At 42.5% G+C, this 72089-nt stretch overlaps 2 protein-coding genes across 2 annotated transcripts; both read left to right on the forward strand.

Moving 5' to 3' along the window:
• The first annotated feature begins 2364 nt into the window (after window positions 1-2364).
• Window positions 2365-5583, forward strand: RPL34 (ribosomal protein L34). Its single transcript, XM_008689413.2, has 4 exons — window positions 2365-2438; window positions 2521-2620; window positions 2919-3022; window positions 5458-5583. Exons 1-4 carry the CDS (start codon window positions 2374-2376, stop codon window positions 5540-5542), a joined length of 354 nt encoding a protein of 117 aa, XP_008687635.1. The 5' UTR covers window positions 2365-2373; the 3' UTR covers window positions 5543-5583.
• Window positions 5584-28156: 22573 nt separating this feature from the next.
• OSTC (oligosaccharyltransferase complex non-catalytic subunit) lies at window positions 28157-39063 on the forward strand. Its single transcript, XM_008689414.2, has 4 exons — window positions 28157-28368; window positions 32201-32294; window positions 34022-34219; window positions 38486-39063. The coding sequence occupies exons 1-4, from the start codon at window positions 28230-28232 to the stop codon at window positions 38502-38504; spliced, it is 450 nt and encodes a 149-aa protein (XP_008687636.2). The 5' UTR covers window positions 28157-28229; the 3' UTR covers window positions 38505-39063.
• Window positions 39064-72089: the final 33026 nt, after the last annotated feature.

Raw genomic sequence — 72089 nt, forward strand, 5'->3', positions numbered from 1 at the left:
CTTAAGGGCATTCTCCAATACACCAGCATGCAACTCTCCCTCTGTTTACAGGGAGCCTAACCTAGGATAAAAATGTAAAGGCCCTTTTTAGCTTTTTTCCTTAGGGCCCAGTCAAAGTGCTCTTTACTTTTTTGGAGGTCATGAACCTCTTAGACAATATAATGAAAGCTAAGGACTCTTGTCTCAAAAAAAATACACATAGGTACTTAATGTAAACTTTTACATGCTGTTTTAGAGGGTTTTTTCCCCTTCCTCCTCATTTTTAAGGCCCAGCTCAAACTTTATTACCTATGTGAAGCCCTGTACATAATCATTAGAGTAACCACTATTTACTGAGCACTTGCTTTGGACAAGATCTATGCTAAGTGCTTTAATTTTATTGTGCCTTTGATCATGGCATAACTCATTTAAAGCCTTGCTCAAAGTAACACTGCAAATAATTAGCAGGTACTGGATTTAAATCCAATTTGTTAACCTTGTGCTTTGAATGAATGACAGGAAAAAAGAAGGGAAAGATAAAGAGAGTAACTCCTCAAAGGTCACCTTATAACAAGTGTCAGAATTGGGATCTAAACCCACGACTAACTACAGAGCCGGTGCTCTTTAGGTTAAATGTGTCCTAGCGCCCTTCAGAACGAAAAAAACTGGATTTTGTCCCACCTCTGCCCTTTGCAGCTGCCTTTGTCAATTTGCGTTTGTTTCTACAGCGATTCCCAAAAGAGCTTTGTGTGGCGCTATTGTGGATTGCTGACGTGCATCCAGGCCCCCAAGCAAAGGCTGCACGCCAGTTGCCGTACAATATGGCGGCGCTACTCATCCCCCGCCCACGGAGGGAAGAGGGGTGGCATCCGTACAACAAGGCGGCGCTGGTTCTGACGTAACTTCCCGTCCGACGCAGTCATAGTTAACCTTTAAACTTGGGCCGCTTCCTTTTTCCTCTTCCGGGGACGGCGTCCATAGGTATGGTTGCTTTTTTCTTTTCCGTACCGCTACTCCCTTTACAATCGGCTGCCATCCGGGGAGTTGGGGGAGCCAGCATCTCTCAGGCTCAGCCTTTTGAACTGGCGTGAGGATAAAGGTTCAGGAGGAAAGCCGGCGGAGAGCAGGTCCCCGGCTTTTTAGCTTCAGACAACCATCGATCCGGACCTCCCGTCCCAAGGCGGGAGTAGCTGGAGTCTGAGCTCCGGGCTTTACCGCCTTCGAAGTGGCGTTTGGAGACCTACGAGTTGTGGTCCGGCTAGTTGAGACTCTGCGAAATCGCAGAACATTTTCATATCTTAGGCCCATGTTTTATCATTGCGCTGTAGATGCTCTCAGGCTTTGGGACGGCGGATGACCAGCATGTTCGGGTCGTTATTTCAAAATGTTTTCTTTTCCAAGGCCAATACCAAGGAAGATAAAAATGTTAATAGGGAGTATTCTACCTTGGTTTTGGAGCTGTAAACGGAATGGTGGCTGTTTGGGCCTCACGCGTTAGCCTTCGGTGTCGCTTTTGATGTCTGACAATTACGTCTTAGTGTAATGTTAGGACCTTATAACAATAAATGCGGGCTATTTTCTTTTACATCACGTGTAATGAAGTGATTACGAAGTTTGGGATAAAAAAAATGAGGATTCAAGTCTTGTTTATGTGTTCATGTTACTTTGAGTGGTTAACTGAAAAACAGTTCCTGTGCGTACTTGCATATCCGATTTGCTAAGTGACCTCATTCAATATTATTTCCAGTTAATATATGAGAAAAAAAAAACAGATGCCATAATTCAAAGACACTGTAATACTAAAATAAGTATTATTTGGCGCTTGACTTGTCCCACATGCTACTTTGGGGCAAAATAGTGAGCCCTGAGCATCTTTTATGTGACAGGCACTGCAGTAGGTTGAGCAGGTTAGCTTCTGTCATTTAATCTTAATGACAGCCGTGTGAACTCAGTAAAAATATATTTTAGAGACAGGGAGTCTAGCTAGCCCCTTGTGCAGGATCTTCCAGTAGATGGCATAAGTGAGGATTCAATTTAAATGTTCAGATGCCATTTTCCTTTAAAAACTGTTCTAAACTTGTCTCTTAGTAGCACTTTTCTAGAAATCACTCCAAACAGAATCAGACTTACTGAGGAATAAGTCTGGCAAATTTTAACCAAGTGTCATCACTGGTGCTATCAGGAAAACAAACGTGGGCCTCCTAGCATTCTTACCAATCACTTTTAAATATAAGTAGTTTTAAAGTATGGAATTCTTTTCATAAGGTACTTAAAGGATTATTGTATATAAGAATATACATATGGAATGTATAAATTATGTGATGCTGTTTTGTTGCGAGGTTTGAATTATTTCTACAATGCAATTTTATTCCGTTCTTAATTTAGGCATTCAGAATGGTTCAGCGTTTGACCTACCGTCGTAGGCTGTCCTACAATACAGCCTCTAACAAAACTAGGCTGTAAGTATTTCTAAAATTTAAAATACATACTGTTGTTTACTCTGCAGAATGCTGAGCTTTTCCCTGTTCTCTCACTTGTTAGGTCCCGAACCCCTGGTAATAGAATCGTTTACCTTTATACCAAGAAGGTTGGGAAAGCACCAAAATCTGCATGTGGCGTGTGCCCAGGCCGACTTCGAGGAGTAAGTGATCCTTCTGCTTTGAATAACAAGAACTAGTGAGCATTAGTACCTTGTTAAAGGGAATGAGTGAAGGAGAGGTCACCACTGGGAAGATTGAGAAGTACTAAGCATCCATGATCCGGATCTGTCAAGAACATAGACTTTTAAACCCTATATGACAGATAACAGTGAAATGCCTTTCAGATAAATCAGGATACCATTTCCTGTTCTGACCTAGTATAGTATTTATACTTGCCACATGTCAAATCCAGAACAGTTTCTGTTAGAGCACAAAGTAATCTCAACATTGACTTTGCAGGTTCGTGCTGTGAGACCTAAAGTCCTTATGAGGTTGTCTAAAACGAAAAAACACGTCAGCAGGGCCTATGGTGGTTCCATGTGTGCTAAGTGTGTTCGTGACAGGTAAATATAACGTTCTCAAACGTGTGTGTGCATGTGTCTGTTCCATTGCATGCTGATCATAGAAGACTGGTGAAATTTAAACAGAAGTTGCATATTTTAGAATCCTTCCTAGACAGGGATAACGGGTGCTGTACTAACTAATAAATGATACTGGTTCAAATTAATTCACTTGGGATTTGGGGGTATTCTTATGCTAGATGTAGAAATTAAAATGACCTTGGTTTTGTAGGGCAGGCAGGTAAGAAACCATTAAGTTGTCAGTTGGGTAGATGGAGAGTGGGAGGTCTTAAGAGTGTGGGAACAAAATAACTACATGTAGTTCAGGTGTGGCTGGAGCAGAGCGGTGTAGGAGGTGACAGACGAGAGGTAGAAGTCACAGATCACGAAGGCCCAGACAGATTTTTAGCTTGATCCTTAAACATGGTGGGATTGATGGGTTTCGAGCAGGGCGGGGAGACCTTTGGTGGGCCAGAAACTAGAACTGCAGCAGGGTGGGTAGTAACCACATTCTTTCAACGAAAGGTGAGTCCTTGGATCTGTTCTTTGTGAAGGCTGAGGCAGTGGCACCTGCATTAAGACCTGAAGACTGGGTGGGGACGATTCTAGGACCATGAGAGTGTTGGAGGTAGAGGACTGGGACTTGGGTGTGTGAAAGAATTGGTAGTGGCCTAGGTAGGAGTGGAAGCAGTGGAGTTTATGAAGGTAACATTTACCGGGTATTTTTATGATAAACATTGTCACAAGTCCATCAGGGAGGGATTTCTGTTCTACTTTCTGTGAAGACACCAAGGCTTGTTTAAATTCACATAGCCGGTAAGGGGCAGCACTGGGATTCATCTAGGTTTTATTGAGACCCTTGCTTTTAACCTCATTGATTTTATATACATGAATTGCCTCCAAAGACTTAAGTGGAAGGATTTGTGAGGTGGTTGGTCTTCACAAGCTTAAGGAACTGGTTCAGAAAGTGGGTTGCCTCCAGTGTATTCAGCTAGTTCTGTGGAGTGGTTGAGCTTAGTTTCTAAACCAGATCTGGCACCAAACCTTGCAAGTTCACTCTGCCTTTCAGGAGTTAATTCATAAGGGGATGGTAAGGCATGTTATGGTAATACAAATACAAGGTAAATAAATGTAACTTCCATGAAATACAAGAAAGCTGAACTATGATTGAAGTTTAGAGGAGAAATCACTTTCAAGTAGCTGGGACTCTGGGAATGGGATTCAAGGTGGAACCTGAATGATAGGTAAGTGTTGGCCAAGAGGTTGGAAGGGCATTGTAGACAAGGGATGTAAAGGAATGAGAAGTGGGATTGGAAAAGTATATTGGTGATGAGAGGGTCATGAGTTAGTTTTAAGCAAAAGGGGTTTGGCTTCTTACTGTTGTTTGGTTCCCAGACGTTGCTAAACATAATCGTGGGCACACTTATTAAAAATATGATTTATAGGGGTGCCTGGGTGGCTCAGTTGTTGAGTCTGCCTTCGGCTCAGGGCGTGATCCCGGCATTCTGGGATCGAGCCCCACATCAAGCTCCTCCGCTATGAGCCTGCTTCTTCCTCTCCCACTCCGCCTGCCTGTGTTCCCTCTCTCGCTGGCTGTCTCTCTCTGTCAAATAAATAAATAAAATCTTTAAAAAAATTTATGATTTATAGGCCCCAGCACTTAGAGATTTAGGTGTAGATCTATGGGTAGTCTGTAGGTTAGTATTAGCTGTGATTTTGAAAGGAGTCTGGTTTTTGGGTAAGTTTAGGGCATTTTTAAGGGTCCTGAGTAAGAGTGGCATCAGTTGTGTTTCTATAATGTAATTACATTATAGAGGAGATTAGAAGGAGTCCAGAATCCAGGGATTTTAGGCTGGGTTATTAGATAACCACGGGTACCAATAAAGAGCATAGGTGGAACAGGTTTTTGTGAGAATTTGCTTTCTCTCTGGAGGTAACTGCTTTTAACAAAGGGTAGTGAGTACCTGCCTGTCAGTCCTATACATTGTAATAATAGTGATTAATAAAATGTACTTCCTCTCTAAATGGAGGCTCAAAATACAGAAATTGCAACTCCTTCCAAGTTTAATCTTCATAAAGTCTTGTGAAATGGGTGTGAACATACTGCTGTACCTTACTACAGAGCAGGTAACTTGCCCAAGATCACAGCTGGCCCCAGACAGTCAGGCTGTAGAATCTTTATACTTGGGAAAGTGCCTCTTGCTAATACCTTTTAACCCACCATTTGGGTTCCACACATATAATTCCTTCATGACTCAGAAGAAGAGGGCAGGTGCAGTTAGTATAGAATTGAGGGATTATCTTGCTTTAAATGCCAGCGTAGGAAGGAAACCTTCAGCTAAATGGGTCTGGCCATCTAGTTTCGGCTCCTAAGTGTTCAGTCTGTTCTTGTGGGTTTCATTTACTTTTAAATATTCATTTAATATTTTTCTTTCTAGGATCAAGCGTGCTTTCCTTATTGAGGAGCAGAAAATCGTTGTGAAAGTGTTGAAGGCACAAGCACAGAGTCAGAAAGCTAAATAAAAAAATGAAGCTTTTTTGAGTAATAAAAAAAATCAAAAGGCTTGATCTGTTATTGCTATTGTAATTTGTTAGTATATGTGTTTCTATGTGGTATTTGGGGATTCCATGATTCCATGATTTTTAGGTGAATATTTTTCCGAAAGACAGAAATTGGAGGTCAATGATAGAATTTTTTGATGGCAGCTCTGGAAGACTTGGGACAGTTTGAGAAGAGTGGCCCTTAAAATATCTGGACGTTTCTGTTAATTACACTGAATCATTTCCATAGAATCTCCTTCACCAACATTGATAGGACAGAAAATACAGTGTTGAATAAGTTACTTGGAATGGAATCTTTTTTGCACCATCTTATTTATTTATCACCATCTTATTTAAACCTTCCATTTCCTTAGTTCACTTCAGTTCAAAATGGTCTATTTTAGAGAGCTCAGGACTTCATATTCGGCAAATAATGAGCTCCTCTTGTATATAAAACTTCATGTAATGGGTCTAGTGAAATTCAAATTCTGGTTGATGTTAAATTTATAATCCGTTCAGAAAATTAAAATAACAGACCTTAGTTATATTTATTCTTGAGAGCTATATAATACTCTTTCTAGCAACTCTTAATACAAAAGTATGTAAAGATAGTAATAATAGCTCATCCTTACAGCGCTTAAACTGTACCGAGCATTTTCTAATATTCTACATACATAAGTTCTTTTGAATCACCTTCCAAGACCAATTTTTCAGATCATGTCAAGCTTTTTTTAATCTCAAGGGAAGGTAGAGAGCAGACCCCCCCAGGCTATTTGCACAAGCCAAGAAATCTAGATGTCAAAAGAATTCTATATTTTTGACCCTTTTCCTCAATCTAGATGTTCCGGTCACTGGTATGATGTAACTTAGATGTCTTGGGCAGAGGAGTATTTCCTTTTATAAATGACTGCCCTTTTAGGAAGGGAAAAGCTAACTTCCTGGTAGACACAATTTTTAAACATTTTTGGAGAAGAGGAAAGGTGTCCTGGAAGTAGTAAGTGGCTAAGCTGGCAGAGAAACCGGCAGTAAAGAATTTCTAACACTGGGTTTGCCATGTGCCTGACACTTCAAAGTACTTCACATCATCATTTAACAACCCTGTGATGCCTGTGTTACCCCAGTTTACAAATAAGGAAACAGGCACACGGACGTTGTGTAATAATATCCGGAGCCATTTGTTTTTAGGATTTTTGCAAATGAGACACTTAATGGTTGAAACCAAATGACTGTCACTCCCCATAAACCCAAGAAGTAATAGCTGAGGCCCCTGTTGTCAGCATAGCCTCAGTTGAGATCATCAGGCTTTCTCAAACACCTGCCAGTCCTGAGGCTTGCTAAGCAACCAGGTAATAGAGCTACCTTCTGTAATGTGTAAATCACAATATAAAATAAGATTTCTAATGGGGAGAGAACTGAAAAACGCAATTCTGAGGTAGATTAATTAACCTCTCGTTTCACCATGACTTAGGTTGACCTATAGTGCAGGGACGAGTTTGGTGATCTGTGGTGTATTCGGTGTAAGAATGTAAAACGAGTACGTTTAAAATAACATTCAAAAACCTTGCCTTAACATTTAATTCAGTTATTTGCTTGCTTTGTAGACTAATCTAGTTTTTGAAAGGCTTGAGACGAAATTGTTTAATCCTTGCTGTGGAGGGAACAGCCTTCATTGGCCAGCCCAGCATCCGGGCGCTTAACTCTACCACACAGGGTGTCCTAGGACAGCTTATCTGAACACAGACTACCCGGTGAGTACTACTAAGCTTCAGCAAAATGAGTGGGTAACTGAGAAGTTTGAGAAAGCTAAAGCCTTAAAGTTACATATTTTCAAAGAATGTATTTGTTAAATGGTTTAATGTTTTAAATTTGGAACCTTCTCACTTTCATAAAACATCTTTACAGACAATTTAAAAAGTATGGAAAAACAGAATGAAAACCCTTTAATATCAGTATACAGGTTATCATTTAACAGTTTGATGTTTTCCCGTTTTCCAGGCGTAGGAGAGACTTGTAAATCAAAGTTGGAGGCGTATAAATTTTCAACCCACTTAACTGAAAAATATTTTAATGGCTGCATCTGCCATCAAATCTATGTGCCATAATTGACTTCCTTTCTTTTGAATTTCCAGTTTTTCTCTTTTTAAATACTTGTGAGCATTCTTATATATTTGATTGTTTCATTTATGCTAATCGTTTTTAAATTCATAAGCTGGCCCTGAAGTATGGTACATAAATACAGTTTAGTTACTGGGGTTACAGTATTGCTTGCCAAGTGTCTTAGTTTGCTCAGGCTGCTGTAACTAATTACCGCGGACTGAGGGACTTAACTACAAGCACATCTCACTAAGATGACTAGAGAATGGTAGGGCTAAGATCAAGGTGCTGGAGATGAGTTCTTGATGAGGGCCCTCTTACTGGTTAGCAGAGGGCTGTCTCCTTGTATCGAATGATGGAGAGGAGAGAGAAGCAAGCCCTCTTGTGTCTCTTACGAGGGCATCATGAGGGCTTTACCCTCAAGATTTAATTACCTCCCAAAAGCCCCCCCCCCCCGCTACTTATGCCACTACACTGGGGATTAGGGTTTTGACTTAGGAATTTTGAGGGGGACACAGACATGCTAATGTCCATAACATTAATGGTATGAGATGTGCCTAATGGGTGACCCATTTCTTCACCTGTGTTAGTTCAGCCACTGAAGTTCTTGACCACAGGCCACAGTTCTTCAGCTGCCCTCTGCTAATGCCTCTCGTCCTCACCTTTTCCCCTCACACCGTGCAGTCCCCTTCCCCCTCCCACCCCAGCACTCGCAGTGCGTAGATCAAGAACAGATGGGTGGGAGTGTAGCACCAACTCTGCCCAAGTGACCAAAAGGAATTCTGTACTGTTCTGCGTGTCGATTTTGTAAAAAGCAAACAAGCTTTTATTGAATCCAGTTCTGTGTGTGTCACCTAAGTATTCTTGACGTTTCCTAAAAAGACAAGCGAATGTAGTCAGTGGTTTCTTTTTAAAGTCTAGTATTTCTCCTTCCACTGAATTGCTTATAAATTCTATTAGAAGGATGGGGGAGGGGACTCTTCCACCCTTAAAAGCAGAAAATCTCTGTATGTTTAAATAAGTAAATTAAGTTTATTTTCAGTGGTGTAATAACATACTTAACATTTTTATCCTAATGATTTGGAGCTTGGGTTCCCAGCATTTTGATAGTCGCGACGATGTCCAGCTTTAACTATAAACTGTATTTCTTATCACACCAATTAAAATCATATGGAGTAAGGTTGTGAAGCAGAGCTGAATATTAAGGTTTTTCTCTGAAGTGGATTACTTACTAAGAGTTTATAGGAGTAAGAGTTTGGTAAGAGTTTATAATTATTAGGTATTACCAATAGAACCAGTGGTGTGTGGAGCCCGCTCATTCCAGCTGTGAGAGCCAATTGTGTGCATCTCTTCCTAGCTTTGTGTTCATTGATGGCAGGTTGGTACCTTGACATTGGCATGGTGGGAGTATTTACACCTGGGAAATCAGCAAATGCTACAAAAATTCTTTCCCATCTTTGGGAGCTGGATGTTAAATATTACCAGCAAGCCGGGGCGCCTGGGTGGCTCAGTCGGTCAAGCGTCTGCCTTCGGCTCAGGTCATGATCTCGGGGTCCTGGGATCGAGCCCCACATCAGGCTCCCTGCTCAGCGGGGAGCCTACTTCTCCCTCTCACTCTGCCTGCCACTCCCCCTGCTTATGTGTGCATGCTCTCTCTCTCTGTGTCTCTCTGCCTGTCAAATAAAATCTTTAAAAAAAAAAGAAATGTTATCAGCAAGCCACTGTCTATTACTCAAGTTATAGTCTGTCATCACAACTTAAATATGATGCTGTTGGTTTCAGGAGCTCTACATATATCTGAGACATATTTGACAGTGATTTATACTTTAAAATTGTAATAAATGCTTATTAATGCTTTGATTCTGTGAATATTCTGGGATTTGATTTTATAAAATACAAAACAAAGTATTTATTGAATCTGGTTGTGTGACTATAGAGGAAAACAATTAAAAACCTTGCAAAGGTGCAAGTTTCATCTCTTTAAACAATGAGAACTAGATGTGATAAACACTATTCTAAGCCAGGAGTAGAAAAGTTAAGACAGTCTTTATGGATTTCCTTTCTAAAGGATAAGACCCACAATAATTCTGGATCAAAAGATGCTTTCTGCTTCCCAAAATATTAGCTGTTCAGTAACTGAGTAAATCTTAAATGTTTCTGGTTAATTTGAAGGATTATATAAATATTTTTGCCACTATATTTATAGTCTTACAATTTGCTTTAGCTTTCATTCGTTCATTCAGCAAATATTTATTAGAAACGACCATGTTCCCGAAACTGTGCTGTTGGGTAAATAGTAATACAGTAGTCAACAAAGCAGACTCTTCCCTGCTCTCATGGCACATAGGGGAGAGCGTGTTAAACGAGGAAACAACTACATTTTTAATTGCACACTTTGGGATAAGAATCATAAAGAGAAACTCCAGTGTTGTGAAACAGGGCAAGAAAGAACCCTCACGGGATGGTAAAGTAGGCTTTTCTGAGGAAGTGATGTTTAACATTGTGGCAAGGATAAGTAGATTTTAGCTGGGTGACAAGTGGGGAGAACATTCCAAACATAACCAACATCTGCAAATGCCTTAAGAAAGAGATTGTATAAAAAAATAAAAGCAATTCATGCAACTCAACTCACTCTCTTTGTAGCTGAATGAATCTGGTATGTATGAACAAATTGTTAATCACTAAGAGGGAACATCCCTGTTACTATATAGCTTTCAGTCCACCTACGTGGCCCCAGAGCCAAAAGATGTGTGCCTCCTTTCCTTCCTAAGGGAGACCAGTGAAAGAAAGAAAAGCTTTCCTAAACTGTTTAGTTAGGAGCAAAGACACTCTCCTCTGCATTAGAGGATATTTAAATTATGCAATCCCCTAGATAATTTAGGCATCAACCTACTATTGAGGAAAGGGATCAGAATTATTGACTGAATTCCCCTAATATTCATTCAGCTTTTGTATTCCTTGGCCTGTGCAAATAGCCTGAGGGCTTCACTTGCTCACCTGCGTGCTTGCTCGGTCTTTTTCTCTCTCTTGGGTTGCGAGTAGGCTTACAGCTTGACATTCTTAAAGAACAAGTGGCCTTAAAATTCAAATGTTTACTGCATCTTAATGGAAGTCCTATAAAGACGTTGTAAGCTATATGGTCTGATGAAGCTATTCAACTCTACTGATGGTGCAGAAGCAGCCCTAGACGGTACCTGTGTAAACGCTCGTGGCTGTGTTCCCGTAGAGCTTATTTATAAAAACCGATGTTGGGACAGTTTATAAAAACTGAGATTGGGCCCATAGGTTGTAGTTTGTGGACCCTCCCCGCTCTAGATGACCCCTGCTTTCAGCTACAGCTGCCATCTGATTGCCACTGCATGAGAAACCAGCAGAAAACTGCCTTGTTTAGTCTAACCCAAAGGATGATGAGAAAAAATAAAATGATTGTTTTACCCCAGTAAATTTGGGGGTAGTCTATTACATAGCAATATACCACTACAACAGTGGTATGGTGCAATGGTCTTTAAATATGATTTTGCTTGGGGCACCTGGGTGGCATAGCTGGTTGAGCGTTGGAGTCCTGGTTTCAGCTCAGGTTGCGATCTTGGAGTCCTGAGATCAAGCCTAGACAGGCTCTGTGCCCTGCACAGAATCTACTTGGGATTCTCTCTCCCTCTCCCTCTGTCCCTCCTGCTGGTGTGCTCTCTCTCTCTTTTTCTAAAATAATCTTTTTTAAAAAATAAGATTTTGTTTGCATAACCTTAAAAAATTTTGAAAACCTTTGTAGACCTTTTCCCATTTTTAGATTATCATCTAAGACTTTTCATTATAAACTTAAATCATTGCAAAGGATATAATTCCCAGCACAGTAAAGATGTGAATAATTTGAAAAAAAAATCACCTTTTAAATATATCACATTGAAGCTACATAGCAGCCTTAAAAAAAAAAATAAAAAGACAAGAATAGATTCTTTTAACAGTTGGATGTTTTATATTCTTCATTTTTCTTCTTGACTCAAACCATTCCATTTCCTTCATGGGATTTTAAACTTCTTGTGTTGAAAGTCTGTTCCTGATTGGTGCTTTCCACAATTCTATTTCTAAGAAAGAAAAGCTTAAGAGAGAGGCATGGAGTCGTGCCGCCCATTTGCCCTCTGGGTAAAATACGGCAGCACGACCCTTTCATCTGTGTTGCTTTTGCTTCACTTTCATGGGATTCTCTCTCAGGAATTAGCTATTCTTTCGACAACTTAAGGGAGATGAATGGGCGGAGGATGGTAAATGAAACTTGTCGTTCCCCATCATTCTGCATTTCATCTGAGGTCAGCCCATCCCAGCGCCGGCCAGGATATCCTGCTCCAATGTCTAGCATTTCCCTTACGTGTAAGGCAGGGGAAGACAGAGTCCTGCCACTGATGTCTTATTTCTTGAACATCAATCAATCAAGCATTATTTATAATTCGTTTACTATTTATAAGGCAGTGTTCTGGGCAAGAGGATCAACAAAATAGACAAAAATCCCTGCCTTAATGGAAATTACATTCTAATGAGGGGAGACGGAATGAATGAATGAGTAAATACATGGAATATACAGTATGATCTATAGAGAGAAGTACAGCAGGGAAAAAGGACAGAATGCAGGGGGGAGCAAGGGTTTACAATTTAAACAGTGGTATGAGGGAAGGCTACTCTGAGAAGGCTGAAAACAGGTTATCTGGGAAAGAACATTCCAAGTAGAGAACAATCTGGAGGCCAGAGGGTGTCATGTGCCTGGAGTGGAGCGAGAAAAAAGGAGAGTGAGGTCAGGAAGTTCACAGGGGCCAGGTTGTCTCTGTTCTTGTAGCTCACTGTTCCGACCACTACAGCCCTCAGAGCTGGGCAAGAGGGGCCTCTGCTCTGGCTTCCCCCTGCCAATACCCCGCCCCATAAGCAAAGAGTCCAGGGGATTGGAAGGGTTTGCTCCCCCTGAGCATATGTTACCCCCTGAGGGTATATATGGCCTTAGATACCCATGCCCGGCCTGAGTTCTCCTCTCCGGCCTGTCTCTCAGGGAGAACTGTGCCCCTGAGGTGCTCCCCGGAAACCCAAGGGCATTTGCAGTGGCTGTGCCAGGAGCTTGGAAGTGTATGAGCTGAATTGTCCACACAGCTGCAAATGAGGTCCATCGAGGTAAGTAGGGCCAGAGGTCTGGAAAAAAGGGGGCTGGGCAGGGAACAGGCTACTCCTATGCTACCATGCTTAGAGAGCCCTGACAAGTTCTAGAATTCTAATGTTGGGCCTGGTCTTCAAGACCTTTGGAAGGTATGTTTGTCAAAGGAGAGGCTAAAGCTTATCTTGTTGAATCATTTATTGACTCAGTTTATACTTTCCTAGTGTTGAGACATGATATTCAGTGTGATATTACACATGTATTTGTACTCCTGTGCCGAGTCCTGCAAAACATGTGGTCCGCTCTGGCTCTTTGGCTCTTGAGTAGTTGGAAGCCATCAGAGGCTCTTCGTTTGAAGAAGACTGCGCTGATCCCAACATTTTAAATTATCCATTTACTGCCCCCCAATTTTATATGCCTCCAGTCAACGCACCATAGAACACCACCCTTTCTTTTGTAAAATGGGAGACAAATGATTGCACAAGAGGGGATGAGAGGGGGAATTGCTGTGACACCTTCCTGGGGAGATGAGCTTTAGGAAAGAGTACATATGGAAATCGATAATCCAGAAATTGTTTTCCTTAAAACTGGTGAAGCCCCAGTTCCCCTTGGGATGTCTTCAGGTAACTCTGGAGATTAAAGGTGTGAAGTACCACAAACCACAATTTGAATATCCCTGATACAGGAGAAAGAGTTTTATAATAGAAGCAAAGAGGCCTGGGCTGTTGGCACAGTTTCTGCTACAGGCTACTTCTGTTATCGTGGCAAGTCACTTCCCTGCTCTAGAAGACTGGATTAGTAATCTCCAAAATCTCCCATTCATGGATGTATGAATTCATTTCATCACCTTGGTAATGAATTGAACATCCGTGCTTCAGACACTGGATGGGGCTTTGAGGGTGAACATGATATCACCAGTGCCCTCCAAGACCTCGCAGTCTAGTTCAAGTGCTTATGGCTCTTGGTAAATTAGTTTAAATCAATGGTTCGAGCTCGGACAGCAGCTATGAGACATGTTGGAAATGTATTGGGCCACTGATATTACCCATTCTGTAATGTACGGGGCAGTCCTGCTCAACAAATTGTCCTGAGTCCTCCTTGACCTTCCACTGTCCAATCAGATTTTTATGTAGGTGGGAAACCTACTTATTATATAAGCCTTGGTAAACTCCATTTAAATATAAACAAAAAAATATTTTTGCATGGTTTTAATGAATACTGAATTTTCCAGGAGTGTGCTGTGTAAAACCAAGGGAGATTATATTTTTCTTCTGAACATTATCAGGAGAAAGTAAACACTTTGGGAAAAAGAAATAGCAAACCATAGAATTTTAGTCTTCTGTGAGGTAATCCAAGATTCCCAGTTTTTAGGGAAGAAAACTATAAATATATGGATGAATGTGTCGATTTACATTTTTTCTTAAATTCTTGGTGCTGGATATTGTCTGCACAAAATCTGATTAGCAATAAATTAATTCATGGCATAAAATATAAATCTATCATGCTCCAAAAAGAGCACCATGATTTCTAGGTGCTTTGCTTTCTGAATAAGTTAGAGAATTACTACTATGGACAATTGGGAGCTACCACAGGGTTTTAAGTACGTTAGTGTTTAGAACATTTCGATGGAATTCACATCAGTTCATTCAACAGACATTAACTGTGCACTGGCTGTATACTATGCTGGTACTGCCCCTGGGGAGAATTTCTGGAGTATACAAAGTCCCCTATCTTCCTTCTTTGCCCTCTCTTTCCATACACACAGGCATGTGGCTTGGTGTAGTGGACAAAGCATAGTCTCCACTACTTAGTGATGTTACCTTGAGAAACTACTTGAATTTTCCAAGTCTCTGTTTGATGAGCCCTAAACATGGGTGTAAGAATACCTATCTTCCAAGATTGTTTAAAAAAATTAAGTGTGTCTGGCACCTAGTAGGTACTTAATTAATATTAGTTCTGGGTCCCTTTCCACCTCTCCTCAAAACCCAATCTCAGAACACATCTGCCATCAGCCATAGTGTGAACATGACTCAGTGTGTTCCCTTTAGGCCTATTCACATTTGAACTTTAGAATTCCTGATGGTGGGCTGAAAGACTGACTTCTGTCAAAGGGATTTTGAGCAGGTGAAGCTGGTGATTCAATCTGCTGGGAGTCAAGGATCATTCTATGAAATATAAATACAAAGCCTGCAGGTAAGGCCAAGGACATGGTCAACGGTGAAGAGCACACTGGGATTGCCACCTCTTTACAACCACACGTCAGGGACTCAAGTGAGGTTTGTCGTATGAAATGTCCCTTTCTGTTTTAAAAAACTGAGCACTACGATATGGACAAAGTTCTCACACTTTGGATTCACTGAAGAATCTGATGGTCAGACTGCTGAGCCCCATCTAAGACTTTCTCAGTCAGAAAAAACACCCAGCCAAGAACCTGCATTTTAACAAGATCTCCTGGCTGATTCTCACAGAGATGCATCTTGAACTGCCTTTGCACAAGATCAGGCAGAAAGTATACAGGATTCAGCGTTAGACAAATATGGGTTTAAACCGTAGGTTCCCTCTTAGTCACCAATTAGGTGACTTTGAGCAAGTGTCTTGCCCTCTCTAAATCTGTCGCCACACCTATAAGATGAAAATAATATACCCGGAGCTGTTTTGAGTGTTCAGTTAAATATCCTATGTTATCCACACCACAGAATGTGTGATCCTTTCCTGCTTCTAGTATGGAACTGCTTCTTATGTATTTATGGAGAAACCAACAAGGCGCATCAAGACGGTCAGGATGGAGTCTTCTCATTTGAATGATCAAAAACAAGTGATAATGTTGGAAATAAACCAAAAAGTCGACTGATACCTTATCCTCCTCTATCATGTTTTATCCCAAATGATTTTTTTCTCTTTGTAAGGATTACACACACACACACACACACACACACACACACACACACGCACACACAGCCTGAAAATCCCAAGCTGTATTTGATTAGTTCTGGGCAGAAGCAAGTTAGGGCATCTGAAAACCACAGCTGGAGACATCTATTCTGATGGGCCTAATGCTCTGGGTATTTCCTTTCAACCGAACTTGGGAAAGTACTTTGATATAATGTACATATGGAAATATTTTACAACATTCTTAAAAAGATATTTTATTCAGTATATATATAAAACATACTTGTCTCTTCAATGTGTGCAAATATGGATAAATCAATGTCTTAAGGAGTCCCTTGTCATTTCTAAGATAGAATTGTTTTGTTTTGTTTTGTTTTGTTTCGTTCAATTGACTTCAGTGAGTATGAAAGAGCCAGACTGACAGCCCTGGAGACCGAGTTCTTTTCTCTGGGCTCCCAGCAGACAGCAGAGACAGCTGCGGGTCAAATGTACCCCAAATACCTTACCTCTGGGAAGATCATTTCTGGAGGCGAGAAGACATGTTGATGTCTCGTTCACTCTGAAAGATGGCGGTGGGGATGGCGGTGGTACGGTAGGCCATTTACACAGGCCTTTGCTTCTGAGGCCACTGCCGCATTTCCCAAGTGCAACAAAATTGTACTCTAAGTTTTAGTTCAGGAAAAGATTGAAGTCTTTTTTTTTTTTTTTTAAGATTTCATTTACTTATTTATTTGAGAACGAGAGAGAAAGAGAGAGAGAATCTGAAGCAGACTCTGCACTAAGCGCAAAGCCCGACGCGGGGCTCAAGCCCACCACTGCTGAGCCAAAACCAGGAGTTGGACGCTTAGCCAACCGAGCCACCCAGGCACCCCTGAAGTTTGTTGTTTTAAATACTGTTCCTCATCTTGGGGTAAAACATTTCTTGCACAGTATTCTTCATCATAAGACTCTATTAATAGTGGTTACTTTCAGGAAGAAGAAATAAGGAAAGGGGAACCTGGAAAGGGGAAGATGGCATTCGATTTTCATATTTTTATCCTTTGTACCGTCTGAATTTTGTAACTCCGAACATGTAATCTTATTAAAAAAAAAAAAAACAGGGACCATCTGTCTGATGGTGTTTCAGTCCACTTTTACTATTTATTTTTTATAAATTTCTGCATTTGAAAAATGAATTCTAATAAGGTTCCTTTAAAAAGCTTAACTGGAAATTATTCTTTCTTTTTTTTTTTGTTAAGATTTAAGAACTCAAACTCACCAGATAAATACACATTTCTTTTTTTGCTTTTATAAATCTATATGGTTTGCAAGGCAACTAGATGTAAAAGAAAATATTCTGGGTTTGATATTTTATTCATCTGAAAATGTTGCTTTCACAAGATTTTTCTTTCATCATTAAAAGAGTAAACCATTTGCATTTTAAAGATATATTTGACTGCTGTGGGAAGCAGCCTTTTCCATTTTGTGTAATGTTTCCTTGAGTTTATTTGATCACAAGTTTTTTTTTTAATAAGTTTGCCTTTTTATTATGCTTGCAAATATAGTTCGTAAATCTCAAGGTATTGAAAAATACATTTTGGGAAAGTACTGTGATTCCTGTAAAAGAGAACTCCTGCCCTGCTGTGGCCACAGAAAGAAATTACATGTGAGCAGCTGTCAGAAAAACATACTGTTTGTTGAATTTTAATAGCTTTGCTGGAAAGGTAAATAGTGTCCAGATTTACAGTTATTCTTCTTTTAAAAATTTAATGTAAAAATATGTAATTATATATATTACAGAAGATTACATATATATATTACATGGAAAGATATAATTTAAAATATATGTATATAATTTTAAATATATATATATGTAGACAATTTTTTTAAAATCTGGAGCCCTAATGCTGCATACTAATGCATTCTTCAAAGTGGCTGAAAGTATATACTGCTTCTTTTTTAAAAAATATTTTATTTATTTATTTATTTGGGGGGGTGGGGAGGATCAGAGGGAGAGGGACAAGCAGATTCCATGCTGAGCATGGAGTCTGAACGCGGGGCTCCATCCCACGACCCTGAGATCACGACCTGAGCCAAAACCAAGAGTCCAACGCTCAACCGACTGAGGCACCCAGGTGCCCCTGAAAGTATTACTTCTGTCCCCAATCCTACCCTCACTCCAAGTGGCCTAATAGTATCTGAACATATAGAAACCATCCTTTGGCACAAAGCTTTAATGTATGTAAAAGTGTGGGCTTTGCAGTCAGCAGGCCAGGGATCCGCCTCCTTCTTGACTGTGTTAGCTTGAGCATTTTGCCCAATCTCTGTAAGCCTCAGTTTCATCATCTGAAAAATGGAGTCAACAACACCTATTGGATGGATTAAATAAGATAACCTAATACAACCCCTGCGTATAGTGCACACGAAGTGTTGATTGCTTTATGCTTCTAATCTGCTCTTTTTCTTTAGAAGATGGCTCAAATCTTTTCCAAGGTAAACTTTACCTCTGGTGGGCTCCATCCACACACTTGTGCCATGGCCCCTACTTTGCTCCTCTCCTTAACACCCTCCCCTCCTTCTGCCACCTTCTGTCCCACTCTCTTCACAGTTTTCTTCCCCTAACTTATACAAACGTGCCCAAGTACTACCATCCTTAAAAACCCTTCTCTGCTACCACCTTAGCTCTCCTCTCCCTTTCACACCCAGCTGTGTTTGGAGGGATAAACCCTATATTCCTTCACGACACTTATTTTTTAAATTCTCAGTCACTTCTTCCCTCTGCAGTCTGGCTTCTCCTGCCACCATGCTGCTGAAATGAATGAATGAATTCACCAAACATTTATGAGCATTGATCATGATACCATGTCTTAGGACTGTGCCTTGTAATGGAGTCAGATCCGCTCTCAAGTCACTCTAGTGGCATGTACTTAATGATCACCAACGGTCACCAATGACCAATTGTCAAACTCGGTGGCTTCTGTTCAATTTCACTCCATCTGACTTGCTGGAAACTCCCCTGTCCGAGCCTTCTCTGCTACTGCTCTCCCACAACTCTTCTGTTCCTTTTATCTATCTAGCTGTATCTACTGTGTAGTATCGTCTTAATCACATGGGCGATTCCCTAGGCACCATCCTCAGCTCTCTTCCCTCTCTCTACTTTAGTCTCTGAACCTCTTATAATTTAGCCGCACTTGGTGGGTACGTGTGGGCATATTCTGGGAAGAAAGCTCATAGCTTTTATCAGCTCTGCAAGGAGATCTTTTGGAGGATGATCCCTCTGAACAAAACCTCTGCCTGCTCCAGCTCATGTTTAGGCATGTTCATCCACCGATAAGACCCCCCCCCCCCCCATCTCCCAGATGCTGCTGACTCCTGGATCTCTAACTTTCGCCTCTTTTTTCACCCACCTAAGTCCCCTCCTGGAGAGTCCTTCTAGAACAATAGTTCTCATCAGGTAGATGGCAGGACCTCAGCCTCCAGCTCCGTGAGAGGCATTGAGTGGGTTGGGAGGGATGGGGTCATGCACATATAATCAGAGACCCTGGGAGGAAGCAGCTCCTCCCTGGCTCTTGCTATCCATGGAAGCACTGAGTGACCTTGGCCATTTCCCCAGCCTCCACCTCCAGCTCCAGGAGAAGGCTTCTTCTTCGGTCCAGCTCTTGGACCCAGCTGCAGGGCTGCCCGGGACCATTATTACACAGCTCACTTTAATCAGAGCCTTTCCTTTCCAGAATGCCCAAGTCTCATATCCATTTGTTGATCAAATTCACCTGACTCTACCTGCGAAAGATCTTTTATAGTTTTTCCATCACCACCAACCTCCCTGCTCTGTGTATTCTCACAGTCTATTCCATGTCCACATCATCTCTCATCCAGTCTTTTACAATGAGGTCCTGGAAGGTCTCTCCACCTCATGCCTTTCTGCTGTCCCCTCCATCTTCCAAACACACAACCGATTATCTCAATTTCATAAATCCTCCAATGTTTTCAGTCTATCAATTCAGATAAAATCTAAGCGGATCGTGGCATTGAAAGACCCTCTACCCTCAGGCTTCACCCTTCCTTTCAGAGTCATATCTCCAGCCATTCTTCCATTTGTCTTCTGTCATACACAACTGCTCATCTTCCCTTGGACTTTTCCACCTCCCTGCCCTTGTTCAGACTGGTCCTCACACCCGAAAAGCCTGACCCTTAAGGAATGTAACTCCTCCTTCAATCCTCAGCTGAAATCTCAAATGTGAGCTCTTCTGTGAGCCCGTAGTTTCCTACCTGCGAGAATGAGTAAGTCCTGCTTCAGGACTCGCTAAGCAATTGGTCCAAAACTCCAACAAGTGTGCACTTCTCAGACAGCCCTGCTGTTGATTGTGTGTTTGTGTGTGTTTCTCCCCGACCAGAATGACAGTTTCTCAAGGAGGGAATCTGGCACTGGTTATCTTGTCCTTCCTCCACCCCCACCCTAGCGCTTAGAACAGAGCTTGTTCTCTGCTATATTCCCTATAAATGCTCGATGAACGAAGGAAGAAATGAACAGTGAACATTATCATCACCAGCACTACTGCCTGCCCTCACTGGTCCCCATCTCTTCTGAGGAAAGGGAAGAAGTGTAGGAGATTAGGCAGATGCTTTCAGAGTGCACCCATAGTTTCCACAAAACAGGTATTAAAATATGGAAAGGAATTTTGAGATAGGAAAAAAAAGAAGATAGTAATGAACAAAAACAAGCCCAAATTTTACTTTTTACTACTATCTAGTTAGCAGTAAAGATGGCAAGTTGATTGGCATACTGAGATTTTTCAGTCTCTTAGAAAGAGCACCATGGCAGGGCACCTGGGTGGCTCAGTTGGTTAAATGTCTGACTCTTGGTTTCAGCTCAGGTCATGATCTCAGAGTCGTGATATTGAGCCGCATGTCAGGGTTCACGATAAGCATGGAGTCTGAGAGTCTCTCTCTTTCTGCCTCTGCCCCTCTTGCTTGTGCTCTTTCTCTCTAAAATAAATAAATAAATCTTTTTAAAAGTGGGGGCACCTTGGCTTGCAATGTGGAGAAAACTGGGGCAGGAGATGGTTGGGTCTGGACTAACAAGAGGTGGTGGAAATGGAAAAGAGGGAACAAACTCAAGAAACACTAAGGAAGTACACTTGTTAAGGTGATACACTGAAGGATGAAAAGAGGTGGAAAATCCCAGGGTTCATTCATTGATTCATTCAACTAATATTCAAGGAGTCCTACCATGTGCCAACACTGTAGAGGTGCAGGGAATTCTGTGATGAAAATACTGTCCCTGACTTCAGGACACTGAGTTTCTGATACTATACATGGTTGTCTGCTGGTGCATAGTAATGAACATCCAAATACTCACTTAGAATGGACACAGATTTGGGACTTATTATCATTCATCCCTTACACAATACAGCAGTGAGCAATACCTGGGTGGAGAGACAGACGTGCTCATGAAAGACCAGAAAGAAGATGTCTGCTATGTTCCAACATAATACTATTTTTATTTACATATTTTAAAGCTTAAAAAAAAGATTTATTTATTTATTTTAGAAAGACAGAAAAAGTGTGTGGGGGAATGGGGCAGAGGGAGAGGGAGAAGGAGAGAGGCAGACTCCCCACTGAGCACAGAGTCCAGGGAACTGGATCTCATGACCCTGAGATCATGACCTGAGCCAAAATCAAGAGTCTGACACTCAACTGACTGAGCCACCCAGGCCCCTCCCATAATACTATTTTTAAAACTTTATTTTAATTGCAAAAGTAATATATGTTTATTGTAGAAAAATTAGGAAACACATTGCAGTTTCAAAGAAGGAAAAAATCTGTAATCTCATCACAAGGATATTAATCACCTTTATGTCCTTCAGGCTTTTTCAATGTACAGTGCCCAGAAAATGCATACAATAACAAGTGAGCTAATTTCTAGGTACAATTTTGTGGACTGATTGTCATTATTTTAAACCTATTGTGGACATCTTCCACTTCAGAAGATAAACCACTACAGTATCATTTTTCATGGTCCCATAACTATTCTACTACATGGATGTTTCACAATTCATTTAATTAATCTGCTAATTTCAGTGCTTCAGAAGTAACTGATGATGAGGCAGAAATTTTTTCACTAACTTAAAAAATAATGTCTCTTAAAAATAATAATCTCTCTTGAGGCCCATACTAATTCGGAACTTCACAGAGAGGGATCCTGGGGAATGTAGTTCCAGCTTAGCCAAAGTGACACGATACAAACCCACCACGGTCCATCCCTTATCAGCATGGTATCCACATACACCTTTCTGAACTGTATTTAACTTAATTTTCAAATAAGGGCAGTGGCAACAATATGCTTTCTCCTAACGTAGCGCAACTACCCCTCATACAACCGTAACCTGCTCTCTCCAAAGAGAAAACAAAGTCCTTTTGTTTATTTTTGGATGAGAATCATCCCTCTTCTAGATTTCGATATCCAGTAACTTAGATACAGAGAGGTCATATCTTATCAACCAATATTATACTATACGTGGTGGGAGAATGGGAAACAGAAAGAAAAAATATTGGTTAACATACATACAAATATATTGATATCGAAACAAGGAAGAAATGCTCATAACTATCACAGTGCTTATTTCTACAACTGCTCACATGGTCGCAGCTGGTAATTATAGTTACAGTTTCCACTACCTATTCCATACTCCCTTTGCCCTCAGCAAAAACTACAGCTGGTTGTAGTTCTTTGTCTGCCAGAGTGACCTACAACTTAATTCCTGAAAGGTCTGAGCCATTACCGGTCCTGCCCCTACTGAGTTGTTGTTTTCCATGGATTTTAATCATAGAATATGGGGGGACTCAGAGGCACCTCTGGGGGTCTCCTGCATCCTAAACACACTCCTCCTTACTGACATTTTGTAGTGGTAATCAAATTTTCCCATGAATGTCAAGCTCAACCCCCCGAGTCAATATAGCACCCCTTACTTGCTTTTTGATTCACTGGCATGAGGGCACAGAAGAGGTGAGGTCATGGTTTCATCTCTGTTTAGTGGAACTACTGATGTGTCCCTTGGTGGAAGTATTCCTTTCCTGGGACTAAAACTTCTAGATCAGCAGAGCCTAAAGTTGTAGGGAATGGAAAACAAAAATCTCACTAGTGTGCCACTAGAAGTAACAGTGAGAGAAGCTGCTCCCATTTTCTATACTCGATTCCTGGACTTGCGAATCCTGGTTCTAAGGAAATGGGCACATATATTGATCACTGATTTACAGCACATGCTGCGTCTTGGCAGACATCGTTTGAGCTCCAAGACGTGTTGACATTTAGCTGGCATCACAACTGAGTTTTCAAAAGACCATTCCACACACTGCTTCAGGGTGATGGGGCACATGCTAAGACCAGTGAATTCCTTGAACATGAGCCACAATTCATTTGTTGTCAAACAAGTTCCTTGGCCAAAGCAGTGCTGTGTGGTATACTGTGATAATGTGTAAGGCATTCTTTAAGTCCACACAATGGTGATTTTTTAGCAGCATCGTGGGCAAAGAAGAAAAATTCATATCTACTCTAAGTGCCTATTTTAGTAAGAACCAAGTGCCTACTGGAAGTGGCCCTATGTAGTTAACCTACACCAAGTGGGTGGCTCATCTTCCTGGAGAATGGTGCCATTTTGTGGGCTCATTGTTGAGTTCTACTATTGGCAGTCTGGGCACTCAACAGTCGCTCTAGCCAGATCAGCCTTGATGAGTGAAAGTCCACGTATGACCTCCATCCCTGCTGCCACAGTCACTTTGTGGGCTCACTGGACAAAGACAGGAATGACTGGGGAAAGAGGATGACTGATGTCCACAGGATGGATCATCCTATCCACCTGATTATGAATATATTTCTCTACATATGTTGTTCGTTGGTGAGTATGCACACGGGGCACAAATATCTTCATACTTTGAAATTTAAAGTTAGGTCTATCTCCAGATCTCCTCAACAATTTTCCAGTTGTGTTCTAATTCCCTGGCCATGCAGCCAGCCAAATAATTAGTCACTGCCCGTGAGTTACTGCAACTCTGGCCATCGCTCCTTCCGGGCAAAATGAACAACCACGTAGACTCTAACATTCTGCCCATTGGAAGGATTTTCCCTCACTGAGCGGCCCCTCTAACGGAGGCCTATTGTGCAAGTCATTGACTTTCAGGTAGTGCAAGCACGTTGTATAGAACTACCTGTAAAACGCCCCCCCCAACACACACGTTTTCTCCTTCAGTAAACTGGTCATAGGCACTTTCCATAATGCCACAGGTGTAGACCGGGAGAGAAGAGTCAGTGTGGCAGGGATGTGGGTCATGTACATCTGGATTATTTCTCATGCAACTTAAACGTATTTTTAAGGTCTCCCATATAACACTTCATTTGATGATGGAATGCTGCTGTGGACACCCACATTTATGGGTTGATAGGTTATACATTGCCAAATTGGTGATGGGAGTTCAGGTCTCATGGTAACTTGTTGCCCATGGTCAATAGCATAGTCTCCGCTAAGCTCCAGTGGCAAGCCAGAAGCTACTTCTCAGCGGAGATATTTATCTGCGGAGGATGGCGTAGGTTTGCTGAAAGACTCTAGGGCTTCGTGATATGATTCACCTAAAGGGACTTGTCAAAAGCTCCATAGAGCATCCCTATCTGCCACAGACATTACAAGTGATACTGGACCTGCTGGGTCATATGGCCCAAGTGACAGAGCAGTTTGCTCAGCAGGCTGGACCTGCTGCAGGGGCTTTGCTTATTCTGGGTCCCACTCAAAACTAGCAGTTTATTGGATTACTCATTAAATAGATTGGAATAGCATGACCAGATGAAGTCACTACATGATTAAATTTACTTTAATCCACTCTTGTTCCCCAAGATCCATTGTTTCTTGTAGAAGGGCTGAATTAGCTAACTCAATGGAATGCGGTAGGGATGGCCACTCGGCATCTTTCAGATCTTTGATGGTGGCATCAGTCTCTGCAGCCATCTGGTTTTTTTTTGTTTGGTAGGTAAAGGCAGTTCTATTGGTTCCACTTAGTCTTTCCTGCCACAAGAGCCCTCACTCTATGGGTCAGGAAACCAATGTGGGGATTCTTCCCCATCTGCATATGTTTATGCCAACTGTACATTTTAGAGTTAATCCCAGCATTCTCACTACCTCTGGAAGGAGAAGTAAGATGAAAGCAGTGGTGAAAGGAAACTCGCTCCACGCATCTCTGTTGTTACAATGGGCATGTTCCTGTGTTTTACTTGGGAATTTTCATTTTCAAAAATTTTAAATAATGACGATGATAACAACAAAATTCACAATCTAATATTGCATTAGGAAGAGTCTGATAGAACATGAGACATAATAGTGCCTCACCCAGTGCCTGGCACAGAGTTGCCACTCAATACTTGTTGAGCTGGGGAAACAAACATACTCATGCTTGTACAGAACCCAGAGGGAAACAGCATCGTTCACGAGACCGTCAACACAACTGCAAAATGTCTTTGCAGATTAACCCGGGTTAAAATTGTATGTTATTATCTGACAAAACAAAACAAAACAAAAACAAAACAACAACAACAAAAAAAACAACACACACAAAAAACACAAAGCTACTTATTTCCTCCCTAATACATATGCAAAAAAAACCACCCTAAAATCAGTAGTATTAATAGTCTTGGTAGCTCTAGTTTGTTTAAAATTTACTTAAAAACTTACTTGTGGGATCTTCCTTCTTTTGCCCGGCAAAGCCATTCCTGATTTCAAGGCTTTTAATTAATATTTTCTACATTAAAGATGAAAATCTTTGCAGATATCAATTTTATGCTCTTTTCTTCCTTGAGTTTATATTTGCTTGTGCACAGTAAGACTTAATCATTTTTGCTTTTATGTATAAATAGCTTAAAATGATAGGCTTTACTGTATATAATGCTTTAAATCTGCATTTCTTCCAACATTTGCCCTTCTTCATCTATATAAAATATCCACCCACTGAATGATTTGATTGTATCGTACTAAAGGGCATGCTCTAATGTCCATGGTTATATTCATTATTTCCTTGGTTCTTGGTTACAGAGTTTATGTTGTGTTTAACTAAAACATTTTCTGCAGAACTATTTTTGGCTAGGACACAGATGGTAACAGATGTACATTTTTATTCATAATCTTTTTTTAATAATTAGCTTATAGAATATTACAAAGTCAAGTTGGAAAATATTTCAAATTTTAAGATGTTAAAAATAATAATGAATCGGTTTCTGGAAAAAACTTACATTTTGGAACAGAGTAAAAAAAGTGACAGTAATAACTCAATACATAGATGAACGTGAAGTTCTAATTAGGTGGTTTTATTTTTTTACTACAAAATGTATATTTTTAATTGAAAGCTTCTAGGTTTTTTCCCCACAATGCATATAGAATTATTTGGTCCTAAAATAATAGGAAGAAGGATAAACTTGTGCCATCTTAAAGATCTCAAGATTATATTTTCAGGGATCATTTCTATACTTCATTACTAGAGAAGTTTCTCTGAACGTGTAGAGTACCCATCTTAAATATCTCAAATCTTGTTTCTATTTACAGCAACCGCCTTTAGGTCTCATCCAATCACAGACTATACTATACTTCTTAAGTTTCACTTCTCAAGCTTCAGTTTTGTCATATGTAAAGTTCTGAGAGTAGTATTTCCCTAACAGAGGTGTCATGAAGATTAAATAAGAACCAGTGTAAATCATTTAACGTAGTATCTGTCAAGCAGTGGTTACTATTAGTTTCCCTCCTGAAGCTATAAGGGAAGCTTAAAAACTTTTAATTTCTTACAAATCAAAACCACAATGAGATACCACCTCACACCAGACAAAATGGCTAAAATTAACAAGTCAGGGAACGACAGATGTTGGTGAGGATGCGGAGAAAGGGGAACCCTCTTACACTGCTGGTGGACATGCAAGCTGGTGCAGCCACTCTGGAAAACAGTATAGAGGTTCCTCAAAAAGGTAAAAATAGAGCTACCCTATGACCCAGCAATTGCACTACTAGGTGTTTACCCCAAAGATACAGATGTAGTGAAAAGAAGGGGCACCTTCACCCCAATGTTTATAGGAACAATGTCCACAATAGCCAAACTATGGAAAGAGCCCAGATGTCCATTGACAGATGAATGGATAAAGGAGATGTGGTAAATATATACAATGGGATACTACTCGGCCATCAAACAAATGAAATCTTGTCATTTGCAATGACGTGGATAGAACTAGAGGGTATTATGCTAAGTGAAATAAGTCAGTCAGAGAAAGACAATTATCATATAATCTCACGCATATGTGGAATTTAAGAAACAAAATAGGATCATGCTTGAAGAGAGGAAAAAAATAAAACAAGACAAAATCAGAGAGGGAGACAAACCATAAGAGACTCTTAATCATAGGAAACAAACTGAGGGTTGTTGTGGGGGGGGGAAGAATAAGTAACTGGATGATGTGATGAGCACTGGGTATTATGTAAGACTGATTAATCACTGACCTCTATCTCTGAAATTAATAATACATTATATGTTAATTAATTGAATTTAAATTAAAAAGTACCTCTCAAATTAAAAAAAAACTTTTAATTTCTGTGTTTTTCCTTATTTTTTCAAGGCAACATAATTTTAATTGTTCCAAAGTTTTCCTTATTTATAAAGCTATGAACTTTAGAAACATTCTGCTTTATAATACCCAGAAAAACTTCCTATGTATAAATACTGATTCTGCTATAAACCCACTTCATTATTGCTGACATTTTGGAGATGGAATTTGAATAAAGAGAGAAATCAGGATGACTTCAAGATTTTCGGCCATAAAGATTTTAGCATTTATGAAGATAGGGACGGCTGTAGGAGAAGCAAAGTGGAGGGGAAGACACGGGTTATTTAAAATAGTATTTTGGTCACCTCAAGGTATCAGCTTTAGGCATCCTGTGGAGTTGTCCTCGATATTTTTCATACATCTGGTCTGGATATTTTAAACATTCTGATAATATATTAGTTTAGCAAATATTAATAATAATTGTTATTACCGTCCCCGCAACTACATCGGGAAGTAAAAGTTCAGCAACTAGGGCTCTCTCAGGCTCTTGAAAAAACCGCTAATAGAAAAGGTAGAACTTCCCAAAAGTTCCCATTCATCCTCCAGCTCTGGGAACCTAGAGCGCCCCGCGTCCAATCAGCTTCCAAATCCCCAGCGCCGGCGAGTGGGAGGGGCTCCGAAGGATACGGTCCCTTCTGCTGCTCCGGCTTGGCCACGTCTGACGCCCTGCAGGTCCTTGAAGGTACATAAATCACCCGCTTATTCATTCGCAATAATTGAGCTTCTTATTCAAATTTATGTTTAACAAAATTTAAAAATACATAGCTTAAAGTTCTGTTGTTTATCCGTTCTTCATAGTTTCTTCTTTTTCCCCGTAGGTAGACAACCTGCCGTCTAGAGTTGCGGACCTGCAATCCTCCTCCCGGCGCAGGCGCCGGCGAGCGGGAGGGGCGGACTTGTTTCCGGGTGGCGTGTGGGGCTTGAGGTCGAGAGAAGCCGCTGCCGCCACCAGCATGGAGACTTTGTACCGCGTCCCGTTCTTAGTGCTCGAATGCCCCAACCTGAAGCTGAAGAAGCCGCCCTGGGTGCACATGCCGTCGGCCATGACGGTGTACGCTCTGGTGGTGGTGTCTTACTTCCTCATCACCGGAGGTAACTTGGGCTGGCTCGGGCCCCAGAGGCCCTGAGACGCGGAGAGCCGGCCCGCCCCGGAGGCGCGTCTAATCCGCTGACTCTCAGCCCCGGGGGAAGCATCTCTGTGCTCTCGATCTTTTTGGAGGGTGGAGGGAATTTCTGGGGTCTCAAGTATTAACGGCCCAAAGGTTTATTTGCCCTCACGCCCTGTTCTGTATTCTGAGAGGCTACTCATTGTTCTCACTGTTCTCACGCCCATCGCCTTTCCGCACCTCTAGCCTCTTAGCCTAGGGATCCGAATCGAATATATTTTTCAAGCCCATATTGTTGCTCTATTGCCTGCCGTAAGTTTTTTGACAAAGATCCCGGAGGAGTCTAGTCTTGTCCGTTTTACTTCCATGGTTGGTCAAGAAGGTTTGGGACTTTTACCATATCTTTGTCTACAGTCCCTGGAACGTTGGGAGAGACTTGGCAGTCCTTAGGTTTGTTAGGTCACGCCTAAGGGTCTGGTGTTGCTTTTTGCCCCGATCAACAATGAATGTCAATGGAATTTTCCGAATCCATGGTGTTGATAAATATTTGAGATTGGAGTTAGATTCGCAGAAGGTATTGTATTTCAAAAAGCAGAGGTTGAGAGTTTAAAGAATTAGGAAAATAGCAGTACTGTTGAACACTGCAGAATGTCTTATCCTGTTTGTTTGTTTTCAAATAAAAAGTTGCAAAAGGGGCGTTGTTTTGTATAGTGATGAGTTGGCAATCCGGCTACAGTCTTCCAGCCACCACCCTTTCAAGCCACAGATTGAAGATTTACTCAAGACTGTTCTGCACTTTCAGATTTTGGGAAGTGGAGTACTTAATTTGGAAGTTAAAAAATTGAAGCTTACAGATTAGGGACAGCAAAAGTGGCTCTGTTTTTGAGGAAATAGCCATAGACATCTTTATTTTCATAGGTGTGAAAAGAATTGGTACTGAAGACGGAACAATCTGAAACTGAGGGCTTGGTACTGGAATGTGCCTTTGAATCTACCCCCACTCCCAATCCAGAATCGTGATGGTTAACTTGTACTCATTTAAGTAAAACACATTTTGAATATTTTTTATATTGCTAAGATACTATCCTAGCATAACATTAGGATTAATATTCCTCAGCACATTAATAGGTACTGTATTGAATAAATGAAATTTAAAATGCATGTGATTAAAAAAAATAATAGTCTTCATCTGCTTTGATCTGCTAGTCTCTTTCTCCTAACCCTTACCCCCTTGGAGCCCAAGCCTTCGTTAGAAGCCTCACAGTTTTCCTTCTGTCCACTTATTCCCTGTTGATTGTTGTAATGGGGAGATTCTCCGCTCCAACCCCAGGGGCAGATTGCAAAGGACACCTTTTAGTGGCCAAGGCCATGAGGTATCTCATACAAGGAATCGGTTTTGCCACTGGAAAGGAGTCTCTTCTAAAAACTGTGAGTGTACTTCTATAAATAAATAATATTTATTGCTGAGAAATAGTCAGCAAACAATGCATTGAGCCCCTGTTAAGTTCCAGGCACTAGGTACTGGGAACAACAGTCAACGAAACATAAGGACGCTGCCCTCCTGAAGCTTGTAATATCATGGTTGAGACAGGTTAAATATCACAGAAATCTTTTTCCCTGCGTTATTTTTTCCATTACTAATCACCAGAGATTCTTTGAAGAGAAAGAACAAGAAGTTATGAGAAAATAATGGGAGTTGGGAATATCATTTATATTGGAGTGTGGTTCTTAGGGAAATGACATGTTAGCCAAAATCTGAAGAATTGGGGGAAAGGAAATACTAGGCAGAGGGAAAAGAATGGACACATACGGAATCAAGAAACCAATTAGGTGGGTTTTGTAGTTGATTGAGACTAACTAGTTTGGTGGCAGTAGAGATGGAGGAAAGTATAACGAAAGATAGTTGGAAGTAGATTCAGTAGGTCTTGATGGATTGATTGGATGTATGGATTGGACAGAATGAAGTATGAAGGAATCTTTTTTTTTTTAAGATTTTATGTATTTATTTGACAGACAGCAAGAGAGGGAACACAAGTAGGGGGAGAGGGAGTGGGGGAAGCAGACTTCCCGCTGAGCAGGGAGCCCGATGCGATGCGGGGCTCAATCCCAGGACTCTGGGATCATGACCTGAGCCGAAGGCAGACGCTTAACAACTGAGCCACCCAGGCGCCCCAGTATGAAGGAATCTTAACTTTGAGCATCTGAGTAAATGGAAGGGTCCTTTTCTGAGATTGAAGAGATGAGGTTTTTTGGTGGGGAACGGTGAACCAGAGGTCCCTTCAGGATATGTAATAGCAAATAGTAAGTTTGCAGCTATGAGTCTAGAATTGAGAAGAGGTCTCTATTGAAACTGGTTAATTACAGATGTTTTTTGAAATCCTCTCATAAGCCAGATATTGAAGAACATAGAGAAAGTCCCTGTTCTTAGGGAGCTTACATCTAATTCTACTGGTGCTAACATTATTTGATAGGTATTGGCACACTGATAATCATTAATCATTAGCACATGGAATTAAAACCCTGGGAAGGGATGAGTTCAGTTCAGGAGAGAATTGTAGAAAAAGGGCAGTGGATCAAGGAGATCCCAACATTTTAGTGGATTTACAGAAGAGGAGGCCCTGCTAGAAATGTAACAAGAAAACACAGGAGTGTCACAAAAGCCAATTTTCCTCCAAAGAAAATGTATTTAGTAAGCTGGATTGAGTGTCGCTGGGAAGCCTCCTAAGATAACTGAAAAATGTCCATTGAATTTGGCTACATGGAGATTATTGGCAACTTTAGCAAGAGTGAGATCAGTAGAGGCAGATGCCAGGTTGGAGTGAGTTGAAGAATGAAGGGTAAATGAGGAAGTTTACCTTTTTTTTTTTTTTTTCCAGAAGAAAGTCTGACTTTGTTTCAAAAAGGAAGCATAGAAATAGGATGTTAACTAGGAGGATTTGGAGTCAAGAGAAAGTTGATGTAGGGAAGGAGAGGTTGAAAATACAGGAAGGAGGAGAGATAGCCAAAGGATCCAAGTCTCTGAGAAGGGGGAGGGGCTGGAGTCCTGATAATTGCAGAAAGAATCCCACATTAATAGGAGTAGGGACTCTTTCTGTCTTTAGCTGGAAGGAAGGAAGGAGGTAAGGATGGGTGCAGATGCTAGTTTATAGATGTGGTGATGGTGGAGAGATTAGGGAATTCCTATGTGATTGCTTTGTTAGTCCAGGGTGAGGGAGACACAGTCTTACTATGCTTAAGAAAAGGTGGAAGTGAGCATGTTAGAGAATATAGGAAAGATGAAGAGTAGTTGTTGGCAGTGGGAGGTTGGGAAAACTATGAGTGTTGATGGACATTAGTAGTAGTGATCACAGTGACATTATGACCTCAGTGATGGACATTAACATTAGTGATCACGGATCTCTAGTATTGCTTGTCTGCCTGTTGGTATGATTTAAAAATGTCTCCTTATTTTATATTTAAGCAAGAAAATTTCTCTAGTTACCTCTCAATTGATAGAAGCATATCCAAGCATATGTGGAACATTTTCTTGAACTAAAATATAGCCTTTAATATTAAATCTCCTTTATTGTGGAGTAATTCTTGAGTATTAGAAACAGTTACTGAATGAATTTCTTATATCAAATACCTGTTTTAAAGATAATATTCTAAAATATTGGGTTGAATTTTTGAATGGTTTACAGTTTAGGAGATTAGCTGGGCTTCACTTGATTGTCATGTCATAGCAGTCCTGTTGAAATATAAATGAACCTTTAGAGACATGAAAACTCTAATCCTTTTTGAAAATTAGGAATCCACTCTACTCTATTGTCTTTCTATAGGAATAATTTATGATGTTATTGTTGAACCTCCAAGTGTTGGTTCTATGACCGATGAACATGGGCATCAGAGACCAGTAGCTTTCTTGGCCTACAGGTAACACTTACCTTTTTGAATGTTTGGTGTAAAGGAAGGTTGCTGGGGTATGGGTGTTTTTAAGAAATATAGTGAAACCTGTGGGTCCATCTGCATTTAGATGATAGCTAAAATGCTAAATTCAGAGATGGCAAGAAGCGGGCAAGAAATAGATGTTACTTATTTATTAGGAAATAAAGTATTTCATAGTGATTGACATGATTGCTTATTTAAAGGAAGGTATTGGTTTAAAATACATTTGGCTATTCCGGGGATCAGCAAACTGCAGGTACCTATTTTGTAAGTCAGGTTTTATTGGAACTAGGCGTGCCCGTTTGTTCATATACTGTCCGAGTATGTAATTTACAGTGGTATATGTGACACAAACCATGTGGCCTGCAGGCCCAAGACATGTACTGTCTGGCCATTTCAGAAAAAAATCTGTGGGCCCCTGGATTATACTGCCAAATAAAAGAAATAATTTTGGAGACTTGGGCATTCCATTTCCAGAACAGAACACCATTGCAGTGTGGTTTGGTTCATCTGAGCAGTGCTTATTGTATTGCTTTCTAACACCCACTTGGTGACTGTCTATCAAATATATCTGTATATTTGCATTTACACTTACTTTAATGGTATTCCCTGCATAGAATATTACTGAAAAGATTATTGTGATTCTCTGGAAGTAGGGGAAATCTAGATGACAGGAGGTCTTGATGGTAGGGAAACCTTCATAGTGTCGTCATTGGCACTGTTTGAATTTTGAGCCTAGTGCATGTATTGTGTTTCAGTTAAAGGAATTAGCTAACAAAAAATATATACCTCCATTACATATACCTATGTATAAATTATCCCTTTAACAGAGGAATTTGCTTTTGGGGGATCCATGAACTCAGAATTTTAAAAGCTCTGTATTTCAAGAAAAATCAGATATATGTGTATATAAAAATTTGCATATAATTCTAAGTGTTTATAGATTGCTGGAATCCTTGTGGGGTTCATGGAGCCCTGGGTAAAAATGCTTGCTTTTAAAATTTTCCCTTTGAAACAAGACAGCTATTTACTTGTCGATTTTTAAAAAGATTTGTATATTTTAGAGAGAGAGGGAGCATACACACATGAGAATGGGGAGAGGGCAGGGGGAGAGAATCTTCAAGCAGATTTCCTGCTGAGTGTGGAGCCCCACACGGGGCTCAATTCCATGACCCGTGAGATCATGACGTGCGCCGAAACCAAGACACTTAACAGATGCTTAACCATCTGAGCCACCCAAGTGCCCCAAGGGGTTTATTAATGCTCATAAAACTTCTAGAAACATTTCTAACCAATTCAGAATTTGAAATTGATAATAGAAATTTAAATGCCATCATTTAAAAAAGCTAAACAAAAGTTCTGGGTAAAGAGTTCATATACATACACTAATTGGCTTTTTAAGCTAATAAAATCTTAGCACTGATTTTACATAGACAGTTGTGTTAGTTGAGGTTTTCAAACTTATGAATAAAAGAGCAGTGAAGGCACAGATTTTCATTGTTGTATCCCCAGAACCTAGAATACTGCTCGATACATAATAGGCTCTCAATAAATTTTGTTGACAAGAATACACAGAAATGTGGTAAAATAGTTTTAAGGTTAAGAATAAAAATTAGCACAAAAATATTTTAGCAGAAATAAGAATTTCAATCTAAAGACAAGTATTTTATTTTTCCGGGAATTTTCACTTACTGTTTTGCTGTGGTCTTTTTCAGAGTAAATGGACAATATATTATGGAAGGACTCGCATCCAGCTTCCTGTTTACAATGGGAGGTTTAGGTTTCATAATCTTGGACCGATCGAATGCACCAAACATTCCAAAACTCAATAGATTTCTTCTTCTATTCATTGGATTCGTCTGTGTCCTATTGAGTTTTTTCATGGCTAGAGTATTCATGAGAATGAAACTGCCGTAAGTTACTAAGTACTTTGTATAATCAGCAATTTCACTTCTGTTGCAAGTTGGTAAAATAATTACTTGGATCACACGAAATCATGGGAGATTTAATTTAACCTTCATTTAAACAGATGACAGTTCCGAGAACCAAAGAGATTTGTGACTTGCTTGAGGTTTTAACTATGGTTAGTAGTAAAATTGAAATCGGTAGGTCTTTCTGAGTATTATCTCCGTGCTGTTATTTTTCTGCAACATCACCACTGACTGGAGATACTGTTTCTTTAAATTGCTTTTTGGATTATCTATAAAATATGGGATTCCAGTAGTAGTAGTGATAGTAGGGAATATTTTCAAGGCATTAGTCATTGCTGCTCTTTGAATACGGATATGAGGAAAACCCATTAAGCCTTGGACAGGGAGTTATTGCCTCTCCAAAAAGTTGGGAAAAGGATTTCGTGTGTGTGTGTGTGTGTGTGTGTGTGTGTTTGTTGCAGCTAAATCTAGGATTTAAATTTTTAAGAGGAAGGAATTTATGTTTGCAGGCCTGATATATATGTATGTATATATATATGAACATTTTGTTTCAGAAAACATAAAATATCTTTAGAACAAAAACAAATTAGTTTTAGTTTTACAGCAACTTTTATAATTCCATTTGAGATCGTTAATTTGAAATGTGGACAAGTCTGATCACATTTCCCTATATTCTGGTTTTACCTATGGATGTATTAGTAACTGCAGGAACTTTGGGCAAACACATACCATACAAAGATTGGCTCTTAGTAAATTCATTTTTTAGGGAATATGTTAAACATCAAGTGTCACCGGTACTGATTTCTTAGAACCGATATCCCTTATTTTATTATAAGAGACATTAAAAGGGAATACAGGAATGTGTGTGAGCTTCACAGGTTCACTTGTTCTGTGGCTTCACCTGTCCAGTGTCTGTAACACATCTGGAGTGGAGTGGGCAGACCTCCCCTAGCAAGTCAGAAGTACTTAATCCTGCAGTCATGTTCGAATCTTGGCAGGGTGGGAAAAGAGAGCAGTGTTCTTTGTCAGCTGAGTATCTGTGTGGCCATATAGTTCCCTCAGACTCCTCTGCCAGTGGCTCTTATTTTTGTCTCAGGAAAATAGTTTTGGGGTGCCTGGGTGGGTCAGTCGCTTAAACTTCTGCCTTTGGCTCAGGTCATGATCCCAGGTTCCTGGGATCAAGCCCTGCATGGGGGGGGGGGGGTCCCTGCTCAGTGGGGAGTCTGCTTCTCTCTCTGCCCCTCCCCCAACTCATGCTTGCCAACTCCCTCTCAAATAAATAAAATCTTTAAAAAAATAGTTTTGGCCATTGGCTACACTGTATGAAGAATCGCGTACTTCAGCGTCCTCTTTTTTTCCTGTCGCTGTTTGAGAAGGTATATTGGTATGGAAGAGGCTGAAGTTTTCCACAGCAAAACAAGAAAAGAGGAGGCTCCCAGAGAGATCAAGAGGCTACTACGAATTAACCAAAACAGATGGAACTTTGGAGGCACCTAGCAGAACAGAAGTGGGCTGGTTTTGCCCATAGAATGAGATTTATTTTTATTCTACCTAAGCTGCTCATTCTTTCTTATGGTTTTAGGTCCTCTCCTTAGGATGTGAGTGCTTTCTTTTTAGCTCAGACGTTTGATTGTAGGATAATAGAGCTATCTACTGCTTTAAAAAAAAAAGAGCTTTGGGAAGTACTTATTTCTCTGGATTGACTCCATCTTATGGTTTCAGTTATTTATATAAATATTTGTCTTCTTGTCCTTATTTGTAGGCCAGCATCCAAGATTGCTGACTAAGTGAACAATAGGAAATAGGGTATTCTCCCTTTATATATAATTTTCCAGTATAAATTAGATTTAATCTAAGCTGAACAATGATCTAAACAGATAATTACTTCTTCCTGTAAATTGTCATGCAGCTAAATCTAGGATTTAAATTTTTAAGAGGAAAGAATATGGTTCCTTCTTTGATATGATTTCTCATCTGCAGTTCCTAAAGCCTCGTTCCCTGAGTGCGGAGTGGGAAGAAACAACGGACAGTTTTTTTAGAGGAGAAAGAGAAGCAACAGTATTGCATTTTCTGGAATGTTTGCAGGCCCCAAACACGACAATGAGCCATGTTTGTGGGCCTACGTGTTGCACACAATAGGGCTGTGGTTAGTACCAGCAGCAAGGAGGGGATATGTCTGTCTTTTTGCACACAAATGATCTTTGATGTTCCAATATATATAACAGTTTGATGCATAATGAGTGGAACAGCAGCAACAAAAAGACATTAAAAACACTGGTAACCAAGGGTCTTTTCAGATCAAATAAGTTGCTAGCGTCTGAGATAAAGGTGGCTGTGCTATATAGGATTGATCGTGATAACTTCCAGGGTTGAAGTCTTCCACAGAGAGTTTGATATCTTTAGTAAGAGGAACCTTTACAAAGGAAAAAACAATAGCAACGAATTGGTACTATTAGTTTTATATTTTGGGTTTATGCTTTTTTAGAGACCTGATGTCTCCCCTACAGATGTAATTTGACAAATCAACATGTGGCTTTATTTGATGCGTTGTCCTTTGTAGGAACATGGACACTAATAAAATGAGTGACTGTTGATTGACTGTTTGCATATGTGACAGTGCGCTTAAAGTGAAAAGTCAAATTTTAGTGCCTGATATTTTTATGGTACTAGTACAAAGTTACAGAAAAGCAGTTTTCATTTTGAAAGTAAAATTTTTCTCATATAATTCATAAGATAATGTGGGTGGGACGGTGTGTGTGTGTTAGGTACCTTTTAAATGTGCATAGTTTTAAAGAAATGAAATAATGGTTGGATACCGGGTAGGAGACTTTGGTACGATTTTGTACTCGTTTCTTCTGAAAAATAATGGTCATTAGATTCTCTTTAGTCTTCACTAATAGGGCAGTTTTGACCTAAAAGAATCCTAAAAATTAAAAAAGTAAAAGATGGTGTGCTGTGCCATGCTGTGATGTCCTAAAATTAGGCAAAGTGGACGGGAGTGGAGGGGTGGGTTTCCACTTCCAGGCAAGTCTGTTAGAAAGCTGTATAAAATAGTCTTTTGAATAGGTATTATGCAATTGAGAACAAAAGGCCTGTTTTATTTTCTATTTATTTGTAAAGATTGATTTGAGAGAGAGCTCTAGAGAGCGCGAGGGGAGGGGCAGAGGGAGAGGAAAGAGATTCTGAAGCAGACCCTTGCTGAGCATGAGCCCAACTAGACTCCTGGTGATCCCACGACCCTGAGATCATGACCTGAGATCATGACCGGAGCTGAAACCAATAGCTGGACGCTTAACCGACTGAGCCACCCAGCCACCCCCAAAAGGCCTGTTTTAGTCAGAGTGGCAAAAATTGCCTTTTTAGCAGTTTGAACTAATGCTTATTAAACCTGATGGGAAAAGCTGGGGAGCTCTTGCGTAAGTCCTAAGATCATAGGATCAGTTCAGAGAAGAAGTTCTAAAGGTAAGGGAGGATGAAAAATAAAAGTAAGAAAATAATAATACTTTACTCAGTGTCATTTAGGAACTAGGAGAACGCATATACATGATTTTTCCTTGTAATTGAAATTTAATTCTTCATGTACTAAAAAACTTTTATCTTACTCCTTTTTGACAGGCCACTTTCTAAAGTGTTTTATTGCCTCTGTAACATTCACATTTGTATTTAGCAAATACTTATTATTTGGTAACTATTACTTGCTGGACTCTGAACATGAAGCGTAATTTTGCCTTCTTGACTCAGGGTCCTTTTATTTTATACTCAATTAGAAACAGCAGCACTTTCCAGTTTTTTAGTTGATTTCCTTAGTGTGACCTGCCGTTTCTCCTTGTTATCATCGTATACCTCTTGTCATTTTCCTTTCCCTCCTCTTCTTCATTTGTTGTTAATTCTGTGATTTGAGGAAATAGATAACTAGCTGCCGTGCTTGCATTTTAAATCAGTCCTGGTTGAAGGAGAGCTTCATGGCCTGGCTTTTTAACTGCCCTGTAGGTGTGTTGAGTGTCTTTTCATTTGCCTGCAAGTTTGGAACATAATGGTTTGTAACTTTATCCTTTGAGGGGAAAGGGTAATGGAAATGAAGCCCAGTAATGTATTCATTTATTGTGGAGGCAAGATTCGAAATAAAAACCATAAGGAGGAATCACACAGTTACATTTTTAGATTGTCATTTGATTCATTATAAAATTTGGGCACTTTGAAATGTTGCTTGCTTTTCACTTTTTGTGTTTATGAATTTTATTCCTGCAGGGGCTATCTGATGGGTTAAAAATGCCTTTTGAGAAGAAATCAGCAGATACTGGATTTGCTCCTGTTAATGAGGTTTTAAAGGCTGTACCAATCCTCTGATGAGAAATATGGAAAAAGAGTGAAGCAGCAGAAAAGAAGCATCTAGTGAAAAATAGGAAGCATATTAAAGCTTGAACTAGAATGTGTGCTTGGTATCCGAGACAAGCTTATCACAGTATTTTTTCCTGCTGGCCTATACTGACGTACCAACGATGTTAAGTGGCATTTTCTTCTTAGTTTTTCATTTCTTAAAGAAAATCTACTCCATTTCTACAACTATAATATTGAATAAAGTGATTATTTTTTACAGTCCCCTTAACATATTTTGGAGTTGACATTTCTGACTTTCAAAAATTAATGTAAAATCAGGAAGCAAGATCCCATAAGCTGAGAACTCTGGACAGATGATCAGCTTTACCTATGGTGCTTTGCCTTTAAACAGAGTGTGTGACAGTACATTATTCAGATGTGTATGCAAGACTGTTTCGTGCACAATAAGATGTGTGAAAGGAGCAGAAATAAATAATTTTTCTAATTAATACCTTTCATATTTGTGTTTTATGAGACTGACATGCCGCCCGCAGCACCAAGAAGGCCACTTGTGTATATGATTTAATTAACTGGTGGTATTAACTTTTTGGTTCATAATTATTCATTCTTATGACTCTCCTAAGCTACTGTTAGTAGGTCTAAGGTCTCAAAATGTAGTTGACAGGTTGTCCTTGGGGTCGCCATCTTGTATCCCTATAAATATTCAAGCACGGGCTGCATATATATGTGAGAGTTGTTGTGAATGCGGTTGCGTGAGATGAAAACTCCCTTCAGGCATTCATTTTCAGTAATTAACACAATTTTGAGCACATCTAAAAACACCTCTACACCGTCTGGTGTTGCCTTAATTTCTTTTAGCCAGGCCTTTTGGTTCTCCCTGACTGGCTGTGAACGTCACTTCTCCGGTGGCTCCATTAGTTCTTACCCCAAGATCTTTATGTTTACGGGAGAATTCTCTCTCAGGTGACTTTTTCTAATTCCACGGCTGATTTATATGTAGCCATTCATTAAGTTGAAAGATTCATTTATTCAAAAAGTTCCTATTATATATGCCAAGTGGCCCTGAGGTCTATAAGGGTGAATAAGACAGGTAAAGGCTCTGTTTTCCTAGAGCCTATGTTCTTGTAGGGAAGCCAGATAAACAAAAGATGGAAAATGTTTATGAAACGTCAGATACTGATACGCCACAAAAATAAAGTTAGTCTGGTGCTACAGTGATGAGAGATGTGGGGAGAGGCGGTGGTTCTACCTCAAGGCTCAGAAAAAGGAAAACAAGACCTGTATGTACTCACCAACTTTAAAGGCTTGATTTGACTTTAATTGTGTTTTCTGTTACTTGGCCGTATTTTGAAACCTTGGTAAACTATATGGACAGAAGGTAACGGGTGTTAGGACTTCAGAAGGCCTTTTCCTAAACAACTGAGTAGTGAACAGTTCCTACTAAACACCACAAGATGGTGCTATTAAGGTTTGCTGTGTTTTTTGTCACTGCTCTTAAGGTTTTGTTTTTATCATAAAGTAAATGTATCTTTACTGAATACAATGAAATATACTTAAATAACCACTGGTAAAATTGCAAGGTTTTATGTGAAGAAAAAGATCATTGTGTCTGGACTTCAAATGCTTTTGGGGACACTAAAATGGCACAGGTTGAAGGAAAGCCTTTCAAGTATTATGAACGTCAGCAGAGGTTAAGTAAATGAGAAAGAGATCACATTGATAGGCTATACTGGAAACAAACCAGTCTGATTTTAGCCTGGGATTCTCCAGGAGTCGATGCCAACTAACGTGGAGTGAGAAGTGCAAAATGGTCCAGCGAGGGGTAAAGCAGACATGCAGCGCTAACCGGGGGACGCTGCCAGTCGGTGACGGTGACGCGGAGCTGACCAAGTAGCCGTCAGTCCCATGCGGAGCTCCGGAGAGGAGACCGCCTGTCGGAGCAGTTGGGTGGAAATGGCTAGCCCTGGTATCCCTGCCGGTCTTCGGCGCGAGCACCTCGAGATGAGCAGGACCGTGGCCAGGATGCCGCGGTGTGAACCCTGACGGAGCCCCCAGCTGCGGGCTGTCACCCAGCCCGATGCCTTGCAGGTCGGCAGTGAGTTGGTCAGACGGATCTGAGTGGCGCAGCTCTGCCACAGATTCATAAAGAGAGCGTTCTCTTGACAGGATTAAATAAGAAATCCTGAATATCTGGATAGTAAGAGAAATCGTCCTCTGAGCGTCCTTCATGCTTGCCGGAATAGGGAAGTGTGACGGGACGTAGGTTCCTAGTAAACGGCGCCTACCTGCAGTGTGAAGCCGGACTAAAGGTTAGCTTCCCATTCTGGGAGTGAGTTCGGATTCACCTGCTGCAGCGCTTACCTCCGCATAGCAGACCGCTTGTTTCCGTGATGGGCTGCTGTTTTCTGGTACAGAGGTCAGTCTTTGAACACAGGAATAAGTATACACTTGTTTATAAAAGACCTAATGCCAGACGCTGGGTTAAATCAATGAGAGGTTATACCAAAAAGGAGGGGTTCTATAAAAAATACAAACCCTTGTTAATGTGGAATTTATAATCTAGTGAGTATATACCAATTGGCCAATTCTCTCTGCTTGTAGGAGCACACGGGAGGAGCACCTAAACCCAGATGCGGGGCAAGGAAAGCCTTAATTTGTTCTGGGAACAATGGGCCTATAAGTTTCAAATACAAATACACTTTTCTCAAAACTTTGTTTTTCCTTGTTTTGCTTAATGTACGATATACTAGTGCTTACGTACTAAGACTCGTAGCTGTAAGTGAGAGAAAACCAGGCTTTCTGAAGCAAAGGGTAATTGATTGGGATACTCGAGTGTCACGCAATGCTGCTGGGCATTAGGAGTGCGAGGGTCGAGGACTTACTACTATAAGGACTCATGTTTATTTCTGACAGAGTCCATGATGTGTCTGCTCCATGCTCTTCTCTGTAAAACTGGCCACTTCTGTGCTGTAGTTCAGAGCGGTGGGAGTCATGCCTGTCAACCTCGCTTGATCATTACTCTTGACAGCTTCAGCCACTCTAGAGGAAATTGACTTGATTCAGTGACTTTTTTTTTAAGGGCGTCTCTTTCAATGGAAGCCCTACCTCTTCCCTCATCTTTGGTTAGCCCTTCCTGCCCCAGCCCCAGCCCCAGCCCCAGCCCCGCTGCACCCAGTTGACTAGCTGCCTCTTTACAAGGTTATCCAAAGTCCAGTTGTTATTAAATTGATGGAGTTAGGTTTACATAATTTGTTATAAATTATGTGAGACAATTCAAGTCCTAATTTCATTGTCCATGATGAGAGATGTCCTCTAGCCTCTGTTGAACCCGTCAGTGATGGAAATCTTTTTACCTCTCGAGGCAGCCCATTCCATTTTCAGGTCTCTCTCTCTCTCTTTCTTTTTTTTAGTGAGGGAGAGAGAGTGAGAAGGGGAGTGGGGAGGAAGGGGCAGAGAGAAAGGGAGAGAGAGAGAACCTTAAGCAGGCTCCATGCCCAGTGCATGAGCCCAGGGCGGGGCTTGATCCACAACCCTGAGATCATGACCTGAGCTGAAATCAAGACTTGGAGGCTTAACCGACTGGGCTATCCTCAGACCTCTTTTTCTTTTAGAAAGCTATTTCCTGGTTTGCTTTAGTTCGTTGGTTTCAGGTCCACTGCTTGTGTCTGTACTACATAATGACAGCCAACAGTTCAAATATCGAAACTCTAAGGAGCCTCCATTTTTTCAGGCCTACCATTACTAGCTTTCAGTCTCAGAAACGTGGTGTCTGAGGATCACTGTTCTCTCACTGCACTCTAGGTTGTTTCTATTGCTTTAAAAATAAGTTCCCTGAAAGATTATATACTGCTTCTGGGGTTCTTAGATTGGCATAGCCATTTTGGTGGCTGCATCCCCTAAGCTTTGTTAATTATCAGGGTTTCCACAATGGTTACCATGGATCATGATGGACGATACCATGAGTTATTAGGCGCTCAGATGGGGGATCAAGTCAGATTTGGATTCTTATTTCAGCTCTGCCGATTATCAGCTGTGTCACCATGGACAAGTTACCCAGATTCTCTGAGCCTCGTCTTCTTCTTAGGAAAATAAAGAGAGCAATACCTACCTTATAGGAATGTTCTGAGATTAAATGAGATAATGCACAGCCCCTGGAACCTCTCAGGTGCTCCAGAAATGTTAGGTCTGCACTTATCTTTAGTTATTTTCCCTTCACACCCTGTAGTTTCAGTTAATGCACGATTATGCATTCTCCTCCCCGGGGATAGGAGGGGTGGAAATGTGCACACATAGGCATGTGTGATAAATATAATTGAAGCGTGGAATGTCTGCTTTTTATGTCCATTTAAAAAAGTGTTTTTACAACTTACGTTGTATCCGTTGCAGGATGGAAATGGTTCCACGCAGCGCGCAGCGTGACGCCACCATTCTGCTGAAGGCCAAGGAGCTGTCTTTGGTTAATGGATGGCGTCGCCTCTTCATAAAGTGCCTTTCCTCAGACGCGTCCTGACAGGGATGAACCTTTACACACGCCCTTAAGTGCTTATGTTGGCGATCGCTCCACCTCAGGAAAAGGGTTTTCTCTTGACAGCAGCGTGTGGGCGTCAGTCTAAACACAGAGCACTCAAGGCCTGACCAGGGTCCTAGGTTGGAAGAGCTGTAATTCAGAGTCCTCTGGACTGTTGGACTATTTTAACTGAGATGACAGGAAATTATCTAACAATCTGAAGCCCAGAGAGCACACGCTGTACTGTAACTTTCACCTAACACTTCATATTTGTAGAACATATTTCAACTTTTCACAGCGCCCTCACATCTATTATCTCATTTAAGGAGTAGCGAGGACCCCCCAGCTATCTTCTGGGTCTCTTAGTGTCATAAGAAGAAACAGGCTGAGTCAGCAAGGGGAGGTACGGGGCTGGGTATTTGATCCGTAGTATTTCCAATCCTTACAGCAGTCCAGCCTAGTAAATAGTACGTCTCCATTTCATGGGGATCGGCTGGGATGGAACCAGAGTGTGCCTAGTTCTAAATCTCGCGTACTTTCTACCAGGACATCATGTAGGTTTCATCCTATATTCTAATTCATCGTTTTAAAAGTCAGCGCCTCCCCTGATGGTTAGAGGTCAGGATGGTGGTTGCCTTGAGAAGTGGGGCAGTGACCGGAGGGGATGAGGAGCGCTGCCCGGGTTGCTGCTAATGTTATTTCTCGATCTGGGCCCCATGTCGTAGGGAGTATACACTTTGGGAAAGTGAATTGAGCTGTACGCTTAGGATCTGTGTGCTTTATGAATGTTACATTTCAATAAAAAGGGTTTTTAAATCCAGTTTTTCTTTTGAAAGTGAGCTCTTTACTTATCCCTAGAATCTAACACTGTGCTTGTTTATTGCAGTGGCTAATTTTAGCTCATGTGCCTTTTGCTCATTTATAATGGATAAGTGAATGCTAAATGCACAGAATCAAGGGACATTATTGCTTCTTCTAAGAGTGCTGCTCAATCATTTGGGTCATGGACCAGTTGAGGATCAGATTAAAATTATAATAAAAAGAGTAATATTCAAAGCATAGACATTCTATACCAGGCCCTGTGCCAAACTCTGTACTGTTTTCTTTTACGCGCACCACACCCTGTGAGGTGGGCATTATTATTCTCACTTTACAGTTATGGGGATCAAATCTCAGAGACATAAGCAACTTGACCAAGATCACACACTAAGGAATATTTAACCCAAGATTCAAACCCAAGTTTTCCTGCTTCCCAAATCCATTCTCGTACCTGCTGTACACTGGTTATCTCTAGATACTCTTGCCAGAAGAATGGACTCTTTCCTCTCTCCCACCCCCTCCAACACACACACACACACACACACACACACACACACGCACTCTTGTCTGTTATTTCAGGAAGCTCATAAACCTTCTGAAGTCCATCATCCATAGACAGACTAAGAACCAATTGAAGAAAACGTTCAGGTTGAAAAATACGACAGAAGAAACTTTTTTCAAAAAGGACTAGACCGCGGAGAAACACTCAGATCATTAATTTGATGAGGTTGTGGTTTTGATATCTTACATTTTTTTGTTTCCCCCATAAAGCTTGATTCATGTCATTTTCCGTGTTAACATTTTATTATATAATATGTAATATAGTCAAAGGAAAATAGGGAACAGACATGTTAAATTGAGGAGCGTAATAAAATGAACAAAGTCCTGAGAACCCATAACCCAACACAAGCATTAAGATATTACCAATACCACGGAGGCTATCTTCGTATTCTCTCTTATCTAAACCCTTGCCTTCCCTCCACAGGCATCCATTGCTATGAACTTGGTGCTTATCACTTCTTTGCTTCTTAAAAAATGCCACATTGGTAAAACTATTTAAGTAATATATCATTTAGTTTGCTTGCTATTGGGTTACTGCTTACCACATAATTTAAAATTGTGTATAGTATCTTTCACTATGTTCATAATTTAAAAAATACTTTCAGTTTTCTAAAATTTGATTGTCAGATCTTTCTGGTGAGTTGAAGTTTTCATCAGCATGCAGTGACTCTCTTTGTGTCCGATAGTGATATTTGGGTCTCAAAATCTATGTAGTCTCCTGTTAACGTAGTTACCTCAGCCCTCTGCGGGGTAGGATTGGCCATATCTATTTTTCTGTCACTTTCTTTCAGCCTTTCTCTGTTCTTACATGTGTTTTAGGTGTGTTTCCTACGTGTATCATGAAACCTCACGTATTTGTATTTTACTCTGACAATCTTCTTTAATGAGTGAGTTTACTTTATTTTCAGGAATGGTGACGATGGCATATTTGGACTTTTCTGTATCTCTTTGCTTGTCCTATTTGCCTCATTTTTTCAATGCTTCTTTTTCCTCCTCTCTCACGTTTCTTGAGTTGATAGATTTTTTTTTTTTTTTTAGATCCTTACGTGGCAGATTGTAGTTTCCAATGATGGCTGTGACAATACTCTTGTCTCACTGGTTTTATACAGCGTGACCTTGCCACTCCCCATCAAGTGGTAGAGATGGCGTCTCTAGTGCTTGCAAATTCGCCGGCCCCATGACCACTTGGGTTAACAGAAACCGGCAGAAGTGACCGTGGTGGTGCCGGATATGCTTTAGACTTGGCTTGGCAGCTTCTGTGTCCTGCCTCTTCGTATGCTCACTCTTGGGGTACGCCCTCTTGGAACCCAGCCGCAAGATCACGAGAAGCCCAAGCCACATGGTAAAACCACGTGTGGCTGCTCCTGTCTTACACCAACTGAGCTCCAAGCCGGCGGCCGCCATCAACTGCTAGTCCTGAGATTGACCCTGTGGCCATCCAGCCCCAGCTGCCCTCTGACAGGGCACCTGCATGAGACGCAGCAAGGAAGAGCGGCCCACTGAGCCCAGCTGGCCGAGAAAACCTTGGGACATGTTCATAAACTGTTGCTTTTAGGCACGGAGTTTTGGGGTGGCTTTTTATGCAGCAATAGATAACTGGGACGGAAGGGTGGCATTGGCTTTGGGACTGAGTGATGGGCGGAAACTGATAGGGTCTTGAGGAGCTGGAGAATGCAAGCTAGGAGGGTTTCGAGAAGACCATCAGTGACAGTTGACAGGTCCTTGGGGAAGCGCTGGTGGGTGCTGAAGACAGTGAGGAAGACGACCTCGCTGGCTGAAGGAAAGGGATGTGTGCTACATAAAGTTTACTGATGTGGAGACTAGAAAAGGCATCTAATGCACTCATGAATCCCATGGGGAGATTTCCAGGCAGAAAGTAGCAATTGTCAAATGGCTTCTTCTAGCTGCATATAATGACCTGGGAGAAGAGAGAGAGAAACCAGAGGAGTTGTTCTCTTTTTGAGCTCAGTTTAGAGCAATAGAGAGCCCAGAAGAGTCTTTCCAGGCAGCAAATAAAAGCTTGTGTTTTTATTTAGTTTTTAGAGAGGGAGAGAGAGAGAATCCCAAGCAGGCTCCATGCCTCGCGCAGAGCCCGACGTGGGGCTCCATCCCACAACCCTGAAACCAGGACCTGAGCAGAAATCAAGAGTTGGGTGCTTAACCAACTGAGTCACTCAGGTGCTTCAAAAGCGTGTGGTTTTAAAACACAGTTTATCCAAGAAATGTTCCTCATTTATCCTCTTTAAAAGATTTTGTGTTAAATTGATGGTTAACGTGTAGTTTCTAGTACATCGTGTCTCTCACTCATAACTCTTAGCTGTATTGCCCGTTTTCAAGGTACAAAGAGCTTTCCCACCGGTACCTCTCTCCTACTGACAGTCCCGCTGCTGGGCGTGTAGGAAACTACCCTTACTCCACAGCGTGGATTCGAGCAACAGCCACAGCCATCCTTCCTTCTCCTCCAGTTTTGGGGCTCCTGCTGTGTGCCCACTAATACGCTTTAGACATGTGGTCTCGCCTCCGCTTAGTGGAGTATTTTGACTCACGATTCAAGGATGAAGGATATGAAGCCAGAGAGCTAAATATCTCTACCAAGAAACAGCTAGGAGAGGTGGAATCTCGATTCGAACATTAGTCTGACTCCAAGTCCAAAGTCCTCTTTTACCTTTGTCTCTGGGAAGGGCGGGGAGCAGTTTAAACCAAAAAGCATCTGCAGGGGCGCCTGGGTGGCACAGCGGTTAAGCGCCTACCTTCGGCTCAGGGCGTGATCCCGGCGTTACGAGATCGAGCCCCACATCAGGCTCCTCCGCTATGAGCCTGCTTTTTCCTCTCCCACTCCCCCTGCTTGTGTTCCCTCGCTCGCTGGCTGTCTCTCTCTCTGTCGAATAAATAAATAAAATCTTTAAAAGAAAAAAAAAGCATCTGCAATGCGGATTATTTTCACCTTATCAAATTTCATACTTGCTGTCTCTCGCAGTCAATGTTTTTTAGACTACCTCTATGTCAACCATAATTTCAAACGACTTTCTCCATTTCTTCAAGTTAGGAATATGCTAGTAGTATAATAAGCGTCTTTGTGTGTAAAGGGTTTGGGTCAGGATACTCTTTTCGTCTTTTTTCTACTTTGACACGTGGGTTTTCTCATCAGTATCTGCAGGGCTACAGAGGAATTCCATTTGACCAGCAGAGGGAGCTCTCGCTAATTGAATAGGAGTCCCGTTTATTGTGTCTGCTGTACGTGGCCAGGTCTAGGCCTACAACCCCGGGGGCTGCTTCTGCTTGTGCTCTCTCTACCAGGCCTATCGCAAAGTATTGTTTTTACACGGGGTAAAGGTTTAAAAGAACACACACTATTTTACCAAGGAAAAAACTCCCTGTGGAAAACGGGACTGAGACCTCTCCCAATGCTTCAGTGCCTGATTTGAAGCCCAGAGTTAAGTGACCCTCGGGGCCCGTGACTCCTCTGTGACGGATCCGATATGTCAAACACCTCCTGGGATCTCAGGAGCTGGAAACTGCATCTTTTTAAGGCTGTTGTGCTCAGAAGTGGTATACAGACGCCAAAGAGAGTTCAAGAATATTTTCCATTTATACATACATTTTCAACACTTAATACTAATACTAGTATCATCTTTTTTTTTTAGGTATCATCTAAATGATGTTTCAAAGCAGGAAGGATGAAAGTCTGAGTGCTGGGCGCCTGGGTAGCTCAGCCGGTGAAGTGTCTGCCCTCAGCTCCGGTTAAGATCCGAGGGTCCCGTCCGGGGCCCTCTTGGGCTCCCTGCTCAGAGGGGAGTGTGTTCTCCCTCTCCCCCTCCCCCAACTTGTGCTCTCTCTCGATCACTCTCTCTCTCAAATGAATAAATAAAATCTTTTAAAAAAAACCCAACGTTTCTGAAACTTTGTTTTCTCTTTGTTTCTCTCAAAGCTTTAGATTTTCCAATATCAGTGATTACTGTTTTATCAACAGCCGCATTCACAGGGCGTGGTGGTTATACTGTACTGTACGTTGACATTTCTAAGTAAGAGAGTTCTCAAGACAGGAGCTGCAGCGAAGCTGACAACACCACCCAAAACTGTCAACCATCAAATAAAAGATTTGTCAAATATTTAGTTAAACTTGCTAAGGTAGGCCAGGCCAAAGTTACCACAGGTTCTTCCACTTACTAAGCTTGGACATGTGTCCCCTCATGAAAGCTCATGTCCCCCCCTCCCGTGAGAGTCTTCCTTGAGGGCCCGGAGGTTGAGTAATCCGGGCCAGTCTTCACGACACGCCGGTCATCCGCCTGGCTCATGTGCCTGGGTGTCCTCTGGCCCGGGCCCTGCGGGGTCAGCACTTTGAGAACAGCAGGCAGATGTGCCAGAAAAGCCTGGATACCGACCTGTGTGTCTGGGTCTTCTGGGTCTAGAACACCCAGATCTGCTTCTCCTCTCTCGCCTTCCCCCTCCAGCTCCCCCCACTTCACAGAGCCTGGTTGTTACTAAAGTGAAGCCTTAAAAAGGAAATTGCCTGTTTCAAGGTTTGTTGTTTTCCTTGTCATTCAAATTCATTTTGGATCTCTTCCCCTGAGTGCAGTTAATCAGTGTTTCTGAGCAAACAGGGCCTAAACGAGGGAGAGGGAAGTGCTGATTCACTAGGCCTAGATTCTCAGCACTAGAGTTTCTAGGGCTGTTAACCCTGCAAATACCGAATTCTTGTCCCCTCAGGGATTTTCTTTTACTGTCAAAAGCTTCGCTGTTCAGGAAAGGATAGATATTAAAAACAGCCCATATTCACGGAGGGCGTGCTGTGCTGCGGGCGTCCTTCCAAGGGCTCTCAGCGTGAACTCTGCAGCCGCACAACCGGTGAGGCACAACCATTACGTCCATTTCGTAGATGAGGAAACTGAGGGTCAGACAGGTCAAGTCGCTTGCTGAAGTTTGCACAAATACTCAATGTGGGACCTAGAGCCTGGCTCTGAAGCCTCTGTTCTGAATCACAAAGGAATGGTCCCCAGGAACGTGTCCTTACCTGGCCTCGAAGGATTAGGAAACTTTTTTTTTTTAAGATTTTATTTATTTATTTGACAGAGATAGAGACAGCCAGCGAGAGAGGGAACACAAGCAGGGGGAGTGGGAGAGGAAGAAGCAGGCTCCCAGCGGAGGAGCCTGATGTGGGGCTCGATCCCAGAACGCCGGGATCACGCCCCAAGCCAAAGGCAGACGCTTAACGACTGAGCCACCCAGGCGCCCCAGGATTAGGAAACTTTTAATGTGACTGAGTCAACTAGCTTAGAAATTGCTTGAGTTCAGGATCTGATTCTGTTTCTTGTTTACTTCTTTTTTTTTTTTAGGACCTATAATCAGTTGACTTTATTTTTTTAATTCTTTTAAAGTTTTTATTATGTTAGTCACCATACAGTACATCCTTAGTTTTTGATGCAATGTTCCGTGATTCATTGCGTATAACGCCCAGTGCACCATGCAATACGTGCCCTCCTTACTACCCATCACCAGCCCATCCCATTCCCCCACCCCCTCCCCTCTGAAGCCCTCAGTTTGTTTCCTAGAGTCCATAGTCTCGTGGTTCATTCCCCCTTCTGTTTACCCCCCTTCGTTCTTCCCTTTCTTCTCCTACCGAGCTCCCTGCTGTTCCTTCTCGTTTACTTCTTTCCACAGATGTCTGCCCCACAGATCTAGCTCTATGCTCACACTCACCTGTCACAGCACTGACTACATTTTGCCAGTTTAGTCTCACTCATTTGCATCTGAGAAAAGTGTGCAGAACTTAACATATTAGGAGCTTGATTTATGTGAGGGGACGTTAAGTAGAAATAGCTTCAGGAGAATGCTTTAAATTTCACAAAGTACATGCACATCACTCCACTTGTTACTATTTATAGATTTTATTTATTTTTATTTTTCGACAGAGATAGAGACAGCCAGCGAGAGAGGGAGCACAAGCAGGGGGAGTGGGAGAGGAAGAAGCAGGCTCCTAGCGGAGGAGCCTGATGTGGGGCTCGATCCCATAACCCCGGGATCACGCCCTGAGCTGAAGGCAGACGCTTAACCGCTGTGCCACCCAGGCGCCCCTCCACTTGTTACTATTTATAGATATTTCACAAGGACTCCATTTCTCTGGAATTTAGAAAGGTATAGTTTTTATACAGTTTTCCTTTGAAAGCATGTTAGTTAAATCCCACCCAAATTCTATGTAGCAGATTATACGTATGTCCCTGGCTTCCTTTTTGTCATGTAGCTTCTGCATTTCATGTTACTGAGTTCAGGCATGGGAACAGAATACATCAAGGAATCTGCTCACGTAGGGGGTTCGTGACGTCGGCAATGAGGTGAGCTATAAGACCTTAGGAAAATGGAAAATGAGAGCACTCTAAGTAAGCCGGAAGAAGGTTCCCTTGATGGAGGTAGACTGTCATCTTGGATCTTAAAACAGGGAACTAATGTAGAACTGGAGTCTGGAGACACCAACCCCAATCATGGCGGTCAAGGTCAAGTCCCTGGAGACTTGTCCACGTGTGCTGTGCTCGGTGGGCAGGTGGATAAGGGATATAAAATAGGGGAGGAACATCCTGAACCATGAAAAAGAAAATCCTCCACACCAGTTGGTAAGATTTCTCCTGTACTGTCCAGGATAGAAGAGCCTGCTGCCGAGGACGCTTAAATATCGACCTGGTTGGCAAGATGGTTTCAATAAAGGAGAAAAGTGCCTCTAACTCTTCTTTGAGAGACATCGTTAGGATCACTGAGTCACTGGAAAACCTCCATCTGACACCATCGTGACTGTACCTATTATGTCCGTCCTTAAAGTCCCCAGCTTCTTTCCTAGCCAAGTATGTGCATTTCATTTAACATAGTATGCTGGGGCACAGCTAGGTCCTGTCCAGGAAGGAAATTAGTTTCTCTCCTTTTCCGCCATATCCCATGATGTGTCAGACAGATGTCGATTCCACGTGACTAGCCTGTGGGCACCGTAGTTAGGTCGGAATAGTATTTCAGATCTTAATAACAGGGCTGTTTCAATTAGCAGGGTACTAGACGGGCAGCGGGACTTGAACCCTCTGGATTTTCCCTCACCCGAGTCTCTCAGGGTACCAACACGCACTCGGACTTGGGGTTCATGGAGCGCGGGCTCTTTCCCTTGCTAGCCCTTTAGGCTCCTCGAGACAGAGCCTGGTCTCGCACGCCCTACGGCACATTCATAGTGCTCTGCACGTCGGAGGGGCCCGTGCGTCTTGTGTAAAGGTGGTTGTCATTATTTGTTTACCTTTTCACTTTTGTCACGGAAACTTTAAACACAGGCAAAGAGGAGTGAACAGTAAGCCGAAGCCTCCCCTCAGCCGTTGCTTAGCTTCGCCTATTACGAACTCATGGCCAGCCTCGCTCACCAGGGCCCAGCCCCAGTCCCCAGCTTCCATCCCAGATTAAATTTGCAGTGAGTTCCAGAGAATGACATATACTTTCATCTGTAGAGTAACCTTTAAAAACATATAAATATATTAGCAACTAGCTGTTCGACCAGAGCCACAGACTTCAGGTTCTATAAATGTCAGTCACATGTCACGAAGTGCTGTAAAAGAGAAGTGCTATATTATATAAGTCTGGCTCAAATACATAATTTGGATCCTACTTGAATTCGATCACTCTTCTCTTGACGTGTTTCCTTGTGACACCAGCATTCTTGCCCAACCATCACACCTTAGCCTCCAGCCATTTCTGTTCCCTACAGGTTTCATGTTGACCGAGCCGTACCTGGGGTTGTGTCCTGGGAGACAGTCCTGGCACATGACAGTTCCCACTGGCTGCAAATGATGTCAGCCTGACACTCACTCTGGCGTCCATGTGGGGCATGCTTTCCTTAGTGTTTCTCACGAGCTGATGGTTCCTTTTTTGGCCAAACAGGAATCAGCTGTCAAAAGGTCCTCTTTGTACCGTAGTCGGGATTACAGCCCACTGGGCAACCACCCTGTGGGGTCAGCTGCCTTCGCTTTCCGAGATGCTGGTCTGGTATCAGTTCCACCAGCCTTGCAGGGCTGCCCTGGTAGGTTGCTTCTCTCACCTGCCAGCGGCCCCTGAGCAGATACGTTTCTGGCTGCGGTGATCGTCATGCTATCCTGCCTCCAAGCCAGTGCTCTGCTGATCGTCAGAACCAGCACCAGATCCAAAGGGAACAATTATTTTATTTTACTTTATTTTATTTTAATCGATTCTCTTCTCTTCTCTTCTCTTCTCTTCTATTCTATTCTATTCTAGTCTTCTATTCTATTCTATTCTATTCTATTCTATTCTAGTCTTCTGTTCTATTTCATTTTATTATTTTATTTTATTTAAACCCAGTCAGGGTCTGCTTCTTATAGGCAGGGGCTGAAAAGAAGGCTTTCTTCGCAGAGCGCACAGGCAGGGTGACATGAGGCAGCAGGGCACAGGACAGAGCCTGGAGACTCTGGGGGCGGTCTAGGTTTTAATCTGGCCTCCACCATCTACTTGCTGTGTGACCTTGGCCAATTTACTTGACCCCTCAGTGCCTGTTTTCTTACTTGAGAGAAGAGCGAATCATATTACCTATATCATAGCATGTGAGGGGATTACATTTATTTATTCAACAGATATTTAAAGAATGCTACTAATTGTCAAGTATTTTTCAGATGCTGGTGATATAACAGTAAACAAAATATCCTGTCCTCTTGGAGATTATATTCTAGAGGGAGAGACATACTGAAAGAAATAAATATATAGCATCAGGTAGACAGTTCTAGGAAGGAAAATGAATCTGTGTAAGAGTATGGAGATGGAAGGACTTAATACAGGGAAAGCTCTCAACAAACACTGGGTGTTGTTACTGCTTCTATAATCTAGGGTCAAAGGAGTGGCCAGAGCCATGCCCTAGCTAAGGAGGAAGCGACGTGCACGCTTGTAGGCTTCAGAGGAAGAGGACAATTCCTGAGAAATTCCTGACACATTGTGATTATGGACTTGGCTTCGCGTGTTCAGCACTTTTAACTCCGTCAGACAGTTCTATAAGTTGGGTATTTTAAAGCCAGATTTTAAGAAGACGAAACTGAAAAAGAGGAGGAAGCCGTTTGCTTACTTCATGCCTGTTCAGTGCTCTTGTAGTTTCTTCTACGTGCTATTTATCAAGGATGCTCTTTTTCAGGCAATGGTCCAAAGAGACCAAAGAGTTTGAAACTATGTGTCCTGGACAGGTGATTTACATGCCCCCTCACCTGAGATAATCAATTACGGGCCTCCATGTTCTGAATCTCATAGTTTGGTTGCCCTGATCTCAGCTGATCTTCGGAAGCTTCCCAAGCCCAAGGCAGCTATGGAGAGACGGACTAGTGGCCTATATGGAGACTAGCAGAGATGAAATTAGATGTGGAAAATGATGCAACCAAATATTTTTTAATGGTGGTTGGTAGCAGCAGGAGAGGCAGCTGGAGACTTAGTGAAAGCTACAGAAGCAACCTGGGGGATGGCCAGTCCACCATGCTGTCCTGAGTGGCTGCACGGGGCCAGTTATTTTACTGCTAAGAGGGCTTCCGGTTCTTATTTCCCTCTGATACTTTAAAATAACTCCCTCTTAACTGAAGTTGAAAGAACCAAATGTCCACTGGATGATGCCCATCTTCACGCGGCTATGAATATTTACTCGATGGAGCTGTGACCGGGTAGGGAAGACAAAGTACGGAGCAGAGAACACGTCATTCTTGCCATCTCCTTAGTTGTTCTGGATCAGGACAAACTCTGGAGAACCTGCTGGGGAATCAGAAAAAAATCTTCAATGGCAAGATGTGATAGGTTTTAACACCCCAACAAAGACCTAGTTTCAGAGCTTGAGTCAGCCCTTGAAAGCCACTCGAGCCTCTTTAAAGACAAAGCTTGCCACCAGCAAGGACTCTTTTAGATGTGGGAGAGTGGTCAGGTCGGACCTCCTGGCACTGGCTTCTCCTGGCTACATAGGCCCTTCGCATCCAACATGACAAGTGGGGAGGGGAATAGGTCGGAGAGATATTGCTTGTTTCAGGTGTGGAGTGCAGTAAGGCTGGCTTGGGAAATGCAGGAAGTACGCTGCAAGAATTGATTCATTTACTTGATATCTTTTCATACTAGGTCCCATGAGAGAAAGGGTGACCTAACTGACCGTGCTCACTTGGGGAGAACAGGCACCATCTCAGGGCTTGGCTTCCTCAGCAGCGGAGAGGCTCAAACTTGGGCAGAGTTAGTCTCTAAAGTCACAGCTCTAATAATCTGTAAGCCCAAGATGGAAACCCCACCAAGTAGGAGTCTGGGATTACGTTATCCTATGACACTTGATTCAGCCTGACGCTCGCCACAGTGGATTCCTAGAGATGGATCGAATGACATGAACTTGAAACATATGAAATTTTGTAACTGTTCAAGTCATCATTTTTAACTGGAGCATTGTTCAGCCTCAAGACAAGAAGAAGGTGACTTGGTTTGTGTCATAGTGGGAGAAACAGAGGTCATTGTGGGGTGGGGAAAATCTCTTGTATTTATTCTGATATAATGCACTTTCCCTTTTCAGCAAGCACCTTCTCATTCCTCAAAGCTCCTTTGTCCCTGCAGACTTCCTTGCTCTTGTTCCCATTAATTACCCTTTGTCCATTACTGGGCTTATTACATTGTGTTGAATTAGTCTAAAAGTCTCCCTCCCCTTTTAGATTTTGATCTCGTCAGAGGCAAGGACTGGGCCTTATTTATTTTTGCATCCATTATACTGTACTTGGAACCTTGAAAGTCTCTAAATGTTTGTTGAAGGATGAATGATATCTTACTTAAATGTTTATGCTCAGGCTGACACAGAGAGACAGACTATAGCAGCAGAAAGTCATAATACAGCCAGTTCCCTGAGTTTAATTAAGTCGGAATAGAATCTTCGCCAGTTGCATTCGGGAACAAAACTGAGAGGCAAAAGCCAAGAAGATGGAGGCCTGATAACCTCACAGCATATTGAAAAAGGACAAAATCCTCTTTGCCTCTGTTGATGAGTTAACACGGTGAGCTTGACAAACCTCTTCTGGTGAAGAGCCAGTCCCCTCTGAGCCCAAAGTAAGCTTATTTATCAATTTGTTTCATGCATAGCTTATTCAGTAAATATTTATATTGAACGCTTATTATTTCCTAGACATTGATCTAGGCACTGGATAAAACAGTAAACAAAACAGACAAAGAAATCCCTATCCTCGTGGAGCTTACATTCCAGTGTGGGAAACAGGATAAACAAATGTGTACAATATGGGTAGATAGGAGGAATGCCGAGGAAGAAGAAAAACAGAGAACGGGGGTATGAATTGGGGTGGGGAGGGTCCTTGCAATTTTTGATAGGATGGCCAAGGAAGGCCTTCCTGCGAAGGTAACTCTCTTGGGTGAGGAAATGAAGGAAGTGAGGGAGCCATAAGCAATTTGGGGGCTCAGCGGTCCCCGTGGGCCTAGTGAGTTCAGGGGATCAGTAAGAAGCCCCTGTGGCTGGAGCTGAGTGAACTCAGGAGGAGAGCAGTGGGAAAGGGGCGGATAGAAAAATAACATAGGATCATACCTCGCCGGGCCTGGTAGGGCAGAGCAAGGACTTTGCCTTTGCTTTGAATGGGATGGGAGGCCATTGGAGTGTTTTGAGCGGAAGAATGATTTACCTTGACATATTTGAACGGGATGAGCTTGGCTGCTGTGGTGAGAATACCCTGCAAGAGCCATTGCAGGGAGACCGCTTAGGAGCCAAGTCGCAATAATGTAGGTGAGAAGTGATGGCGGCTTATATGGAGGGCAGCCAGTGGAGGCTAGAAGGGATCTCTGTCAAAGGCAGAACCAACAGGGAGACTGAGAATGAGCAGGCAGAAAAGGGAGCGGAATACCAGGCCTCCTGCAAGCCCAGTGAGGAAAGTATTTCAGGGAGGAGTGATCCCCTGGGTCAGATGCCCCTGCTGGGTGAAGTGAGGTGAGCACTGAGATATGACCAGAGGGCTCAGCAGTGCGGAGGACACTGTGCCATTGAGAAGAGCAGTTTTGGAGACGTGGTGGGATGTTTGTAATGAAATGGGAGAAGAGAGATTGGACCGGTACACGTAATGCTTGCAAGGACTTTTGTCAAAAAGGGATGGGAAAACTGAGTATTAGCTGAATGGTTATGTGGGGTTTAAAAGCTTCTATTAAGTTGGGCAAATTAGCAATCTACTTGCCTGCTGATGGTAATAATTCAGTAGAGAAAAGTGGGTGATACAAATGACAGAGAGGAGAAAGGCGGGGCAATGTGCTAAAGTAGATGGGAGAGGGGGTGACCTTAGCTGGGAGCCCAGACGGTTTAGCCCCCACTGAAATCGGAGAGAAGAGAGAAGGCCCGGGGATGGGGGAGTGTGCATGGTCTCTTCTGAGGGCATCAGCTGCCCCAGCAAAGCGGGAAGCCAGCATGTCCCCTGGATGAGAATGGGGGAAGAGCTGGAGATTTCAGGGGAGAAAGGACAACAGGAAACAGCCCTTTCTTGGCGAAAGGGGGAATGCTCTCTCTACATGCTGGGAAGTCGAGGAAACCCAACAAGTTGTCAATGGAGAGGTTTATGCATAGATAGGACATTTGCCAATGAGGACTCGGAGGGAATTCAAATATCAGATTGAGGATGTAGCAAGGGTTAAATGCTCCCTTTTTGAGTCTTTAATACTTTTTCTTTCAGAAACTTATGTCTGGAAGAGTTTTTTTTGTATTACATATAAAATCACTGATGTGGTATAGAAATGTAAGTATTTATGCATAGGTATAAATACATATAAGTATTCGTGTTTATATACACATTCTAATTTACATAAGACTTCCAGAAATCCATCTCATCAAAATATCAGTAGAATGCCTAACAAAACTCTGAAGACAAAAAAACCTGAATTTATTAAAATCTGAAAAATTAAAATTAGGAATTCTTATCTAATAGCCTGAGGAGAATGTGTGCTCTTTTATAAACACTGGAAGTTCTCAATAATCTTGCAATAATAGTGGTCATACACTCTCAGCACTCAAAGCACTGCTGGGAAATTGCCTCATTAACCTTTATAATACCCTTGTGGGGTCGGCAGGGATTTGATGAGATTTCCATTCTCTAGAGTGGGCAAATGGAGAAAGGGAGATTTGAAGAAAATTGTAGACATAGCTCAAATATAAGGAAATCTTGTGCTGAGTCCTGTGAGAGTCGTCAGTTTAGGGGCAGAAGAATGAATTAAAGTCTATTAATCACTGTAAGATGAGCCAGTCATTTTTAACTTATACCATAGATCTCAAGAATAGAAAGTCTTGTTAGAAAACATGGAGGGAGTGAAGGTAGAAGAAAGAGAATTTTATCCAGCACTTTCTATTTGAATCTTTTAAACTGTCTCCCATCATAGGTGTTAGAGAAGCAAGTGTTCATTAGAGAAAAAGCAACAAGTATGAGAATAAAATGAAGATTGAGCAAAAACAGGAATTCTAAAGTTGCAAAAATGAGAGGAAGGAATGCGAATGAGGTGAAACAGAAGAATCTTTTGTGAGATGTATAAGGGAAGGAAGGGGAAAAGGTTCTGAAACTTTGAGGTCTGGGAAAGCTGAGTGGACTATAAATCCTATGATCTTGAACTGACTGGAGTGTGTGTGTGGGGGCAGATGGGGGGGCAGGGAGGGGTATTGGGGTGATGGAAAAAATTGATAATCTCCTAAAAATAACAATTCCTAATTTGACACCCAAATGGCCTTCTGTTACTACTAAGGACAGCTAATATTTATAGAGAATGTACCATTTTCCAGGTACTCTTCTTAGCACTTTGCAAGCGGTAATTCAATCCTTCCCGCATATCTATGAGGTAAGTGCCACCATTATACTCATTTCTCCGATTAGTAAATTAAGGCGCAGAGGTGAAGTAACGGGCCCACGGTTAGTCATTACATGGAGCAGCCTGTTACTCGTGCTCTCATGAGCAGCGACATGCTAGGTCCGTCATAAACATCATTGGAATGAATGAATGAATGAACGAATGAACGAACCAGTGAATAAATGACCTGGCAGGGTTCAATGCCAGGGGAATACCCAGTTAATGCTCAAAATACCCAAGGTCCCAAATGAGGTATTCTGGCCTCTCTTTGGTCACCTTTTCTTCCTTTGGGACTCTCCTCACCCCAGTTCCCATTGCTTTCATCCTGACCCCAGCTCCCACTGAAACCATCTTTTCCTCAAAGTTTAAATTCAACGATCCACCGATACCCTCAACCCTTTTTCTATGCTCACCTTAGCTAAAAATCAATACTGTTAATACTTGAATCCTTAACACCTGCAGTCAAAATATGCCCACCGGAAATGACTCTCACTTGGCAAGGATGAGAGGTAAAAGTGGACTCCCTAGAAATATGTCTTCAGCTAGGTCTTTCCTGGTGTTTTTTCCTTTCCTCCTGGTGTCTTTCCTTTCCTCTGATGATGTGGAAGCCACGAGGTTGTCATGCTCAGGCCCCTGAATGAAGAAAGCTTTAATAAAAATCTTCCCTGTAGAAAATCTGGAAGATAAGTGTGGAAACTCCCAGCTTCTGTAGGTAGGGAACTTGTCAAGATAAAAGCCACAAACACTGATATCCATAAAGACGCAGAATTTGCTATCCTTTTTGCACATCTGTGAGAATAATAAGAGCAATGGCCCGGTAACTCGGCTAATCACTTCCTATGTGTTTTGTGGTATAATGTTCACGAGGGTCCTGAGGGACAAGACAACAGGCTAGTAGGGACCTTGACCAACACAGTGAGTGGAGCAGCCAGAGTTCCAGTTCATTCTCCCGAACCCCCAAACGGGTGCTTCTTCGTCCTTCAGCCCTGTAACCCATGTTCTCTCTACTGGTGACCAGATGGAGACACGCATGGCCCCGGGCTCTCCACAGGCTCCCCGAGGAGAGCTTCGCAGCAAATGCTCTTCAGAAAGCAACGAAAGCTTCACTCATCTGGTGCAGTAATTACAACATTTATTTTCTGAAACCTCTTCGAAGTCAAATCCCACAGGCCCCCGGGAGAGACACATTCCTGTTCTGGATGTCAGACAAGAGTGTTAGCCCTGGCCACATTGTTACTTCTCGTCGCTGAAGTGACCCCGAGCAAACCACTGGAAGGCTGCTTTTCTCAGCCTTACCACCCTGCGTGCTGGCGACGGCGCATTTGCACAAATTCCAGCATCTTCCGAAACTTTGAATTTCAATCCTTTTTAGAGAGTTTTCCTTTTCTGTTTATCCTCCTCCCTTTCCCATCTACCAGACCATTGTTACGTGTCTATTGTTGGTCTCGGATGTTCTTGAGTTGTTATCTTGTTTCATCCAATGCGCTCCAAATCCCTCTTAGGGTAAGCCCCATAAGCCAGGGATCTTGTCTTTGTTGGTCAGGTTGCATTTGCCCAGCGCCTAACTCTGTGCCTGGTATACAGTAGAAACTCAATAAATGTTTGCTGAACGAATGAGAAAGTCAAACTCCACTCAATGGAAGAAAAATAGCAAACTACCTTAATACCTTGGCCCTAGGGTATTTAGGAATTTTGCAAATAGAGATTTCCAGACCTCGCAGTAGATCTGCAGAAATAGAATCTACATGGCAGGAGCCTGGGGAATTTGTATTTTTAATAAAAACACCAGACCCTTCTTAGTATTAGGCACATTTTTGAAACACGGCCCTGGGGTTTTGAATAACTATCCTTCACCTCGCTGGTGTCTGAAAACGTACTTTTCTCACGATCATTTCACACTCATTTATTGAGCCGCTACTACAGAATTTCTGACTCAATACCAAGCATCTGTCTCTTTCCCGTTATGTCACAGTGCTTACATTGATGTCACAGTGCTTACATCGATTCCCAGGTTGTCTTTAGGTTAACAAATCCTTTCACTTGTTCGTTTATTCAACAAACACATGTTGCGAGTCCATCCGAGGCCAGTGGTGTCCAAATACGTTCGGTTGAAAGAGGAAAGGTTCACTGAGGTTTTATCTCTGGGTCCCTGTTCGGCTGTGTTCATTGGGTTTGACAGGCAATTTCTGGCGAGGCGGAGGACCGCGGAGGAGGAAGGAGCAGGAAGCCATGTGGCTTGGCCCTTTGTCGGTATTAGAGTAGAGTACTGCCCTTGGCAGTGAACAGACTCCGATGGGCTGTCCGGTTCCTTTATCGGCCACAAACGTGGTTGCGTATAATATTATGTGCCACTAGGACTCGGCGATGACTGCTTTTTCACTGCAGAGGTCTGGGGGGCAGTATGTAAGGTACAGCGATTCTCGTGCAGGAAGGGCCACGTAGGCCCAAATCCATTTTGTTCTTGCACTTTGCCTACGACCTTTGGTTTAAGTAGGGAATCCTTCTTGCTGGACACTACAATGTATTAAGCAGAGCCAAAATTCCAGCTGAAATGCTAGGCCCGACCCTCTGCAATTTTGCGTGTGTTCGTGGATGTTTTTACTCACCGGTGTCAAAGTCAAGTTCAGTAGAGGAGGTGTGTGGACGAGAACGTGCCTCTGTGCTTAAGAGCCCTGTGTCTGGGCCTGGCTGCCTCTGCGGCTTCGTCTGGGCCCCGTGTCCCCCCTGCCTGCCTCCCTCGCCGGCCCTGCCCCCCTCTCTACCGCTCTCCCCCCAACCTCAGCCTTTCTCGATTTAGCCCTTAGACATCAAGGAAGAAAGCTGACAAACAAGCCCCAAAGATATGTGAAGTGTATCCCTTAACATTTTTAACTATTTTGTCAAAGTCACCCCAGTTAGTACTCAGTTAATAATTATTACTCAACTGTAGCACTATATTACTATTTACTATACTATATGCTACTATATTACTATCGTCCCGAATTTATTCCTCCTTCCTCCTTCCCTCTGTTCTTCTTTCCCTCTGGTAATTTTTTCTTGAGCATCTGCTTTTTGGGGGCCCCCCAATAGTGGGGGCCCATGCTTGAGGAAACAGTTGAATTGGGCCCCTCTCAAAAGCTGTCTGGGAACCGCGGGCTGCAGACTAAGCTGGAGTGCTTTTGGGGAGAGACTTGAACCAGTCCAAACCTGTTGACCTCAGCCCTGCTGGACAGGGCCGGGAAAGCGTTGCTAGCGAACGCCCCTGGCAACTTCGATGCCACTCAAGTCAGAACGACCGGGGTATCAGGGAAGATACAAATTCTGCGACCAGGAGTCTTTGTCCTTAGTGGAGTTACGTCAGCTGCTGAGGTCTAGCTCCCTCAGCTATAGAAGCTCCAGGGCCACCGTGACGGGGGCGGGGGGGGAGGCGGATAATAAAGGCAAGGCGCAGTTTCTGGGGGGTTCTTGGTACTTGTTGCTACTTAAAACTACATGCCTGGGAGGATAAAAAAAAAATGTAATCGGCGCGATTCTCATCACCTTTACCTTTTCCTAAAACCAGCGTTTTCTCCCATACATCACTGGTTCTCAGCCGGGGCTGCTCTTTAGAATCCTGCGGGAGGCCAGGCAATTTTTAAAATCCTGATGCCAGGGCCCCCCACCAATTCCATCAGAGTCCCTGGGAGGGGGACCATGCACCATGATTTTTAAAATTCCCCAGATGATTCCAGTGTGTATCTGGTCGACATTTCCTTCATTCTGTCCCGTTCCCTTCGTCCGTGTCTAATAACAGTCGGGCCCTGAAGTCTTTTTGGGAAGAAGAGCCCATGGCTATGTCATGCCACTTGTAGTGGTCTAGAGGAATGTACTTGGTTGTTTTTAAGGGGCAGCTTCTGGTGTCTATCCCGTTATTGCGAGGGATAAGATGGGACCCATATGGTAAATCTGGGATTAGGGTCACAGGACGGTGCTGGTGAGAAATGTTATGAGCAACCTTTGAAGAGCACAGGTGGAACTAGAAAGGGAAGCTATGAGCAGAGCATGAGGACCCGTAACAGGGACAGACACTGAGGGAAGCTCAGAGGCTCTGCTGGAGGGATTGACAAATGAAAATTCTCAAAGCTCTACTGTAGGAAAAGGGGGGGCCTTTTCCTCTTGAGCCCCTCATCCACACTTAAACTACTTTGAGACAAAAGCCAACCAACAACTACGGATAGGAATGAAAAGGATAATGGGATGTTTGAGGAACTCAGAACAGGTGTGCAGTGACTTCCAGGAGGGGCCGAAATGAGGAACTACCAAGCCCTCAGAGCTCTATCTCTTAATCTTTTATTTTTATTTTTCATTTTTGTGTTTTTGAGACAGAGAGCACACTCAAGCGAGCACGCAGGTGGTGGTGGTGGGGGCAGGAGCAGAGGGAGAGGGAGAGAGAATCCCAAGCAGACCCCACCCTGAGCTTGGAGCCTGACAGGAAACTCAGTCTCATGACCCTGCGATCATGGCCTGAGCTGAAACCAGGAGTCCGACGCTCCACTGACTGAGCCCCCCAGGCGCCCCTTAACCTTGTTGGTTTTTCTGCTTCCCTTTGCACCACTGTTTCACTGCTCTTTCTCTGGTGAGCACGTTTCCCTGCTCCTCGGCACAGGGCACGCTGCTCCCTCACAGCTCCCCAGCTTTTGTGTTAGATTTCTGGCCAAATAGGGGCGCCTGCGTGGCTCAGTCAGTTAAGCATCAGACTCTTGATTTCAGCTCAGATTATGATCTCAGGGTCAGGAGATCGAGCCCCGGGTATGGGGTTCCGCAGAGTCGGCTTGGGATTCTCTGTCCCTCTTCCTGTCTCCCTCCCCCCACTCGGGCTTGTGCTCTCTCTTGCACGCTCTCTCTCAAATAAATAAAGTCTTTAAAAAAATTTCTGGCTAAACAAAGAGACTCAAACTGCTCTTTGTTCCAATTCCAAATTTTTAGCAGAGGGTCTGATTGGTTTTCGGTCAGGTATTTCCTTTGACCACAGACAATTACTTTCTCTAACTCATAACCAGCGACTACTTTTGTGCGTAGTTGGTCATCTTATTTCCTTCCGACGTGGAACAGTCTGGCTATAAGAGGCACTTGCGGTAACCAGGGTTGTGGGATGTGTGCTCCTCTTCCATCATCTCATTTTTACCAGGAGAAATTAACACGGAGCCAGGCAGAGCAGGGCACTCCCCGTGGTGACTGGTTAGTGCTCTGCTGTGCGGCCACTAGTCACAACAATCACACAGGCTGGAGAACATACACCACTGTGACCGTCATTCATTGTAGAAATAGAAGATATGACGTGGGAGCCAGTCTGTACGCGCGTGTGTGTATGTATCTCCACTCTTTCAGTCCGGAACCTGTCAGGACACAAAGTTAGATGCACAGCAAAGATGAGACACTGGGTGAGTCATCACTTCTCCAAGATCCGTGAGGATCTTACTTACTACCCTGCGAGGAGGAAATTAAGTAATACACCTGAAGTGCTGAGCGCAAAGCTTGGCATATGTGGCAATCACTCCAAATATCTTAAATATTATTGTTTTAATTTTTAGTATTAAGGGACTAACTCTGGCGCCTCACTCCTAGAAGCTGTGAAGGACACACAGGTGCTTGATGGCATTATTTTAAAGTGATATCAATTCAGAATGAATTATTTTAAAATTCTACCACTATTTATACAATTTGGCAGTGCTGACCAGTGGGGGGTCGAAGGCTACAGGTCCACTTTCTCTAGGGCCGAGGACAGAATGAAAGGGGTGCGGAGAGAGCCCGTTGCCAGGGGGTGACTCTGGCAGAAAGCTGCTTTAGAGATAAGCATTATTGAACGAGTTTCACTTTGCCCTACACCTAAGGTGATGAAACTGACCGATGTCATGATTTCCAGAAAGAGCAGGAGATAACGTCACCGTCCAGTACGGGACAGGGTGTAAGTCCAAGGCTGCGTCCTGGGGACTCCTGGATACGTAACCCTCACAGAGGTTGTCCTCTCCTCTCTGGCTGATTCTATTTGAGCTTGCTGTGGAGGGGAAGGAAATCAGCATTTTTTGGTTCTCTAGCATGTGCTCAGCACTCTACTGTGTTCTGTTTGCCTATGTCGTAAGCAGAAGAGACAAATCCGTGATTCAGGTATGAACTCTAGTTTACAAATGAAAAACAGGCCAGGGTGGGGAGGGAGAGAGAGAGACTAATGTAACCAAGACAATGCAACAACTAGCAAGAGGCAGAATTAGAACTGTTAGAATATTTTATTATGAAATACACATACAAGAATTAGGTAAATCAGAAATACACATCTTAAGAAGTAGTTATAAGGCAGAGACCCATATAACCACGATCAGGTCAAGAAACAAAGGCTCTTCATGTGTCCCTTGGAATCATCCCTCCCTATACCCCTCGTAGGGGTAACCACTCCCCTGACTTCTGTGGTAATCCATTCCTTGCTATATTTTGAATTTATCAGTATTAAACACTATGGATTAGCTTTTCTGAGTTTTCAATTTGTATAAATGAAAGCATACTATGCGAATGTCAGTTCTCCCCAGGGTGATGCACAGATTCGGCAATCCCAGCAAAGATTCCGGCTGATCTCACGATGTATACAGACAGAGAGCCGAAGATCAGCCCAGGGTGGGCGGACTATGTTTTGCACTTTCTTCTGAGAGTCGGTAGAGTGAGACAAACTGACAAATCAGGCAGAAGAGAGGGACAGATACGAGTCTGGAGAAAAAGTTTAAATGTTGGAGGGCTTTCTCAGGCCACCATGTGGGTGGCTTAGGCCCATTCTGTTATTTTAGAGGAATCAAAAATGCTCGGTTCTTTGCCCTATATGGACATTCATAGAAACCGAGGGAATTACGTTGACTTGGTGATGGGAGAACGACTTGGGGTGAGCAGGTGAACTCTACCCTGTGTATGCTGCCTTCTTTCAGATATTTTCCCTCAGCTGCCTTTTCAACATAATTATAATTAACCAAGGGATGGGATTCCTTTACAGTTCCGCGACTGAGTTTACTATTTCCTTATTTACTATTACACCACACTAAACAGTGTTTGGAAAGGAGTGAGGAGCAATCGCTGAGCCCGTAAAGGCATCAAGGAGTGGCCTTGACACCCTCCTCATCTCCACGAGCCCCCCAAAGACAGCCTCCAAACTCAGTTAAACTAAGGGAAAACAAGGTGCTTACCTCGCAAAAGCCCCTCCAAGACCAGGACCTGAATTCTCAGCAGGCTAATTGGGATTGCTGCCCCTCGAAGCGTCGATCTAGAAAACCATGCCTATAAATCTCTATTCGATACATATAATTCTAAAATTAGGTAACCATGTTTTCCTAGTTAGGAGAAGCCCAGAAAAAAAAGCAGATGTTTTGATATCAACACTAAAAATGTTCTGAGTACCATTAAGGAGAATGTTGTAATGAGGTGGTTTTTCTTTCTATTCATTTGTACGTTCATATTCGTTCAGCAAAGAATATGTATGTATGTTAGGTAGCGTGAGCTTGCAAAGTAGAAAACCCAGTTCTAATTAGCTTAATGACAAAAAGGATTTATTGGCTCATTTAACTGGAATATCCAGAGGAAGAGCAGGTTTTAGGGTTGATTTTTTTCAGTGGTTCGGCGATGTGCTCCTCTCCATAGAGATATTACTTTTATCCTCTTGCTGGTTAAGTGCCTATAGAACCTCCAGGTTCGTGTCTTTGTACCACGAGGGCTCTTCTGTTCTGGCATGCACTCTACTGGGAACAGCTTAGGCCAAGGATCCGTGGACTGTGGGCCAAGGGACAGAAAACTGACTATACCAATGTGTGTGTGCGTTTGTGTGTTAAATATCCATGTGAAAAATCAGCATTGTGAGAAGGAGGGAAGGAGGACGGCACGCTGGGTCAGCAGACAACAAACGTCTAGTGTAGATGTGCGCTCCACTCTGTGGGAGCTAAAAGTGTGGATCAGAGCGATTAGGGCTCTCAAGGACCTCAAAGGGAAATAGCGGAGCTAAGCTATAGTCGCATCTCTGTGCTTTCCCCACGGGACCGAATTTGAATGCTGGTATCAAAGTCCCATGAGAGAGAACATTGTTACATTTTGCATGATTCCTAGGCACTGCCGCCCCGGAAACACAGCACTTTCATATGAACACACACACACACACACAGACATTCTGCATCGGTAAAAAGAAAATAAAACCTGATATTCTTCCTCCCTCGAGCCCCCTTACTTTAAGATATTCCCATGTATCTTACGGGTTCATTGGACTTGTCTCTCATTTGGAAACTATCATTGTGGCAGACTGAATAATGGCCCCCCAGGGATGTCCTGTCCCGATGCCTGAAACTGTGAATATTACCTTATATCCAAAGGGACTTCGCAGATGTGACTAAATTAGGGATTTTGAGATGGGGAGATTATCCTAGATTATCCAACTCCATCTGATGTACTCACAAAGGTCCTCAGATGAGGGCACCAGCAGGTCAAAGAGGGAGGAGACGGGATGAGATCTGGAAGTTGGGGTGACACACTTTGAAGGTGGAGGAAGTGGCCCAGGAGCCAAGCAATGCAGGTGGTCTCCGAGAGCTGGAGGAGGCAAGGAGATGGATTCTTCCCCGGAGTCTGTGGAAGAAACCACCCCTGCCAATATCTCGCCTTTTAACCCCGTAGGAGTCGCTGTGGGCTTCTGACCTCCAGAGCCCGAAGGGAATATACTTGTGTTTTAAGCCACAACGTTTGTGATAGTTCGTTACAGCGGCAAAGGAAACGAACCATCCCAGCCTCTCTTCCCTATTTCCAGACTCACCTCTTTGCTCTGTACCCTGTGGCTGCCTTAGAGATCTTTGTAGAATGAGAATCTGTTTGCTTAAAGCTCTGCAAAGGCCCCTCACGGTTTAGGAGCTAATGTCCAAATTCCTTTACAATTCCTTCCTCGCCTTCCACAGCGGTTCCATTGTCCTCGTCCTCTGATCTTCCTTCTTCCCATGCTCTTTCATTGGTTCTCACTCCAGACCTGGGGCTTTTGCACGTGCTGTCTCTCCGTCTGGAAGGCGGTGTCTACCCTCCTCTGCCTGGGAGATGCCTTTCTTTCCTCATCTCTTGGACCAGGCAGACTTCTGGACTGCCCTGGACAGAATCGACTGCTCCCTTTTCAGGGAGCCCAGCACTTTCTCTGTGCATCTTGACGATACGTAGCACATAGCAGCCTGTGTTGTCACTGTGCTGTTTCCATCTTCTCCTGGCAGGCACTGAGCCTAAGCAGGAACACGGGAAGAATCCAAGAAACATTTGCCAAAGGCGTTAATGCTCATGCCTGCATCACCCCAGCCTGCCTCCAGGTCTCCGGGGAGCCAGGCCGTCTCTCCTTCCCCTACCCCCCGCCCCCAGCACAGTGCAGATGGACTTCAAAATGATTCCTTGGGGTTGGCATTTACCAAACAGATCTACATCTCAGTCACAGGCTTTCGAGCCAGAGAAAATGTTCCAGGAGAGGCTGGGGTAGGAGAGCAGACCAATGGAAGCTCTTGGTTAGAACGCCACCATCATACATATGGACACAAATACAGGAGAATGCAAGCATCAGACATGGACACAAATACAGGAGAACGCCACCATCAGACATATGGACACAAATACAGGGACAGCAGGCCTAGCGTGGAACTATTTTTCGAGGAAAGAGAGACAGCAATGACACATCATGGGAAGTTTGTTAGAGCTCATATTTGGCCTTTAACTAATGATTTGAAAGTACTTTGAAAAAAAGCCCACGTGAAGGTGGTGATTCCCTCATTATTGTTTTTTCTCACTTCCCAGACTCACATTCCCCATTTCCTCACTTCGGCTTCCTGGGATTATCTCCAAAGCAAACTATCCGTCCCCAGGTCCTCGTCTCAGGGTCTGCTTTTTAGGAAAACCCCAAACTAAGGCACTGTTTAAAACCACATGGCTACCCATTAGGGAAAGTCAAGACTTTTATGACTTAATTACGGGATGGAGATAAGAAAATGTTGCTGCTCTTTCATTTTGAAGTTTCACTGCCTGTCCCAAGCATCTGTACGTTAGACGACGCTCTGCTTCTCTTCCCCCTGACTGGCAGCAGCTCCCTCTCCAGGGGCCCTGTCAGCCCGCACTCCCGAGTTACAACACCCAGAATCAAGCCAGATCAGATATAAAACTAATGTAGGACTATCTAATGCAAACATGCCTTAAAAGAAAAAAAGACTGTTTTCTATCATTCTTGGACTTGACCTGTGAAGCTTTCAGAAAGACACATGGAAACAATCACAATGAAAGGATTTCATGCATTTTTGGAGCAAAGCTTATTTATTCAAATTATCTTCATATTTGGATCCCATCACATTAGAAGCATTTAGAGAAACTCTTAGGTTTTCTTTTCAGAGCTACAGATTTCTTATTTAGTAAGTTATTATTATTATTATTATTATTTGGTAGAGATAAAGTGACCCAGTCAGTTAGAATTTTGGCTGATTCCCTGGAGATGTGTCCTATTGAATATGTAAATTGACAATTTTGTTTGAGGAACCCAAAGCGGTTCTTGGTAACAGTGACAACTTTTCACATTTTCATGGGAAGCCCAGCTACCTGTAAAGTACCACCTATCGAGTCTTTATTCTTTATTCTAAAACATCAGAGCCTTCCTGACTTTCCTGAGTTTTATTTTTATAACTTTGAATATCAGAAAAAATTCACCACACTGCTCCTTTTAAAGCAGATGCATCAAGACCTCAACGGTTATAATAAAGACGCTAAAATTAACCTCAGGTGGTTGTGTGTCTGACTGTGGTCTCCAAGGCAGGGAAGGTCCTGAATTTCTGAAGGATAGAACTTTGACTCTTGACTCAAGTGATGACACTGAGGAGTTACGTGAAGTCTCAGCCTGACACCGTTGCCCTGGAAAGGGGTAGGGCAACACCCAGCTCTCGTGTTGCCCACAGAAGGAGTGGGTCCTCACATTTCCCCACCAAGACTTACTCACAAAGAGCGTCTCTGAGGGCTTCTGCAGCAGTAGTGGGTTCTTTCCCCCTCCCCTGCCAAGCCCAGTCTAGGTCTGAAGATTCGAGCCAGAAATATACTCCGTGGGTATGCCATAGACCGAATTGAACTCCCCACACCCAACAAATTCCTATATGAAAATTCTAACCTCCAGTGTAATGGCATTTGGAGATGGGGGAGTTTGGGAGATAATTACGTTTAGATGAGGTCCTGATGGTGGGGCCTTCCTGATGGGATTAGTGCCCTTATAAGAAGGGATAACAGAGAGCTTGCTGTCTCTCTCTCTCCCTGTCATGTGAAGGCACAGCGAAAAAGCAGCTATCTGTAAGACAGGAAGAGGGTCTCACTAGAAACCAACCATGCTTCTACCCTGATCTTGGACTTCCAGCTTCCAAAACTGTGAGAAAATAAATCTTTTTTAAGCTCTTTTTTTTTCCCCTAAAGATTTCACCTATTTATTGGGAAGGGGGCGGAGAGAGAGCCACCATCAGGGCAGAGGGAGAGGGAGAAGTAGGCTCCCTGAAGTAGCGCTGAGTTGAAGGCAGGTGCCCAACCGACTGAGCCACCCAGGCACCCCAAGAAATACATTTTTGTTGTTTAAGCCATCTAGTCTATGGTATTTTGTTGTGGCGGCCTGAGCTGGATAATACAAACTCCAGAGGCACCACTTAGATATGTAGAGAACTCAAGTATTCTTACCTCTCTCTTTGAGACTTTTCAAAAAACACACAGTTATCCTGACAGCCACGGCTCCCGGAATCAAGCACACGCTGACCACAGACCAGAAGGAAGGGGTTTTGGCTGCTTCTATACTCTTCATATATGTTTGTCATGTGTGACATGGACTGTTAATCCATATACCTAAATGGGTGAATTTAGGCATATAAATTGTGTATAGATTATATTTCACACATAATTAACCTTGAATTTAAAAAAAAATCAGTGCTTAGAAAACAGGTTTCTATGAGAAAAGCCTGGAATAACTGGGCTTAAAGAAGAAGACAAATTCTTAAATTCTTGTCTTAAATTAAGACAAATTCTTAAATAAGAAGAAAAGACAAGTTTGGGAGCATTTTAATAATATTGGAAATCCAAATGCCAGTTTTCCTCTCCACTTTAAGGGTCATTCTGCACCATTATATTTGGTAAAAAGGGGGAGAAATGACATTCAGCCATGACTAGTTTATTGGCTTCAGATGGCGTGCAGTGGGCTTGGCATGCCATTCCAGAAGACCCACATGGGGGGGGGGGCTGTTGATCCCTTTAAATCGAACCCTTTCTAAGGACTCCTTGCCAGGATTAGTTTTGCAGATATGCTAGTACACCTTTCAGTGTCCTTGAGGTACCTGTTGGAAAATAAACACACACACACCCCTCCCAAGGACCAATACAAATTCTCAGAAATAATATGTACTACACACATACAAAGGGAGTCATTTCCCTAATTGACTCATAATTTATAAGGTTTTGTATGTTCACAATAGAACTGGCCTTAATTGCTCCATTACTGAACCCTTCGGAGCAACTTCCTTAGCTGTACAAACGCCACCTGTTTCAATTCTTTCACCAGGTAGTTCTCAAATTACGGTCCTCAGACTACCTGCATCGGAATTATCTGGAATGGCAGTTAAAAATGCAGACACCTGAAAATGAATTTCTAAGGAATCTGTATATTAAAAAGTCCCCAGGGGGCACCTGGGTGGCTCAGTGGGTAAAGCGTCGGGAGATGGGGCTCTGTGCTGGGCATGGAGCCTGCTTAAGATTCTCTCTCCTTCCTTCTTCTGCCCCCCACCCCACTCCTTCTCTTAAAAAAAAAAAAAGTCCCCAGTGATTATTGTACCACCAAGACTTGAAAACACCCATTTTAACTGCTATTAGGAAAGGATTAATTCTTTTCTCTTTCTCCTGGATACAAAACAAGAACAAACTCTCCCTGCCACTGTTTTAGTTTGGAGATGGTGAGGTCCTAGGGATGACTTGCAGAATTGAGTAGTTGGTGTATTCTGAAGATTTCTTTTGGAGGTGGATGCCCGTCTTTGTGAAATGACACAAGGGGGGCCAAGCACGAAGGGAGGCAAAGGAATAATGGGGCACAAACACCCAACCAACCCATGTGTGTAGGGCTTTCGGCTAAGGCACTGCCTTGGATGATTTCTGTTTAGTTCTCTAAGGTTAATGATTTCTTCCTATCCTTCTGCCCTTTCTTCCTTCCCTCCTTTTTTCCATTTAAAAAACTTATATATGTATGTGTATAGAACTGAATGAACATAATCCTTGGTTTGTAAATAGGCTCATCGTTGGTTCATGCATGGTGTTTTAGTTGGTTATTTAATTAGATATTTTATTTTGTTAAAGATTTTGTTTATTTATTTGACAAAGAGAACGAGAGACCATGAGCCCCCTAGGGGGAGCGGGAGGGGGAGAAGCAGGGAGCCTGATGTGGGGCTCAATCCCAGAACCCTGGGATCATGACCTGAGCTGAAGGCAGACACTTAACCGACTGAGCCACCCAGGCGCCCCTAATTAGATATTTTAAATAATGCAATAAATACCCGAGAACATAACACCTGAGTTGAAAACTAGGACCTTGACAATAACTTACAGTTAACCACATGATACTTTCTATCAAACTATCCTTTGCCATCTCTCACCCTCATCCTGTGCTCATCACTACCTGCTTTGATTTCTACATACTTCTTTTTGGTATCTAAATGTATTATTAAGAATACGTTGTGTATGTGTATAGTGTGTCTCGGAAGAGGTCTCATGTTGTATGGAATCTTTCAGACATATTTT

The sequence above is a fragment of the Ursus maritimus genome, unplaced genomic scaffold (genome assembly GCF_017311325.1).
Source record: "Ursus maritimus isolate PB19 unplaced genomic scaffold, ASM1731132v1 scaffold_11, whole genome shotgun sequence".
Classification (NCBI taxonomy): domain Eukaryota; kingdom Metazoa; phylum Chordata; class Mammalia; order Carnivora; family Ursidae; genus Ursus; species Ursus maritimus.

Excerpts from the sequence above, each read along its gene's own strand:
- RPL34 (XM_008689413.2), top strand. The coding sequence starts at position 2,374 with ATGGTTCAGCGTTTGACCTACCGTCGTAGGCTGTCCTACAATACAGCC. Across the intron at positions 2,621-2,918 it reads GCCCAGGCCGACTTCGAGGA|GTTCGTGCTGTGAGACCTAA; the intron begins GTAAGTGATCCT and ends TTGACTTTGCAG. Across the intron at positions 3,023-5,457 it reads GCTAAGTGTGTTCGTGACAG|GATCAAGCGTGCTTTCCTTA; the intron begins GTAAATATAACG and ends TTTTCTTTCTAG.
- OSTC (XM_008689414.2), top strand. The coding sequence starts at position 28,230 with ATGGAGACTTTGTACCGCGTCCCGTTCTTAGTGCTCGAATGCCCCAAC. Across the intron at positions 28,369-32,200 it reads TTACTTCCTCATCACCGGAG|GAATAATTTATGATGTTATT; the intron begins GTAACTTGGGCT and ends GTCTTTCTATAG. Across the intron at positions 32,295-34,021 it reads GTAGCTTTCTTGGCCTACAG|AGTAAATGGACAATATATTA; the intron begins GTAACACTTACC and ends GGTCTTTTTCAG.